The following is a 72,089-nucleotide window of genomic DNA, read 5'->3' on the forward strand; positions in this document are numbered from 1 at the left end:
GTGATTTTCATTCTTTAAAATAGGACATGGTTTAATTAATTCCAAAAATGCATAATCAAATCCTAAATATGCATGCAACAGGTATTTTGGTATTTTTCAATTAATTAAAACAAAGTAAACATTCACAAACAAAAATAATTATCCAAAATGTCACGCAAAATTCTCAAAATTGTACCCAAAGGTAATTTGTTTTATTTTTCAATTTCTTTTGGAGTAGTTTTCGTGAAGCAAAAATCACGTGCTCACAGCTGCCCCTCTTTGTCCGAAAATACAAAGAGTTTTCGTACAAAGATAAAGTGAGCGGATACGAGCGATTTTTGCCCGTTGGACTACTCTGTGTGAAGCATTTTTTTGAAAGATTTAGCCGAACCCTTACTTCGAAGGTTTCCTACATATCCCTGGCTAAAAGGGAATCAGGTTAATGTAGTTCGGGAAGTTTTGGTAGCTGAGACTACCATGGGACTGCAATGTTGCTGTTACTGCTACTGCATGCTGTTACTACTGCTTTTCGACCTCCTTATTACACCGTGCTAAAAGAAAAACAAGAAACTAGACTAAACTAGTACAACATCTTATCTATCTTCAAACTTGCTATTGTAGTCTTCTTTCTGATTTCTGCGATGGGATTCGTGCTAGGGGTATTTTGTTGTAACCCTCCGCTTTACTGACTTCTAACTTGAAATTGAGTGTAGTCCTCTGTTCTACAGGCGGGCTCCTGACTTCAAACTTGAAATTTATTCCTTTGTTCTACAGGCGGGCTCCTGAATGCAACAACTTCTTAAAATGTAACAACCCCCATTCTACAGGCGGGCTCCTGACTTCATCAACTTAAAATTTAACAACCTCCGTTCTACAGGCGGGCTCCTGACTTCTTCGACTTAAAATTGTAATAACCTCCGTTCTACAGGTGGGACCCTGACCTCAATCTTGAAATTTATTCCTCTGTTCTACAGGCGGGCTCCTGACTTCAACTAAAATTTAAAGATGATACGACCTCCATTCTCCAGGTGGGATCCTGACTTCAACTGCAATTTAAAGATAATACAGCCTCCATTCTCCAGGCGGGCTCCTAACTCCAACAACTTCTTAAAATGTAACACCTACGTTCTTCAGGCGGGCTCCTGACTTTAAAATTATAACACCTCCGTTCTCCAGGCGGGCTCCTGACTTCGACCACAACTTGAAATGTAATATCCTCCATTCTCTAGGCGGGCTCCTGACTTCAACTAGAACTCAAAAATATCATACCTCCATTTTTCAGGCGGGCTCCTGACTTCAATAAACCTTAAAATATAACACCTCCATTCTCCAGGCGGGCTCCTGACTTGTACTACGACTTAAAATATAATACCTCCATTCTCCAGGCGACTCCTGACTTTAACAACTTTGAAGGTAAATCAGCCTCCATTCTCCAGGCGGGCTCCTGACTCCATCAACAACTCAAAAATAATTCAGCCTCCATTCTCCAGGCGGGCTCCTGACTTCATCAGTAACTTTGAAAATAAATCAGCCTCTATTCTCCAGGCGGGCTCCTGAAATAATTCAGCCTCCATTCTCCAGGCGGGATCCTGACTTCATCAACAACTTTGAAAATAAATCAACCTCCATTCTCCAGGAGGGCTCCTGACTTCAACTATAATTTGAGATATAACACCTCCATTCTTCAGGCGGGCTCCTGACTTCGACTGCAACTTAAAGATATAACACCTCTATTCTTCAGGCGGGCTCCTGACTTCAATCTTCTCAAGAAATGCATTTTATTGCTGTTGTTCCTTCCTGCCTCCCGAACCATTTTCCTTCTAACTTGAATCATCTTCTTTCAGAACTGCTTCCCTCAAAACTGGTGTTTTATTCCTCTGAAAACTGCTGGGGATAAACACCGGTATTTTATTCACAAATATGTTATTTTCCTTCTTTAAAGACTACTTCATTTAAAGCTAGTGCTTTTCTTCCACTGGAACTACTTCCCTTAAGACTTGTTTGGCCTTCTTCCGAAGACTGCTGGGGATACCATTTTTCCCAAAACTTGTGTTATCTTGCTTCTTCCCCAAGTGGGTACCGGACTTCCAGAAAATTTTCAAAATGAAAGAAAACTTTCTGCTCCAGCTTGACAATCTTTCTTGTCATCATGATGTCCTTTCATTATCTATAACATTTCCTGTCCCTGCTTTAAATCAAAGAAAAATTTTGTTAGTTTAAAACGTGGCAAATGGTCGTGCCACTCCTGCGGGGGGCGATTTTCTCTTTCTCCTTTCTGAGCTTTGTGTTCCATTACAAAACTTGCTGGGGGTGATATTATTTGCTGGGGATGGTTTTTTCTTTTTTCTTCCTTCCCCGCTCTATGTTGTCCGACCATCGCGGAACTTGGTCGATAATCTGTCGGAGTTGTTCCTACATCTCGCAAATCTGCTGGGGATCCTTTTGGAATTTGATCCATAACTTTTCAACTGTTGTTTTTTTCTGTTTTTCTCCAACTTCCCCTAGAAATTCAGTCCTCTTGGAATCTAGACCCATTCATCATTTGGTCTTGCGACAAACTCCTTTTCGCTTTGTCGCCTTATCTTTGGCCCGTCCTATCCACATTGTGTTTTTGCACCATCTTGGCAACTGTTAGTAAGCTCTGAAAATCCTTTTCAAAAAACAAAATGCTGGGGAGATAAAGTCTTTAGACCAAGAAATGAAAAAGTGATGATTTCAAAAGATAGAAAAAGAAGAAGTCTTTCTGAACAAATGCTGGGGAAAAAGAAAGAAAAGAACTTATCTGAATGATATAACCGATCCCAACGATCACGTCGTGCATTACAGATTAATTAACCCAGTCTATTTGTATCAATCCACCTTTCGGACGGCCTCATCTCGCTAGGGATAAACAGGCACTCAACTCTTTGCCAAATGCGGATCCTTTCCGCCAATCTTGTCTTGTCGCCTCATAGTGCCCTTCGAGGGGTTTTCACTAATAAGACTCTCTCGTTTTATTTTATTTTTTCGAGTTGGGAATTGGAGTGTTACTGATATGATTCTCTCTGTTGGGGATTCTTTTGGCTATCAATTCATTTCCGGCTTATGATCCTCTTCTCTGCTAGGGGTCATAGTGTTATTCCCAACTTCCATTTGCATGACTTGGCACTTCTCAGATACTGATCGGGAGGTCTTTTTTTTTACATCAATATGGGTTTTTGTGTACGGCTAAAAGAAAAGGGATATCAAAAGGTTCAAAATAATTTGATGGGTAAAACATTACAGCTCTTGGAATCAAACTTCCTTCCTAAAATTACAAACACAACTTCTGCTCCAGTTTCTTGCTTGAGGATTTTTATTTTTTGTTACACTATGACCGAGCCGTGAGGCGCCTACATATCCTTCTCTAAGGAATCAGGTCACACGTAGTTCCCAATTCCTTTGTTTTTCTTGTGACTTTTTGTCTTTATTATCATTATTTCTCTCTTCTCTTTTTCTTTCATTTTCATTTCTGATTCCAAAAGAGGGGTATGAAAGAATAAATAAGGCTCAAAAGGGGAAGCAAAGGTTGCAGTGTTTGGATGGAAGAACAAATTTCCTCCGTCATTTCATTCTCCGATACCATGCCAAATGCAAACAAACAACAATTACAATTAGAAGAAATCATATATAATATCTCTTAACTGCGTCAGAATTGATAGCCATGTCGACGCATTTCCCTTCGATGTCTGTTAAACATAAAGCGCCATTGGACAACACTCTGGTTACAATGAATGGCCCTTGCCAATTCGGGGCGAACTTGCCCTTTGCCTTAGCCTGATGTGAGAGGATGCGTTTCAGCACTTGTTGGCCCACTTCAAACTTCTGGGGACACACCTTTTTGTTGTATGCTCTCGCCATTCGCTTTTGATATAACTGGCCATGACACATAGCTGCCAATCTCTTTTCATCAATCAGGTTCAACTACTCCAAACGGGCTTTGACCCAATCGTCATCATCAATCTCAGCCTCAGCGACAATCCGGAGGGATGTAATTTCAACTTCTGCCGGTATCACTACTTCAGTTCCATACACCAACAAATAAGGAGTTGCCCCTACTGAAGTACGGACAATAGTGCGATAACCCAACAATGCAAATGGTAATTTTTCATGCCATTGCCTCGAACCTTTCTACCATCTTCCGAAGTATCTTCTTTATGTTTTTGTTGGCTGCCTCAACTGCTCCATTCGCCTTGGGACGATATGGGGTGGAATTGCGGTGTGTAATCTTGAACTGCTGACATACTTCTTTCATCAAACCACTGTTAAGATTAGTACCATTGTCCGTGATGATCACTTTTGGGATCCCAAATCTATAGATGATATGGGAATGAACAAAATCTACCGCTGCCTTCTTGGTTACCGACTTGAAAGTTTTAGCTTCAACCCACTTAGTGAAATAATCGATGGTCACCAGAACGAACCTATGACCGTTGGTAGCTGCCGGCTCAATAGGTCCAATGACATCCATGCCCCAGGCAACAAATGGCCATGGTGCTGACATTATATGCAATTCTGTCGGTGGAGAATGAATCAGATCTCCGTGTATCTGACACTGATGGCATTTCCGCACGAAATTGATACAATCACGCTTAATAGTGAGCCAATAGTACCCTTCTCGGAGAATCTTCTTCGCCAATACATATCCGCTCATATGTGGCCCACAAACTCCAGCATGTACCTCTATCATCACTGTCGTGGCTTGACCAACATCTATACATCTCAGCAAACCCAAATCCGATGTTCTTTTGTACAACACTCCTCCACTGAGGAAAAATCCATTTGCCAATCGCTGAATGGCTCTCTTTTGATCTACGGTGGCCTACTCCGGGTATATCCCCATCCTGAGGTATTCCTTGACATCATAAAACCATGGCTCGCCATCCATTTCTTCCTCTATCATGTTGCAATAAGCATGCTGATCACGAACCTGGATATGGGTCAACATGGATTTTGTCTGGGTGGTGCAACATCGATGCTAAAGTGGCCAAAGCATCGCCAACCTCATTATGAACTCTTGGGATGTGTCTGAACTCCACTGATCAAAATTGTTTACTCAGATCAAGCAAGCATTGTCGATATGGTATGAGCTTCAAATCCCTTGTTTCCCATTCACCCTGAATCTGATGCACCAGGAGGTCCGAGTCTCCCAAGATCAAGATGTCCTGGACATCCATGTCTGCAGCTAGACGTAGACCCAAAATGCATGCCTCATACTCAGCCATGTTGTTGGTACAATAGAAATGCAGCTGAGCCGTAACAGGATAATGATGTCCTGTTTCAGAAATAAGTACCGCTCCTATCCCAACTCCCTTCGCATTTGTGGATCCATCGAAAAAAGCTTCCATCCTAGTTCCTTGGTCATTTCCAACTCATCTATATGCATCACTTCTTCATCAGGAAAATACGTCCTCAAGGGCTTGTATTCTTCATCAACAGGATTCTCAGCCAAGTGATCAGCCAATGCTTGGGCCTTCATGGTCGTCCTCGTCACATAGACGATGTCGAATTATGTGAGTAATATCTGCCATTTCGTCAATCTCCTTGTGGGCATAGGCTTCTAGAAAATATACTTCAGTGGATCCAAGCGTGAAATGAGATAAGTAGTATATGACGACAGATAATGCTTCAACTTCTGTGCTACCCAAGTTAGGGCACAACATGTCTTCTAAAGTTGAGTGTACTTATCCTCGTAGCCTGTAAACTTCTTGCTGAGATAATAGATGGCTTGCTCCTTTCTTCCTGTAATGTCGTGTTGCCCCAGTACGCAGCCAAACGAATTCTCCAGGACCGTTAGATAAAGAATTAACGGTCTTCCCGGCTCAGGTGGAACCAGCACAGGTGGATTTGATAAATATCCTTTGATTTGGTCAAATGCTTCCTGACATTCTACCGTCCATTCTATCGCAACATCTTTCTTCAGTAGCAAAAAAATGGGTTCACAAGTTGCTGTGAGTTGCGCAATAAACCTGCTGATATAATTAAACCTTCCCAACAGACTCATTACTTCTGTCTTGTTCTTCGGCGGTGGAAAATCTTGGATGGATTTGATCTTTGACGGGTCCAACTCAATGCCTCGCCGACTGATGATGAATCCCAACAGCTTTCCAGATGGAACACCAAATGCACACTTGGCCGGGTTGAGCTTAATATCGTACCTTCAAAGTCTTTGAAAAAACTTCCTTAGGTCTGCTACGTGGTCTTCCTGATGCTTGGATTTTATGATCACATCGTCCACGTATACCTCAATCTCTTTGTGTATCATGTCATGAAACATAGTAGTTATTGCTCTCATGTACGTTGCCCCAGCATTCTTCAAACCAAATTGCATTACCCAGTAGCAATAAGTCCCCCACGGCGTAATGAAATCCGTCTTTTCCGAATCTTCTTCATCCATCAGAATCTGATGATACCCAACATAGCAATCCACAAAAGACCCAATCTTACGTCCGACACAATTATCTATCAAGATATGGATGTTGGGTAATGGAAAGTTATCCTTTGGGCTTGCCCTATTCAGATTGCGGTAATCGACACACACCCTGATCTTCCCATCTTTCTTTGGCACTAACACCACATTAGCTAACCAATCAGGATATCGAGTGACCCGAATAACCTTTGCTTGCAGCTGCTTGGTTACTTCCTCTTTAATCTTCACACTCATGTCTGTTTTGAACTTTCTCAATTTCTGTTTGACGGGAGGGCATGCCGGGTTAATGGGCAATTTGTGAACCACTAAATCCGTGCTTAACCCCGGCATGTCATCATACGACCATGCAAAAACCTGTTTGAACTCAATAAGTGCTTTGATTAGTTCTTCCCTGATATTTGGTGCAATGTGGATGCTTATTTTAGTTTCTCTGGTATCATCTGCATCCCCTAAATTGATGGCTTCTGTGTCATTTAAGTTGGGCTTGGATTTCTCTTCAAACTGGCTTAACTCTCTATTTATCTCTTCGAAGGCTTCATCCTCATCGTATTTCGATTCATCATCATAATCGACCTCTTGTATAATTAGTTTGGAACCAGATTGGTTTTTCAGACTAGGTTGAAGATCCATTGTGCATGCCATGTCATTAGAACCAATATAAAGAGAACTGGAGAAAGAGAAAAAGAAGAAAACAAAATTAGAACAAAATAAGAAGAAAAAAGCTTTCACTTTATTAAAATACGGGATAACAGAGTTTCACACTTTGCCGAATACAAAACAAAACTGGATTACAACCCTGGAATAATCCAAAAACAAGAAAGAAAAATCAGAGCCCACTACCAAGACTCTCTCCTGGTAGGAAGGGGAGTAGCCATCCAATTGTTGATGTTTGTCCTAGGCCTCACAAACTGTACATCTAACCTACTGGACCCTTCTCCAGCTTCTATCATGTTGACATCGGTGAACAACCTTTCAAAGCCCTCATTCAAATCTCCATCTGGCCCAATCAGTGGTCCGAGAACTTTTGGGCCCGACAACTTTCTGATACCTGCTCTAACAAATGATCTAGATAGGCATGGGATTGGCTTGAGAAGGACCCAGACTCTTTTCTTCAACTTGCGGGCCCGTCTCACATCCGACGCTGTAGGCTTGAACCCCAACCCAAAGGTATCCAGATTTTTGGGCAAAGAAACCGACTAAACAATACCCTGAAGATCAGCCCCTAAACCTTTGCCTGGCACAAACCCGCTCTTCAACATCTCCGAGGCTACCATGAAGGTCGCAGTTGCTATTTTGGGAAGTGAGATGCTTTCACCTTCAGGAACTTTGTCCACTAAAACCGTATCGAAAACCTGGTAAACCCACGGTCCCTTATCATCATCAGTCTCTATGAAGGGTACGGTGGCATCACTTACGGTGCTTGCATTGTCTTCCCCATGTACTACGATCTCTTGCCTATCCCACTCGAATTTGACCATCTGATGTAAAGTAGAAGGCACTGCTTTGGCAGTGTGGATCCAGAGTCGCCCCAATAGAATATTATATGACACTGGCACGTCTAACACTTGAAACTCCATGGTGAACTCGACTGGACCAATTGTTAATTCAAGTACGATGTCACCTACTGTGTCTGTACCACCACCATCAAACCCTCGAACATAGATGTTGTTCTTGTGAATCCTGTCACCATCGACCTTTAGTTTGTTCAATGTGGCCAAAGGTCAGATATTGGCATTGGACCCATTATCAATCAGTACTCGAGTGACTACCGAGTCTTCGCACTTCACGGTCAAATAAAGGGCTCTATTATGTTCTGTACCCTCCACGGGCAACTCGTCGTCTGAAAAAGTGACCCTGTTGACCTCAAAAATTTTGTTTGCTATTTTCTCCAGATGGTTTACAGAGATCTTATCCGGAACATGGGCTTCGTTCAGAATTTTCATTAATACCTGGCGGTGTTCATCCGAATGGATCAACAAGGATAATAATGAGATCTGTGCCGGGGTCTTCCTTAACTGCTCCACAATGGAGTAATCTCGCGCCTTCATTTTCTTTAAAAATTCTTCCGCCTTTTCCTCGGTAACTGGATTCTTTGTTGCTACTGGATTGGCCCTTCTTAACTTTGCGGGAGCAAAACACCTTCCCGAACGAGTTAACCCCTGTGCCTCACATGTTTCTTCCACAACTTCCTTCCCCTTATGCATTACCATTACTTGATTGTAGCTCCATGGCACAACTTTCTCACTGATTATCAGCAACTGCATTACTGGTCTGATAACAACTGGTCCTGTGCATGCCCCCTTCACGGCTACTGGCTTGCTTGATATCCCTTGCACCGTTACTTTGACCGGCTCTGGATTCTTGGCAACATCAGATGAACTCTTCCCCATCACCACCACTGGCTTGCCTTCTATCCTTTCCGATTGTACTACTACTTTTCCACTGATCAACTTTTCTTTTGGACTGGCACAGATCATCATTACCGTTTGTGAGGGCTTCTTGAGCTTCCCTCCTTTGTGCACTAGTTCGATCATATGGGCTTCATGGTGTGCCGACAACGGGTTCTGATTGATGTTAGGTGCCTCTAGCTCCTGGACTTTGATCCTATTTGTGTCAATAAGATCTTGTACGACAGTCTTCAACTTCCAACACTTCTCAGTATCATGCCCGGGAGCCCCCGAACAATATTCACAACTTACCGAGTGGTCCAGATTTTTGGGAAGGGGATTTGGCAATTTGGGCTCCGCAGGACTCAATAGGCCTAACTGCCTTAATTTGTGGAACAAATTAGCATAGGTTTCTCCCAGCGGAGTGAATGTTCTCTGCCTCTGCACCCTTTCATTCCTGAAAGTCTGATTCCCACGATAACTTGGTCCTGAAGGATTCCTGTAGGCCTTTGGTGGCGGATATGTGTTTTATGGGGGTGGATATGTATTTTGTGGAGGTGGGTATGTATTCTGGGGAGCCAGCGCATGCCATTGCGGGCGAGCCGGAGGCTGGGTGTAAGTTTGGGCATGATGGACCGAGAAATGTGGATCTTGTGGTGGGTAGTAGGGTTGTGGAGGGCCGTATGGAATGTGTGGGTAATTTGAGTGATGGGGTCTAGGTTGGTAGTGGGGGGGGACCTCTAGATCTCGACCAAGTACCTGCCTCTATTGTTGCGACCTCTTCTCTCTTCTTCTTCCCGAGCGCACCTCCTCTGCCGCTCTGAATGGCCTGAGTTGTTGCTTTGATTGCTGAATAGCTCAGGATTTTGTTGGACTTAAGTCCCTCTTCAATCATACCGCCCATTTTCACCACCTCGTTGAAAGATTTGCCGACTGACGTCACTAAGTGACCAAAGTAAGTTGGCTCTAGAGTCTACAGAAAGTAGTCCACCATTTCCCCCTCTCTCATTGGAGGATCAACTCTTGCCGCCTGCTCTCTCCAGCGGAACCCAAATTCTCGGAAGCTTTCCCCGGGCTTCTTCTCAAGTTTCAGCAATGTGAGACGGTCAGGGACGATCTCAAGGTTGTACTAGAAGTGACCTGCGAATGCTTGTGCTAGATCATCCCAGGTGTACCACCTGCTCGGATCCTGTCTTGTGTACCATTCCAGTGCAGACCCACTTAGACTTTGACCAAAGTAAGCTATTAGCAGCTCATCTTTACCATCTGCTCCTCTCATCTTACTGCAAAAACCTCGCAGATATGCCATTGGATCACCGTGCCCCTCGTATAGATCAAACTTTGGCATCTTGAACCCTGCCGACAATTGAATGTTGGGGAATGGGCACAGATCTTTGTAGGCCACACTGACTTGCTTGCCTAACCCATGGATATTCCTGAAGGACTGCTCCAGGATTTTAAACTTTCGAAGCACCTCGTCTTGCTCTGGGCTCTTAGCCGACTTTTCAGTCTCTACCGGGATCTCGAAGTGAGTATTATAAGTATGAGGCTCGGACGCTTTGAAGGTTGGTTCAGGGGGTAATATTTGTTATCGTGAGCCTGAAACAACGGCTCGTTGGATGATCTTTGCAGCGTGGCTGGTGGGGGTGCCACGAAAACAGGAACATTTTGTGGAGGAGGGTTCTGATCGGGTTGTGAAACTTGGGGATCATAGGCATTTCTTCCCTGATAGTATTGGTGACTGGGGAAGCTTATCGAAGGGCCGGGGGAGGGTATTCCGGCGTGTGTCCTGGTGGGAGAGTGGGAGTAATGGGAGGGCCAGGCGCTTTTTGTACCCTAGCTAAGGCCAACTGCATTTCTTTCATCTCCCGTCTCATCTTATCCATTTCCTCCTTCAGCATTTGATTCTCCGTCCTTTCATCCTCGACACTTTGGTCTGAACTAGTCATGCTTTTTAGTACGGGCCCTTTGGATCTTGTTTGGTAATGGTAATCTGCCAGAACGTTCTAACAAACTAACTGGTTCGAAATCTCTGGAAGGACAACAAACTTGCTAGCGTTAGAGTTTAACACATATTGCAATTTCACGTTGGGGGATGCAATGTTCCTAGGCAGTTTAACCATTTCTAATATGTCTTTGCTTCGACCGCATGCGTCATTCCGGCTTACTTTGTTTGTACCTTGTTTAAGTGTCTCTGAAACTTTCTTTATTTCTCTTTTTTATTTCTTTCTTTTCCGTTCTTTTATTCACTTTGCCTTTTCTCTTTTCCTTTTTAGTGGTGACCGAATCTTATATGGATTGCCTACGTATCATGTCCCCGCATGAATCAGACTGCGCGTAGTTCTGCCCTATAAGTACGAAAAGCAAAAAGGTAATTTTTGAAAATTTTCTATTTTTCATTAATAAACATTCTATTACAAACCAGACGCTTTTTTGGAAAGGAAAATAACAGACTCGAAACCAAACCAAGTACGAACTCAATAACTACTGACTTACTCTGATGTGAAATAAAGATAGACTCTAACGGGCAACAGACTCTAAGAAAAAGAAAATGCAGATTCAAACTATAAACACATTAAAATTTTAAATTTGGGCGCCCGCGCGGCGTCATTCGTCCTCGCCGCGGGTTTAGGTGTAAGGTTCCTTTCCAGCTGTTCCAATTCATACATGATTTGCTTCACAAATATCATCACCACTGAGAAGAAGGTAGTACGGGTCATGTTTTCACACTCCCGACATTTCCTGGTAATAGCACGAGCAATAGTCAGAATCTTGTTCCTGGTTCGGTCTTTCCCTAGGAGTAGGCGTTCTATCTGATCCCCTCTAGCCTTCAAAACCCGAGAATCATGCAGATGTTATTTCCGTAACTACTGTATTTCATCTTCCATCAAGGCCATCAGATTATAGCAGTGTTTACTCTTGGTTTCAAAAGCTTTGGCTTGTTTAGCCACCTCGCTCTCTAGGGTGGTCACCTTCCTTTTTAGATTGACAATGGTCTTTTCATGATCTTTCCTTGCCTGCTGTAAATACTGTGTGCACTCTTTCGTTCTCTTTGCCCATTGTGCCCAGAGTTGTGCCATGGTATCCTCAGATTTCTTCAAATCATCCCGGTACTCACTTATTTCCTTTTTCAACCCTTTTATTAATCGCTCATCCGACCGACTCCTTTGTTGTTTGTTAGTATCTCTCCTCATTTGTTGGATTTGGGCTTTCAGCGCCTCATTTTCTTGAGTCAATTTGCTCTTTTCTCCCCGGTCGGCATCAACTTGCAGACTATTTTCAAATTCCAGGTCTAATATGTTGCCTCAGCTTGCCTACTTCGGCCCGGTATTCGCGCTCTTTGGACAACCAATCCCATTGTTCTTGCGACGCCTTGATGAATTCTTGGAGATGGGGTCTTTTAGCCGGCCTTTCGTGCCCAAGTTCTCTCATGTACCAATCAAGGTATCTTGGCGCCATTTCTCCTTTGGCCTGATCCTGCACGCAAGTATCTGCTTTTAAATATTGGCATTCACTCCAGATCTGATGGACTCTTGCTTCAGGGAACTGTCCGCCAGGGCTAATCTCAATTACTTGAGCACTAAGATCTTTCTCCTGTGGCACTGCTTGGCATCTCCCGAGTTGTCTCAAAACCCGATATGGCGCGTAAGGCTGAATGCTCTTGAGCCCCATCAATAGAAAATTGGTCCTAGCTGCCGACATATAGATGACCTCGTCAACGGGCAACCATCCTAGTGTCCACTGTATTTGGCTGGCGGTGAGGGTCCGAAAGAATAATGTCCACGCCGTAACTCCCTCGGGTAGACTGACCCCCTTGATTCTTGTGTACAACTCTTCTATGCAAGTTTTCTTCGAGGAACCATAACTCAAGAGCTGGGAACGGTGGCAGAGATGCTCAGTCATCCATATTTGTAGCAACAAGTTACACCCCTCGAAAAAGTTCCCTCTGGTTTTGCAGGCTGTTAGAGCTCGGAAGATATCAGATACTATCATAGGCGCAAGAGTGCTTTTATCTTGAGTGAGCAAGGTACTGACGACCCCGGCTATTTTCAGATCAATGTTTCCATCTTTCCTTGAAAATACCAAAAGGCCCAAAAAGGTTATCATAAAAGCCACTCGTCTATGCTCGTTCCATTTCTGATGGTTACTTTTGCTGCATAACTTGTTACCCGGGTTGTTGAATCCTCCGACATGACCGTATCTATCGTATATGAAGCACGGATTACAAAAACCTACAGCTAAATCTGGGTTATGGACCGTCCTAGGTATCTTTAACGAATATAAAAACCGATGCACAGTGACAACTCTTGGAGCAACCAGGTATTTTTGCCTCAACGGAACTTCAGCATTTTCGATGTACCCAACTATTTCCTCCAAATTCGGGGTGAGTTCAAAATCGGAGAAGTGGAAGACATTGTGTGCCGGGTCCCAGCAGGTGACCAAAGCTCTTATGATATCCCCTCGAGGCTGTATTTCCAATAAACCCGCAAAACCTTTTAGATATTTCTTGATCTCATCTTGCCCTTCACCACCTAAATCATCCCACCATAACTGCAACTTGAAAGGGATTTTAGTCATTATTGAAAAAGGTTCATTTTGCATCGTGCTCATCCTGCACATTTATTAAGGTGATTAAGCAAAAAAAAAAATTTATTTGACTCAACCAATTGGCTATTTTTAATTTTTCACAGATTAAAAAAAGATCCGGCTCCGAACACGGCCTTTCAGCACTTCGGGGACGAAGACTTTGAGGCTGGGTGAGTCAACCAGTCAAAAATCCAAAAAATGACTACAAGTGGCCATTTATGCGAAGTCAGCCTTTCGGCGTCCCTTCTGGGAACATTCGGCTATTTTGACAAAAACGGCGTCCCCCGAATTATTTATGACGAAAATTAAAATTTTGACATTTTTGCAAAGGGGAGGTTGGACCCGATGAGGGTTGCCTACGTATCCCTCACCCTGTGAGAATCAAACCGGCATAGTTCGGGTAGATAAAACAAACTTCTTTTGAAAACAAGACTCTTTTTAATGGCAAATAAAACCATTTTTCATAAACAAAAACCTTTTTTTTTCTTTTTCTCAAAAATTCGACAGAGTTTCGACGCTATTTGGACATTGATTTTTTTCAAAATAGGAGATTAACTACCTCTATCTCTCTTTCCTCAAAGTATTCAAAAGCCAGTCGGCATGCAAGTCTGAAGCAAACAAATGTACAGGTAGCAAGTTGGATGCATCAGGATGGTCTTTTGTCGTTTTGGTACACCTGTCCTAGACAGACCCAACCCCTGTGTTGAGCCTCCAAAGTCAGATGCACATGATGCAAACAAACGTTCCTACTAGGGATCCGGCATGAAGCTGAGTTATTCTAGGTTCGTAAGCTGGGTATTTGTTCTAGACTGTGTACCCGAGCGGACAACTCGAGTCGAGGAGGGGGCTACGTACTGGGGACCCGTAAGATCGTCCGGCTTTGTAACTTGTCCGGTCTCTTTCTTAATCCAAGGTATGACACTAACAGAATAGGGAGTTTCAACCAGCAAGCACATCCCCGGAGGTAAGAAGATAAGGGTTTCGGCACAGTTTATATACAGTTCAGATAATATCAAAGCGGTAAAAGCAGCATTTAGCATATTAGGCTCAAACATGTAAAAATCAGATAATAAACAAAGCCAATTATAACAATTATTCCAAGCTCAAATTCTCGAACCCTGTACCAGAAGTTCTGGGTCCTTATATCCCCAGCAGAATCGCCAGAGCTGTCACACCTCCTTTTTCACCCGCGCCACCGCAAAGGGGCGCAGAGGGAGTTTTTCCAATTAAAGGACAATCGAAACGGGATTTATTTATTTATTTTAGAGTCGCCACTTAGGAGATTTATGGTGTCCCAAGTCACCAGTCGAATCCTGAATCGAGGAAAGGATTGACTCTGTATTACAGTTTGCGAACCAGAAATCCAAGTAAGGAATTCTGTTAACCCGGGAGAAGGTGTTAGGCATTCCCGAGTTCCTTGGTTCTAGCACGGTCGCTCAACTGTCATGTTTGTCTTATTTATCTGATTTTAATACATGTTGAACCTATGTGTAAATTTTAACTATTTACCGCTTTTATTATTATTATTTTTAACGAGAATTGCGACGTCGTGAAAATACATCTCGAGCCACGTCACATCAATGCACCCGTGGTTATTGACACATTTCAACTCTGTCGGGATTTGGATTTGGGTGACATAAATGTGCACCCGAGTTTAAGAAAGAAAATTATTAAAGGCGCGCCTAAAACGACTAGCGTATTATTATTTTGGGTAAAACCGTGAAATTTTGCTAAACGGCCCATCCCGAAATCTAAGTAATTTTACCAATACGTATAGAGGGCCCCACATCTTGTGCACTTTTGCTTGTCAAGGCTCGTCTCATTCATTATTTCTTAAAAGGGATTTGCACCGTCGTGGAGATGCATCTCGAACCACGTCACAATCAATGTACCCGTGGTTAGCGACACATTTCGACTTTCGTTGAGATTTGGATTTGGGTCACATAAATGTGCACCCGAGTTTAGGGAGGTAATGTTATTAAAACACGCACCTAAAGAGACTAACACGTTGTTATTTTGGACGAGGCCGTAAAATTCGCTAAACGGCACATCCTGGAATCTAAGTATTTAATATATATATTTAACGAGGGCCCCACCATTTGTGTATTTATTCATCGAGGCTCATCTCATTTTACTATCTTTAAAGGGCAAACCTAAAGTAATCTATAGTGTTCCACTTAGTTCGTTTCTAAAATAAAAGGAGGAGTCCTAGTTTATTATATGGTTTAAGATCTATTATAATTGGGTCATGAACACCACCATTTAAAATCAGAACCTAAATACTCAGACGGGCATGGCTATTCACCAACCTAATAGCGATTATCAGCAATTAATTGATTTTTTACAAAGTAGACAGTTCAACTCAATATCACCATGGCAAATGGTATTACTTTCATGCAGTCCTTATGATTAATATACTGAAATGGCCTAGAATGTTCAAATCTTACATGTCTACCATTATTTCAAAATTAACTACAAGCCGTATTATTAACAATTTGAGAATCAGATTTTTACTACTAACTATCACAAACCTCTCATGTTAAACTATCATAGGCCAAATATCAGATTTAACTACAACACGAATTAAGGAGTAAACCAGATTAAAACTGGTGTTTCAATTCTTCACACAAATCAAATGAGTTAACAATCCTATACGACCTCAAACAGTCCAATTATACAAGTGATATGAAATTCGAATGAACATAATTGCACTACACTTTTGAACTAAAACAAAACATGAGAAGTCAGAAACCATCTCAAGCAGCATTTCATTTCATATCCACAAGCTTGAAGGTTCCAGGATATGTACCTGGATGTTTGAAATATAAGAAGCAGAAGAAGAAGAAGAAGAAATCAGCAGCAGCAGAATGCGAGCAGCAATACAACAACAGTTCACAACAGCAATGCACCAAAAGATAACCAGCAGCGACTCAGGAAAAACCAGTTAAAATTTCCAGCAATACCAACAGCAACACAAACAACTAGTAACTGACCCCAAACAGCTTGACAACAACCAAATATCAGTCAAAACACAAGTGGAAACAACCCTAGAATTCAGTAATCAAGAGAAAACTCGAAAATACAACTCCACAGTTTAGCTAAAGCTCTTTTCAGTCTCAATGGAGTAGTACTAGTTGAACTAAGCTCACTCTTAAGACTCTTCTAGTTTTTCAGAATGTTCAATACCCTCAAGATTTTCAGAATGTTTTCTCTTCTAAAGTCTGCCCAAAAGAACAACCAGCCCAGACTAAAAAGGGTCGAAAGAGAAACTGATTTCTGTTCTCCAAAAACCAGCCCCTATATCGTGTAGAAAAAAAACCTCCTCTTCTGTCTAAAAATGACTCTATATATAACCCCCAAAGCAGGCCTGCCCCCTCCACACTCAAAAGCACTTTAGGCAGAATTTTTAAACTAATTCTGCCCATCATCTCTCAAACCCCACTATATTATGTTTTCCCTCCTTTTAATTCATTTGTTCCCCAATACCCTTGTCTTTTCTTTATTTAAATTCAAATAGGTATGGGCACCTATTTCTTAATCCATTTCCCTTAAACCTTCCCCCACTATTATGTTTTGTTCCATATTAGCATTTAAACAATTCATTAGTTTAAAGGTACTTTAGTACCCTACTGTCAGCCCATTCATCTTAAGCCATTTTCAAACCTTTTAAACCCCAAAATACCCCATGAAAACCCCTGTGATTTACCCTAGAATCCCCTACTGTCCTGCCTCACCCCTGTAACCCATCAACTATGACCAATTGATCTAACAAGAAACCTAATCACTGATTAACCTAAACCCATTCTTAATTAATTATTGAAACATAATGAACCGTGTCTAGACCAAGAACACATCAGCTGTAACCAATGCTCTTGGGGGGGGGGAACCCAACAACTGAATAAACTTAAGCTCAAAGGTGAACTCAAGTTCAATTCATATCAGACCCCAAACATTTTTATTTAACTCAGCAAACTCAAACAACAATTGAATTCAACCAGATCAAAATAGCATTGCAACAAGATGAATGACACGGTAATTCAGGAAATAAACTAAACATAATTCCATGTTAAACCTAAATACGAACAACACTGTAAATACATTAAATAAAAACACTGAATTCATATACAAAGTGATGGGCAATCACAGATGACATACTTTGAACTTACAATAATAGCGAGTAATTATGGGAATAACTACAGTTTATACAAAACTTACTAATACTGACTAATTCGAATCATTCAGGAAAACAAAGAAGAAACAAAATAAAGAGTAAGCACAAAACATTCGAATTTAAACAAAAAATAAGAAAGGAGTAGAGGATGAATTTACTGAACAAAAACTAATAGAAAAAGAAGATAAAACGAAAACCTACCAATTAAATAGGGCCTGGGTTCGAACCTCCGATGCCTTTTGGACTTGGGGCCAAGACGGACCCTAGTCGAGTGTTCCTAAACGAGAACACATTCGACTAAGGTCCGTTTTGACCTCAGTCTCTGTACTAGCTTCAGATCACCGTTCCGAAACCTTTGATTCGAGACTTTCCGGGGTGATTCGACGCAAACTAAGGGTGGTTTGGGAACGAGAGAGGTCAGGGGGTGGCAGGGTGTGAGTTTGGTGGCATATGAATGGATTAGGGTTTGGGTCGATTCCTTTGACCTAAGATTCGAGGAGTTTGGGGGTGATTCGAAGAAAACTGAGCGTGGGACTGGAACGAGGAAGTCTTGGGGAAGCTGTGGTGTGAAATTGGAGGCTATTGGACGAGATAAGGTTCCGACCTGATTTTCGATCTAATATTCGAAGCACACAGCTGGGATTCGAGGGATAAGAGTTAGGGATTCGAAATGGGGAGGTCGAGGGGAATCAGTGGTGAAAAGATGGGGTCGTTTGGACCACCGAAACCGCCGTGAGGCAATTTCCGGTGGGCGGTGCACGGTGGCAAGAGGCGGGGGATCTGTTTGGTCTCTGAAGCTCAGAGACGAAGAGGTGAGGGAGGGGTATGGCTTTGGGGGCGTGGGGTAAGGAATCATGGTTATATACGGGAGAGGGCATTTGATCTTGGCCGTTGGATCAATCACGATCAACGGCCTGGATCCTTTTACTGATAGGAAATGCCATCGTTTGGTTTAAGGTGGGGGGTGGCTGGATCCGGGTAACAGGTCGGGTTCGGGAATGGGTAAAGGAGATTGAATCTCGGCCGTTAGATCGATTTAATCCAACGGCCTTGATTAAGAGTGACCAAACGACGTCGTTTTAAGGCGTCTCTCGCCAGGCCAACTGGACCTGGTTCATGGGTGATTTGTGCCTGATTTTTGCATTGAAATTGGCCCAATTTTCACTCTTTTCTTTTTCCTTTCATTTTCTTTTAATTCCTAAAAAACAAAATTCCAAGATTATTTTAAGAAGATATTAATTAACCCTTAACAATAATTAACACACAAGATCAAATATTAAAATAAAATCACACAATTAAACAATAAAAATGACAAAACTACCAAAATTCATATTTTTGTGATTTTCATTCTTTAAAATAGGACATGGTTTAATTAATTCCAAAAATGCATAATCAAATCCTAAATATGCATGCAACAGGTATTTTGGTATTTTTCAATTAATTAAAGCAAAGTTAACATTCACAGACAAAAATAATTATCCAAAATGTCACGCAAAATTCTCAAAATTGTACCCAAAGGTAATTTGTTTTATTTTTCGATTTCTTTTGGAGTAGTTTTCGTGAAGCAAAAATCACGTGCTCACAATGTGTAAGTGGACTGACCCTGGTCCCTCGAGGACTTTAGAGATGGCAACACCAATATAGGAGAGGCCATTAGAGGTCTGATGGTGGTGAGGAATAGGGGTGGGCATTCGGTATTTTGCTTCGGTATTTAAGAATTTCGGTTCGGTATTCGGTTTATCAATTATGTATACCAAATACCATACCAAAATATTTCGGTACGGTTAGGTATTTCTTATTTTGGTTCGGTACAGTTTCAGTACGGTTTCGGTTAATAATCACTGAATAATCAATGCTAACAGTGCACATGCACAATTGAAACTTTCATTGTGAAAGAATCTGTTCTTATATATAACAGTGCACATGCACAACTGAATAAGTGAAAAGCAAAAGCTGAACAGGTTCTTTACAATCTGCACGCCAGTATATCAAAATTGAATCAAATTGAAAACTGAAAAGTTGAATCTGTACACAACTACACATTACACAACTATATTAAACAACTTAAACACAGTGCAATCAACTGGCCAACTGCACATTACACAACTTAACACTTAACGCAGTACACAATTGAATCTGTACACAACTACACATTACGCAACTTAACACTTAACACTTAAACACAGTGCAACAAAAACAATCTTAACACTTAAACACAGTGCAATTGGCCAACTGCAACAATCTTAACACTTAAACATAGTGCAACAAAAAACAGAGAGGGCATCCTTCAACAAATTGTCTTAATTCTTAAATACGAATTCCAGGAAGACGCGCAAGACAAAGCTTAATATGCTTCCTTAAACCAATTGTTCCATTCCTCTTTGGATTAACATTATAGACTTGACCACAATGCTTGCACTCTACTTTGCGAACTTGTCCGTTATTGTAACACCCCGTAATTTGAATCGGTTGTGGATGCATTTAACGAGTATTAGAATGATGGTAATTGAGTGGTTATGTTAAGTTATATTAGAGGTGAATTAGGGTCTAAGGAGAGGCCTAAGTCTAAGCCAAGTTGGAAAAGTTTCATATTAGATGAAATCTGTAAATGAGTGCGCACAAGATCTCACTTTGAACGATCATATCTCCGGTTCTATAACGAGTTGTGTAATTAATAACCTATCAAATTAAATCTCTTTGAGTCTAGTTTCCAAAGCAATAAACCGTTAGTCATTTGGAGGTGTATACAGAAAGTTATGACCATTTTACTGGGCAGGTGTCACTAGCTCGAAGTCACGCGTTTTTGCTGAGTATTCTGCCTCGCGCGCGAACAAGCGCGCGAACTCGCGCGTCTTGAAGGTTTTAAATACTTTAAAGACCAGAAATAATAGAAATTGAGTCACTTCTCAAGCCTAGGGTTTCCTCTACACCCCAACTCGACCAAGGCATCCAATTGCACACCTAAGGTGAGTTTTAAGTGTGTTGTCATGGTGATTTCATTTCTCAATCACTAGTTACAACATGATTTTGATTGTGTTTCATAGGATTCTTCAAAATCTCAAGAACACCCCAAAAGTTATCTTTCAAGATTTGGTCTACAAGAGGTAATCCTACACCCTTAGACTTACATATATGGTGTTATTATGGAATTATGAGCATGAATCTAGTATTGCAACTTATGGTATGGTGATTGGAAGTCATAAATTCCCAATTTAAATGCAAGACCATGGTAGGGATTTAAAGATGATTATTTGATAGGATTTGTTAGTTGGGTGTGAATGGATGGTCATACATATGTAGTTGGAAGTTATAGATTTGTTAGGAGTGATGGTGGAATAAATTGTTGGTTAATGGTGATAGTTGGATGAACAAATACTATAGTTATGAGGTGTAAACATCTATGCCTACAAGGTGTTGGGTAATATGCCTAAATGGCTTAGGTTACGGAATTTATTACTAATATTGGGTTCCATTGGATGTTATTGTTGTAGATTGAAAGTTCTTAGTAGTGTGGATCATTGTAGTACCACTAAGGAGCAAATTGAGGTATGTAAGGCTAACTCTTTACGTTTGGGAATATCTATGATTCTCCCTACGTCCCATTCATCATGAACATTACTAGTTTCCTCAGAAAGTAATTATGCCTTGGTTCCATGAATAGAAGTAGAACTTATATTCTCTAGATGACATAGTTTCATAATCATTCGATATTCTATGAGTTTCAGTTATGACAAATCAACTTATTATGAATACTCATCTTAGTTTAATCCTATTCACTATACCAGTATCATGTAAGTCTGTATGGCTCATTATTTCAGTATCACATATTACAGTATGATTCTTAGTTCCTGATTTAAATTCCTGAATGTTGAACACCTGTATTTTGGCCTGAGGCCACAGTTTATGCTTTGTGCATTTTGGACCTGAGGTCGCAGTTATGTATACGTATACTTGGTCCCGAGGCCGCAGTTGTGCACATATATATATATACGTATTGGGCATGAGGCTGCAGTTTAATGTTCAGATAAACAGGTTGTTCATCATTCAGAAGAGGGAGTATTCACATTCTTACTTCCTTGTTCAGTTATTAGTTTATCAGCTAGCAGTTCAGTTTCAATTTCAGTGTTGATAGTTCTTTTGTTCAGCTATTTTATATACCAGTACAATTCAAATGTACTGACGTCCCTTTTGCCCGGGGCCTGCATCTCGCGATGCAGGTAACGATTTTCAGGTTGACGATTCTGCTTGCTAGGACATCTCGTATCAGCTATTGGTGAGCCCCAGTCTTCCGGGGCCTTGTCTCTCTTTTGTTTTAGTCATTATAGTATTTCAGTTAATAAGGTGTACTGGGGACCTTGTCTCGGTAAACAGTTAGCATTTGCAGTATTCTTTAGAGGCTTCATAGACTATAACCCAGTCAGTCAGATCTTAGCAGGATTTCATGTGTTAGCCTTGTCGGCTACTTGTTTATACTTGCAGACCTTTCAGTATTTTCCGTATCTATGATATTTCAGTCAGACTCTTTAGTAGATTATCATGTTTTATATTTACCTCTAGCTCATAGTTACACCACATGTTGATTCAGCTAGTCAGTTGGTTCGCTCGGTCACATGTAGTCAGGCACCGAGTGTCGTGTTACGTCCAGGCCCAGGTTCGGGGCGTGACAGTTATCTTCTTTCACCTCAAAGTGTTCCCAAATATCGGAGCGTACTTTAGGAGCACGGGAAATGATTGCACTTGAACCTAAAAAAAATATAAATCATAAGTTAGAATATTATATTTTGATGATAATAAAACAAAACTGCAAAAGTATTAAGTATATCACCAAACAAATAGAGTATTAAACTTACCACTCAAGATGCAAGTTGCAACTATACATCAAACAATGCTAGTAATGCTTCCATTATTTTCCATATCTAAAGCTAATACGACCAAATATGTCATACAAATGAAAAAACATGATATATTATTTTGAACTAAAATACACACAAAATATTAAAGCTTACCAAGCTCGAGTTCCTCAAGATACTTCAAGTCTTCTTCAACACTAATATGATTCTTCTCTTCTCTAAGCCAATCATGAACACAAATAAGAGCTTGCACACATTTAGGAGTCAATGAACTCCTAAATGAATCAAGAATACGGCCACCAGTGCTAAATGTGCATTCCGACTCCACACTAGAAATTGGAATGGCCAACATATCACGAGCCAACTCCGAAAGAATAGGAAATCTAGGAGCATGTGTTTTCCACCAACTCAAGATATCAAATTCTTCACTAAAAGGCTCTTGTTCTTCACTAATGTATTTATCCAACTCCGATTTAGAACCCCCACTTCCATTGTCTTCCTTTTGTTTCTTCAAGCTAAGCTTAGTACTTATTTTTGATGCACTTATAACACTCCCATTAGATGTATTAGATGTGTTGTTAGATGAAGTAGAACTAGATGGAGATTGAGGACAAGATTCAGTTGAATACTTTTTTAGATACTCTCTAAATAAAGAATTCATATAAGCATACACCTCATCATTTATTTTCTTCCCTTTTTCCTCCCTAAAAAGTTCTTCAAGTGCTCCCTCAACATATTCAAATTTGTTACGTGGATCCAAGACGGAAGCAATAAAAATCATTTTATTCATCTTTTCGGGATCACCCCAATACTTCTTGAACTTTTCTTGCATTTGCTCAGCCATTTTTCTCAAATGCTCATCCTCACTAGCTAAACATATTTTCAAATGACAATAAAGTTCAGATACATCCTCAAAATGAGAATTACAAGTGACATAACGTGAACTGAAACTTTTTTAGTTAGCTCGTGAAATCTTGCAAGAAACTCTATCACATTCACCCAATCATCAGATTCAAGAGGACCTACACTACTACCATCTTCACAAAGATGAGAACATTAATAAGCAGAAAATCCATCATAAAAAAGATGCAACTTGTCAAAGGCCTTTTCAGTTGTGCCGTATCCAACATCAAATAGGTGGAATTCCACCTAGTAGGAATATCCAAACACAACATTTTGGTACATTCTACCTTTACATGTGCACAACACTGTTTAAACTTTAAGGTCTTTGCAGGCGAAGATCTCACATACTTCACAATATTTCTAACACGTGTCATAGAAGCATCAAGTTCTTTCAAACCATCTTGCACAATTAGATTTAGTATATGAGCCATGCATCTCACATGAAGACGTTTACCACTCATCATATTAGTTTTCCACATATCTAATTGTTTAGACAATTCTTTGACTGTGACATCATTTGAAGAAGCATTGTCCACGGTAATAGTGAAAACCTTGTCTAATTTCCATTCAAGCAAACAATCCCTAATAGCTTTAGCCATCTCTTCACCCTTATGACTAGTGATAGGGCAAAAATTTAGTATTCTTTTATGCAACTTCCAATCCCTATCAATGAAGTGGGCTGTCAAACACATATAATTTATTCTTTGTAATGAAGTCCATATGTCTGTTGTGAGGTAAATTTTTGGTTGTGCTTCTCTAAAAGAACTTCTTAGATTTTGCCTCAATTCACAGTAAACTTCATAACAATCCCTTGTTATTGTTCTATGAGAAGGAAGACGAAATAGTGGTTGAGTTTTTCTCATAAACTTCATAAAGCCTTCATTTTCTACAAAGCTAAATGGTAGTTCATCAATAACTATCATCTCAATTAAGGCCCTCCTAACCACTTTTTGATCAAATTTCCAAATTGATCCTTCATCATTTTGGCAAGATTGAAAATTTATCTTTGTTTGACTATTATCTTTAGCAATGTTAAGTGGGTATTCTTTACATCTAAACAAATAATTTTTCAATCCTGTTGTTCCATTCTTAGATGAATTAGCAGCATAAGCTTATTTACAATATCGACACCGTGCTTTCCCAACCCCATTAACCTCAATTTTATCAAAATGGTTCCAAACGTCAGACCTAGGTTGCATGACTTTCCTTTTCTTGGAATCTTGAGTATCAATGGTGTTGGTGTTACTATCTACCGTAATAGGTAAACTTTCACTAGGACCAACATCACTTACTTTACTTGTATCTTCCATATATATAAAATTAAATAAATATAAACATAAATTAACAATCAACAAATTAACTACCTTGCTATTAGTAATGCTGAGAGAATGTAAATATGAGAGTGCACTTTTAGATTTTAGACTAGCTATGAGTAGCTTCAACTACCATGTTTCTGCTTCTCCCTAGTCCCTACAAGTGCTACCAAAGTTTCTAAAATAATGAACCCCAGAAAGTCTTGAACGTGCAAGTCAATTAGAGCTCATATTCTGACTATAAGGTACATAAAAGACTAGGATTTCTCTTCAAAACACCAAGGAAGGAAGGATCTTTATTCCTTCCATTTTCGCTAGCAACTTTCTTTAAAATATTTGAAACGCGATTTCAGAACACACACTCTCTCTATTTTTTTGGGTTTTTACTCTTTCGACACATTGATAAGAACTGGCATACTCAATGGAGTTACCAAGTATACCTTGCACTGATCAATAAGTTAGATTTTGTACTTCTTTTGCCACATATAGAAAAAGACATCAATTTCAGAAAGAAAAATGAATAACAAAATAAGGGATCCTCTTCACCTCTAACTCATCTGCTAAAGCAAGTCAATAAAAAAAAAGCAAGTAGAAGCATACCTTCGAAAATTGAAACTATCGCAAGTTCGCAACAGTAGCGTCTTCATTTGCCCGGAATTTGTGAGAGTGAGGAGTGAGGAGTCACCGAGTGAGGACTAAGGAATCGAATCGAGCTCGAAAATCGCCTAATGCCCTAATCTCCTACTCAGTCAATTGTATCTGAGTCTGAGACCCTGACTATCAGTACTGCTCGACCCCAGTACCTAATGAATTAGCCCTAATCTTTAAAGTGGGCTGGGGCGATGGGCTGGGGCGCTGGGAAGTTGGAATTAAAATTATTAGAGTGAGAAGGGGCGATGGGCTGGGCTGGGGCAGTGGACTGGGGCAATAAGAAAATGTATTTAAAAAACTCGGTATTTCGGTATACCAAAATTTCAAATTTCTAATACCGAGGACCGTACCAAAATACTGAAATTGCAATACCGAATTAGACCAAAATACAGAAAAAACCGAAACCGAAATACCGAATTAATTCGGTTCGGTTCGGAATTCGGTTTTTCGGATTTTATGCCCACCCCTAGTGAGGAACCACTATGAACGACAACAGATGAACGGCGATGAGGGTGAGTTAGGGTTAGGACTTGAGAGCATTTGAGAGAAGAGGGGATCAGATGTCGGCGTGAGACGAGAGGGAAATGAGAGGTTTGGGGGAAGGTCATTAGGTTTAATTTAGGTAGGGGGATCTGGACCGTTGATCAAAGTGATCAACGGCCAAGATTTAGCAAAAAATGGGCCGGGTAGATGCTGTGTTTGGGTTGGGTAAATTTTGTGCCTGGTCTAATTTGAAATTGGGATTAAAATTGGGCTAGGTATTTTGGCTAAATTTGAAAATAAGGGGGTCATTTGTTAAATACCCTATTTAATTAATAAAATAATTTTTAAAAATAACTAATAGACTGTAAAAAATAATTTTTATGCCTGGAAATATTTTAAAATGATTACTTAATATTTTAAAAATATAAAAGGCTATTTTTCAGTAAAATAATGTAATAATGCATGCATAGGCTATAATTGCAAAGTAATTACAATTGCATTCTAAAAATATAAATGTGGCTATTTGTGCAATAATTGAAACTTGATACAAATATAAATAATACAATTAAGTGACAAAAATTATTATAAAACTATTTGTGATGCAATTAGTGATTGTTTTTTATAAAATAAATGTTGGGAGAAATTAGTTAGAATTTTTTTAAAATGCAGAAATTATATAAAAAATACTAATTGATGCCAAAGCATAATTTTGAAAATATTATGGAAAAAATTGGGTATCAACAAATATCGAAACAACCCACTTAGTTGGAAAATAAGTCCACATATATCCCTATCTATACGCTCTAAAAAGGTAGATGATTCCATGCTAACCTTCATTAGTGATGATCTAGTGATCATTTTGCCTTGATAATATAAGCATCACAAGAAAATTCATCATTTGTAAGAATCTTCAAGTTCTTTAATGGACGCCCACTCGAATTTTCAATAATTTGTCTCGTCATTATTGGTCCAGGATGGCCCAAGCGGCCATGCCAAAGCATAGAAGTATTTGAATTAGTAAATTTCTGGTTTACGATAGAGTGTGCTTCAACTGTACTGATCTTTGAATAGTATAAGCCAGAAGATAAAGTTGGAAATTTTTTCTACAATGCACTTCTGGCCAGAATATCTTTGTAATACAAAGATATTCCATACTCATTTCATCTATCGTCTCAACATGATACCCATTTCAGCGGATATCTATAAAACTCAACAAGTTTCTTCAGGACTTGGAGGAGAATAATGTATTGTCTATAATAAGTTTTGTTCCCTTAGACAGAAATATAGTGACTCTTCCGGAGCTTCAATCAAACATATATTACCTGAAATTGTAGAAACATTTGCTTTTTCTCTATGCAAATGAGAAACGTATTTATGATATTTGAATATGGCATGAGTTGTTTCACTATCAATCACACAAATATCTTCATGATTGGTCTTTGATCCAAACATAATTTGAGGATTTCCATCTTCTCTAATACTTTCAAAGTATTTACTCGAGATGACAGAGTTTCGTGCTGATAACGTGTTATAAAATAACGACTGTAAAGTAAATAACCAAAGACAAGTATAGAGAGAAACTGATATATTGTTCAACTTCAAACTGATGTACATAGTGAACTGAAAACTCCTCTATTTATTGAAAAAAAGAAGTAGATGCGAGTTTTTCAGGAAGCAGTTGCAAGGCTTTTCGGGAAGCAGTTGCGAGGCTTTTCTTGAGCTGCTTGTAAGTTGTCTGCATGAGCTGCTCGCAACCTGCCTGTTTAATAAGAAGCTGTTGCAAATCATTTAATTGAGTTGCTTGCAACCTTCGTGCATCAGCTGCTTGTAAATAAACTTCAATAGAGTACTAAATGGATAATCTTCTTCAGGAAAATTATCTATATATAGCGGAGTAATAAATGGACTTTCACAGTATAATATTTTCATAACATTAAATTAATAATCGACCACTTTTCGTGTTTTTTTAATAATTACAACTTGAATGAAATTTTGTAATTATGACAATAATTTGTTGTGCTAACGTTGTTAATCTGATGATTAATAGTTTGGCATACTTCTGATGCTACATTAAAAAAATCCCAACTCATGATATTCCTTATACATTTTCAAGTCGAGTACTTTCATTTGAATGTACAGACACAAAAACTTTCACTGTACTAGTCAATTTCCAATTAAGTTCGATTGTTGATCTTATTGAAACAGTAATCATTTGTCGCCATTTCATGTCATTCTTATTTTGGAATTTTTTCCTTTAGAAAGAAAAAAGAAGCACTAAACACTACAACAGTTAGTAGAATCACAATCATAAATATTTTATGTTACATGAGTTGTGAAATTAGATTATGTTGGTCTATTATTGTATTATCACATGATAAATTATTGTATATATCTTTTTATGATTAGTACGATAAGTGGAAAGGCTACTAATTTGTGCAATTAATTGACGGATATAAAAAGTATTGAGTATTAAAGATTCTTTTAATTACAGGTATTTCTAACTTGGTTAAATGATCTATATTCTTTTTCAATAAAGCAATAAATGTTCATTCCATCTGCACCTCTAAACTTTAGTTACCAAAAATTCAGAAATCAATTTTAATACTATATCCTTATAATAGTATTATTTATAAACTTATATTATTCAGAATTAGTTAAAGATGCAGCAAAAGCAAAGTGCGACCTGTACCATAACATAATATCTCAAAAGGAACTTGCCAATAGCATTGATTCGTTAATTTGCTAACATGGGATTTCTCTAAACTTAATTATATATTAGGTTGCACTGAACAAAAATAATTAAATAAGTGATTTTCATGCCATCTCGGCTTGTTGTCACATATTTCTTGAGATTGAGCTAAGGTTTCTTTTTTGATAGAGTTACTAAAAGATATGATCCATAAGAATTTAATACCAAATGATTCCTGCTAGCAGAGGTGCATTCCAAACAATATTTAGATGACTTCTTTCATCAGCATAAGTCATAGCAGAAGAATGGGCAAAGATTAATTTAATTTGATAATCATAATAGTATATAAATTTATTTATTTTCTCTCTCTATATATATACAAAATATACATTTTTTTGATTATTATTTGAGAGCGACTATACAATGTCCAAAAGCTATTTACATAGGCGGGAGAGCCCAAGACTATATAACTATCCATGACACAATGGGTACGGAAGGCGGTGAGTGGCTGTGCTAATTGATACAATCAAGGGAGAACCATGCCTGAAAAAGTAGTCAGGAGATCCCAACGCTATATAAATACCTGATCAACACATTGTAATATTTATGTGGGACTCAAGTATAATAATTTGTAATGGACCACAAGAGAATAGTTGATTCACATATTACTATTGTTAAAAAAAAATACTACTACTATACTAATTTGTTGTGAGTATTTAAAAGGAAAAAGGCTGCACTATTACATAAAGCAAAGAGGAAGTAAAAAGCGCTTTATTGTGCCTTGTGCGCTGTCTGAGTGGTCTCTGTCGGGTAATAGTAGCTATAATAAATACTCCTCTTCGTTCCACTTTTCACTTTCCTCTTTCTCTCTGTCAATAGGATTTCAAACCCAAATGGTCTGAATTCTCCGGCGAACTTTGCCGCCGACGTATCTTCTTCTCTGCCAACTTTCGCTGCCGATCGTGTAAGTACAACTCCGATATTCTCTTTTCATTTGCCTTATTGCTTCATCACTATCACTCAGTACCTTCAGATCGTCTTAACCTTCAACAATTAGCCAGTAGAGTGATGTTTTAATTTCGAATGCTCGTTGTAGCTTCATTTGTTGTTGAAATGAGCCTTTTTTAGATTGTTTTATTTTGATAATTTCATTTTTGTAAGTATATTTGTTGATCGCGAGTATCATTGTTGGCTTTTACTTAAGTCCAGGTGTAATTATACTTCGTGATTAATTGAGTATACGGAAAATTCTGTTTTATTTGACGATTGGTGTTAGTTTTGATTTGTGTGTGTTTCTTTTTAGCTCTTCTAGTAACTTAATAGTTTTGCAATACCTTCTATTCTTTTACTATAATCTGTTGAGCGTGAATTTGGAGATACTTGTTGTTTCCACGTGTAACCTGTTGTGGTACATTTACCTTGTACTCAGAAGAAGTTTTGCTTAATTTTTGTAATTTTTTTTAGGGGAATATATTGCAAGAAAAAAGGAATAACAACACTGAAATGATCTTTATGATGTTTGTCATTCCAAAATGGATAGGGAAAAGATGGAAAGCTTTGCAAGGATTTTACAAAGTTTTTGCTTTTTCCAGTGCATACATGCCTTTTAGTAATCTAGCCACTTTTCAAGATCAATTACAATGAGCTAAGTAAAATTTGTATTTTATCATAACTTTGACGTGATCATATAAGATACAAAAGTCTGAGCAACTCGCTATTATCAACGAGGCAGCTATGGGCTAGACCAGGTTTTGACCTTAACACAGGGATGTTATGCATCATGATAAACAAACGAAAGATGGCTAGGCCCTGGGTTACATAGTCTTGACACTAAACCGCCTTCAATTTTTTTTTTTGGGATAACCGTGGTGTTCGAGCCAAGCTTGCGCGCATCTCAACTAATTTCCCGGGATACGTGCCACCTCCTACCAGCTATAGGTACCAGGTACCTCTATCCATCAAGGCTTGGATAGTGGGAAGAAGTCACCTAGTTTTTGCTAAACTTGAGACCTCATGGTTCTCACTCACTTCATTGACCATTAGGCCACACACTTGGGTGCCTAAACTGCCTTCTATTTCAAAAAGAAAAATTCTTTGTTCCCAGTTTCCACTTTGCCATTCTCTCTCTCTCTCTCTCGAAGAAATCACCTAATGTTTTTTGCTTCCACTGGGATTTAAACCTGAGACCGCATGGTTCTCTCCCACTTCATTGACCATTAGGCCAAACCCTTGGGTGCCTAAACTGTCTTCTATTTCAAAAAGAAAAATTCTTTGTTCCCCCTCTCTCTCTCTCTCTCTCGCTCCCTCTCTCTTCCGCTATGGGTTAAGAACCTGAAACTATGATCAAAATTTGGGTTCTCAGCGATGCTTTTAAGAAAGAGTAGTAGGTATTTATACTGGAAAAGTCTCTAGTAGCCTTGATAACATGGGGTTTAGTTTAGGTGCATCTATGACTAGCTTTGACATATTAAATAAAAGAAAGGATTAATGACTCATCTGGCTTATTAGAAGAAGAGTTGGGTATTGAGATTCTTTCCTTAATTAGGTTGTCATCGTACTAGTAGCTGTGTATATGTCTGATATCTTTCAATAAACTGTTATCTGTGTACAAATTATTATGCAACAAATGCGCCTACATTTGTCAACTGAAACTACTATAGGGATTACTCTGGGCTTCTTGTTGTTGGTGAATCTGTCTGCAAATTATTATGCAACACTAAAAATTTCCAAAATAAAAAGTTGTATAGTAGTTTCAGTTGACAAATGTAGGCGCATTTGTTGTTTTATCAGTCATCTAAAGAGATTTTCCGAAAAATTCAAATAGATTATCAGGGAGTTTCGCCATGGAAGATACAGAGTCAGTTGCAACATTGGTGGACTCTACAACATCCAAGATACAGCAACTACAGAAAGCATTCGCTGAGTTGGAAAGTCACCGTGCTGTTACTCTCAACCTGCAGTGGAAGCAACTTGAAGAGCACTTTCATGGGCTTCAGAAGTCCTTGAAGAGGCGTTTCAATGAACTGGAAGACCAAGAGAAGGAGTTTGAGACAAAAATTTTCCAATCTAGGGAGATGTTGGAGAAGCGTCAAGCAGCTGTTATTGCTAAAGAGCAAGCTTCACTTCAGAGGCTCCAGGAGAAAAGAGATGCTGCAGTTTCCGCTATTGCTATCGCTCTTGAGAAGCATAGGAAGCCTTGTTCTGTACAACCTGCTGTCATTAATTGTGAGGTTCAAGATGGGCCATCTATTCTGGAACAAAAGCCTGATGATTTCATAGAGATTGGGCATGTTATAGAGGATACTGGAAAACCTTCTCAGGGTGGTGGTGTGGAAGTTAAGTCTTATCCAGAGCTAGTGAAACTATGCCAAAATATGGATTCTGAAGGCCTCCACAAATTCATATCAGACAACCGTAAAAACCTGGCAGCTCTTAGGGAGGAGATTCCACTTGCTTTAAGAGCTGCAACCAATCCTGCCTCTCTGGTTCTGGACTCACTGAAGGGGTTTTACAACTCAGATTTGTCAATTTCTGATGCTAAAAAAGATGCTAATCTTTTGGGTTTGCGGCGAACTTGTATTATGCTACTGGAATGCCTTAGTACTTTATTAAACACCCTGGAAATGAATTCTATTTCAAGTATAATATCAGAAAATGTAAAAGAACGTGCGAAAGGTATTGCTGAGGAGTGGAACCCGAAGTTAGATGAACTTGACATTGATGCAAATAATGGAAATTCTTTGGAGGCTCATGCATTCTTACAGCTACTTGCTACTTTTAGTATTAATTCCAATTTTAACCAGGAGAACTTATCCAAGCTGATACCAATGGTTTCACGACGTCGTCAAACAGCTGATCTCTGTCGTTCCCTTGGATTATCTGACAGAATGCCAGGTTGGTTTTCATAAATAGTAGAATAACTTGCTCAAGGATTTTTTCCCCTACTTTTTCTATTTTTGACGAGATCTTTAAGGCCTCTTTATCTTTTGTTCTCTTTTTTCCTTTCCTTCTCCCCCCTTCCTATACTCTATACTTTCAAAGAGTAATCTTATACAACAACAACTACTACACCTTAGTCCCAAACAAGTTGGGGTCAGCAACATGAATCCTCATTCAAAGAGTAATCTTATGATGGTTCAAAAAGAATAGTCATATCATGGTAACAATTGACGTTACAGGATGTAGTATTTTCATCTAGCTTGTAGAAAGTAGTGTTTTCATTCATCCGGAGTCTAGATATTTAACAAAATAATTTTATAGGAATGGCCCTTAGAAAGAGGAAGTAACATATAAAGATAGAAAGGTAAAGCGACTTGAAGCACGTAAGGAAAACCGACGCTAGAGTGCAAATGACCACATCACATCACTTCTAAGATATGTTTGTTGTTGGATTTTCACTAACGAGAACAATTTAACTTATATACATTGATGGTTAAAACAGTTTTACTAGTTTAATCGTTACATATAGTTGGCTTTTTAGAGAACTGACATTGTGAAGATACTTTATTTGTCAGTGAATTCTTACTTATCAAAAAAAAAAAAAAAAGGAAAGAAAGAAAGAAAGAAGGAAGTAGAACTTCATATCTTTTGTCTACTTGAATGGGTATAGGAAACAGTCTGTGAAGTAGAACTTCATATCTTTTGTCTACTTGAATGGGTATAGGAAACTGTCTGTATACTTCGAGATACTCACATATTTGCTCCTTTCATCTCTAGGTGTTATTGATGTGTTGATAAATAATGGAAGACATATAGATGCTGTTAATCTAGCTTTTGCATTTGAGCTGACACAGCAGTTTCCACCTGTATCTCTACTGAAATCCTACTTGAATGAAGCTAGCAAAGCATCTATACCTCTCAATTCTGGAAATGCATCACCTACTGTGCAGGTTTGTTCCTTGTGCTTTGGTATAATTTGGACTGCAGTTTTTTCATCATATTCAGTGTTCACTGTTGTGTCCTGGTCCATGTATAAAAACCTCTTTCGCATGAGGTGGACATTTAGGCTGTATACAGCTAATGGTCTTGCATTTAATGTTAACTCTCCTAGCTGATAGCATGCGAGAATAAATAATTGTTTTTCTCCAGAATGATGTCAATGAGAAAGAGTTGACTGCACTAAAGGCCGTGTTAAAATGCATCGAAGACCATAAGCTTGAGGAGCACTACCCGGTGGACCCCCTTCAGAAAAGGGTTCTTCAGCTGGAGAAAGCAAAGGCAGACAAGAAAAAGGCAACTGAAGTTGCGAAACCTCAATCGAAAAGGCCTCGCCCCAATGGTGTCGGAAATGGCCTCCGAGTAAATAATGTTGTCATGGACAAAAACTTCTATCCCAGAATGACTGAGAGCTGCCCGCAATCCGTTTATGACAGACCATATGCTCACCCTGGACCGACCAGCAACCATGTTCCTTTATTCATGGGTGCTGCTGTTTACAACTTTTCTCCTGGCCATGACTTCTTTGGAAATGGCTACCATTACCAGGCTCCTTACCTGCACTGATCAAGAAACTTTAATGATGATCCTTTTAGCTGTTAGTGTTTAACCCTTGGAGTTTGCTTAATTTGCTTGTGTGTGAGCAAATTTAATACTGAATGTAGCCTTGTCAATTTATAATCTGGTGTAAAAGCTGGTACTTTGATCTTTGAATATGTGCACTGTCTTTCATGTTTATAGTCCTTTAATCTCATGTTAACATCGGTTCTTTGCTCATGCTGTTTCGTGATGTCTCTGGACTCAAAATTCAATGACTTCGATTGGACTTGTTTACCAAATTTAAACGAACGGTGCTTATGAACAACAACAAACCCATTAGTTAACCCCTGGAAGGGCAGAGGGGTTGTTTCCAATAGACCCTCGGCTAGAAAACATCGGAAAAAGAAAAGGTAATTGCAATAAATAAGAATAACAGCAAGATGAAATAAGATCGAATCCAAGAATGCAGTTTTGAAAAGGTAATTGTAACAAGTAGGAATAACAGCAAGATAAAATAAGATTGAATCCAAAAGTTAAAACGAACGGTACTTATGAACATACAAATTAAATTAGGCTTATCCTTCTTGTGCAATCATGCTGTCACCAATAGTCCAAAATGTGTAATTTTTAAATGGAAGAAATAGATATCTAGGTATCTGATTTACAGTAGCTATTGATGTCTACTGAGAATTATACATAAACTAGTTGGGCTACCTACTAGTGTATCAATTTAGGGAAACAAAGAAGTGCCTATTAAGCAATTGTTCTCGTCCAAATAAAACGACTCACCCTTAGTTTAATAGTTTCATTTTATGTTGATGTAGGCCGATTACGATCTCAACAGCGAATGATAATGTAAAAATTATATTAGTATATAAACGTTTTGAACTTACCAAAAAAAAGGACACCCATTCCATCACTGTAAAAACTTACCCGCGTTGTGCGACAAGAAATTTCGCTATCTTATGACAGTTAGAGTTACTGCCGCCGTTTACCGGGACTTTCATTCAAAGCTTATAACATTCTCCTTCTGACCTTCCAGCACCGGACAAGTGCTAAACTCTATACATCGTGTTAGGTGATTACACCAAGCTAATGAATGAGAGACATGTCTTACATAAACACTTTTTAACGCTTAAATATGGTTAAGTAATATGCATATTTACTTTAATTTATTAATTCCTAAGGTTATTTATTTAGTTAGTTGTAAACATCCAGCATGCGTAAGTATTTATGGGTGAAGCTCGAGTCAGCAATCATTGATCAGTGATGATCCATTCTTAACCAATGGGGTATGGATAAGAGATAACGTTTTATTATTACCCAATCACAAGCTCCCACGTAAGTGTCATCTTCCCTCAGAACCACGAATTTGTGAGCAATAGATTTTGTCTGCCAACAAAACATATTCCTATATTCATATGTTTGCATCTTTGTTATATTTTGTTAACTGACCTAAGTGTCTAACAATATTTCCAAAATGGCAACTGCTGCTTCCCCCATGGCAAGCCAACTCAAGAGCAGCTTTGCTTCTTCTTTAACAAGAGGCAGTGGACTTGTTACTCCCAAAGGCATTTCTGGTGTTCCTTTTAAAATCTTTCCTTCCACAAGAAAGTCTTGCTTTACTATCAAAGCTGTCCAAACAGACAAAGTAAGATATTAAATTACTTCTTGAATTTGAGTATTATCATTCTTAGCCCGTGCCAGAAATTATTTACGTCTGGTAGCTCAAAAAGTGTTTAAAACTTGTATATTTTTTGTATAGATTATGCAGAATATATATATATATATATATATATATATATATATATATATATATATATATATATATATATATACAAATTTTATACATTTTTTCGGCTATTATTTTGACATTGCTATTATTTATATTTATATTCCAAATTGTATGCCTAAGATTAGGAGAAGAAATTCATGTTATTTTTTTTATTTTATGAAAGGAAGAACACATTCTTGTTGATGAAGTCTTCATGATTCGTAATTATAAATATAGGTCAAAAATAAGTTGTGCTTAACTTTTTTGCTTTGGCATAGAAAGTGCTAAATCCAACATAGGTTACATGAGATCTAGAATTTGGCTATCTAAAACAACTATATTGATTCACGTTTGCCATTATGTTACAACTTAATATCTTATTTAAAAAGATTCAAAATGTACATATATTTACTAAATTTGTTATCTATGTACATAATATAATTTTTAGACAAAATCAATCAAAAACACCTTTGGACCATGTAGTTCTGCTTGCTCTTGGTTTGTGGATGTCGAACAATTCTCAACAATTGTCCTTTACTTTGTCTACTTTTCTTGTTTTTGGGATATTTATGCAAATAGCCAGCTACTTTTTGGATGAACAACTAGTTAGATTAATTCTTCTTCTTTTTTCTTGGTTATGCAGCCCACTTACCAAGTGATTCAGCCCTTGAATGGTGACCCTTTCATTGGAAGTCTTGAAACTCCAGTGACCTCAAGCCCATTGATTGCTTGGTACCTATCCAACTTACCAGCCTACCGGACCGCCGTGAACCCACTTCTCCGAGGAGTAGAAGTGGGCCTGGCCCATGGATTCCTGCTTGTTGGCCCATTTGTAAAGACTGGTCCATTAAGAAACACTGAATATGCAGGTAAAGTCGAATTCAAAATTTTAACTTCATGCATTTATATTCTTAACGATGAACTCATTGTACTTCAAAAAGTGTCGGCTAAAGATTTAATATTTGTTAAAAATCTAGTAATATTTTACATATATATGTAAGCTCTGTGTCAAAGATGTAAGAGTTCAGCTGAATGTCCATGAAAATATGACCCCCACAACACGTCCAAGTTGGGTAGGTTAATGACTGTTTCATTTATTAACTCATTTTGACCCGCTCAAATTCAGCCTAACGCGTTCATTCGACACCGCTAACTGTTAATGCAGGGGGAGCTGGTTCATTGGCAGCAGCAGGACTTGTAGTGATCCTTAGCATATGTTTGACCATTTATGGAATATCATCATTCAAAGAAGGAGAAGCATCAACAGCACCAGCATTGACATTGACTGGGAGGAAAAAAGTGCCAGACCAATTGCAAACAGCAGAGGGATGGTCAAAGTTCACAGGTGGATTCTTTTTTGGTGGAATTTCTGGTGTCACTTGGGCTTATTTCCTCCTTTATGTCCTTGATCTTCCTTACTATGTCAAGTAGATCTTTTAAATCTTGCAATTGATGTAACTATTCTGAATGTTGAATTGGAAATGAAAGTTGTATATTGAACATCTGAGCTCTTCGAGGAGTGTAATAAATTTTTACATTATCAGTATAATTTGACCCGTTGCAACGAGTTACTAATCTTATATTTCAAGTTACTAATTTCATTTATTATAGGTTGTAGTTATCTCTAATTGCCTTTTGAATAACATGATAGTATAAATAAAATTGCATAGTCAGTAATGTATAGAAGTTAAACCCATATCTTATACAATTGCATAGCCTAGAAAATGCTCTTGTATAAATTATAATATGAATATTTTAAACCGATCATTTTAGGGTATTAGTTTCGAATTGGTATTCTTTTACACGAGAAAGCTCTAGACTCGATATTATTTTAAACATGTTACTTGATTTTTTTTCCCTTTACGAGTCAAGAAAGAGGAATAGGTACAAAATGTAAGAAAAATAGTTGATAATATTGACCAAGAATAGAAATAATTTATCGAATAAATATTGTGCCATGGCAAGCCAATGCTTTGAAAGCGATTCGGTTCGACTGAGTGCAAATCGTTAAGACTGGTTGTTCCCCAATGTTCTACAGTACTTCCAAACACGTGCACTCGTGGCTGGAAGTTTGGAGTTTACAGAAAAGAATTGCACAGGAAAAATAGGAAGAAGAATAATCTTTTGAGAGGATGAGAGTATAATATTTTTGGTTGGTTATTTAACTCACAAATGATGGTGTCTATATAGGCAAATCATTTACGTTTTCTTCCATCAGAAAAACGTAAGATCCCAAATGAGAGTTAATGTTATGTAACATTATTTTGGTTTAATGACAAAATTGTCATAAAGACAGTAACTTCAAACCTTCTGAAAAGTTTGTATCTTTTCACAAACAAATTCACAAAAATTAAGAAACCGTCATATGAATGAATGTGAACCATTTATAAATCAAGAAATGTTATAAAAAATTAATGTGGAAAGGTATGAGAATTAACCACAGATTAATTGTAGATTAGAAGTGTTCTTTATTCTTTGCATTATCAAATTAGAGTATAACGCCTAAAGAGGAATAATGCCAACAATTTCCCACTAATGCAAAGATAAAGAATAAGAATAATTCCTGTGCAAAAGGAAGGAACATGTACTTAAGTGTCAATATCTTTCGATTTGAATTGACATGTAATGAAATGAGGCAACGACTAATATCCACAAAGTGAAGTATGATAGGTTTTAAGTTTAAGTTTCAATGATGACAATATTATCTTATGTTATATTTTCAGGAGAAACAAAAAGGAAAGAATGAAGATGATTAGCAAGATTGCTACTGGTTTTAAAATAAAGGAAGAAGGAAGAATTAGTTACGGCATTAATGATCAGTTAAAGAAGCAGATTGACTCGTCCTCAATCAAGGAAAGAATGAAGATTCAGTTGCAGCATTAATGATCAATCAAGAAGCAGATTGACTCAATCAAGGGAACTCAGATTACCAATCATGGTCACTCCAGTTTCGAAGAACACACTCACGAATTAATCTCTCCTTGAATTCAGCTGTGACAAGGAAGGTCACATTCGAATATGGGCCAATCAAAGAGCAAGATTCAAAGAGGCACCTCTTGGGTCAAATCCCTTAATTAAAGATCTTGTGCCTCCAGTTTCAAAAATGACTCAATGGCTCTTTTCTCTAGTATAAAAAGGTTGCTCTCTCAAGAAGAAGATCACGCAACTACAAAAAGTGTATTCTAAATCTGTCTACTTCTTAGTTCAAACATTATAATTCTGAGTTATCAGTGTCTCAAAAGATAGAGAGATCTAGGGTACAAAAGAAAGTTGTGTCAATTGATTAGAACTCAAATTGCTGATTCTATACGGTGATGGTAAACACAAAAACCATCAATCTTGTAACTTTATTCAAAGATTTTAAGGGAATCCTTGTGACCCAAGGGAACTGGATGTAAGTACCACAACGGTACCGAACCAGTATAAATCGTGTGTGTCTTTCTATTGCTCCTTACTGCTTTTACTCTTTCTGTCTCGTGGTTAGTCAACTAATACCTATATTAGTCGACTAAATTTTAACTAGGCAACAATTCACCCCCCCTCTTGTACTTTCAATTGATATCAGAGCAAGGCTCACACTCTATGCTTTACCGCTAGTGAGAAAAAGATCAATGGGATCCAACACTGTTGCCGGTGCTATCTTTCAAGAAGGAATATCTCATGTTCGACCTCCTTACTTCAATGGTCAGCATTTTCTCATTGGAAAGTTCGCATGAAAAATATACCATGTCATACGACATCGAAGTATGGCATGTGAAAAAAAGGGAAATCTTCCAATCCCTCTAACGAAGGATGCAAATGGTGAAATTATCACATCAACTGATCCTCTGGATTTGGACGATTACACTGATGAACAAGCTGTTGTTATCACTGTAAATGCAAAAGCAAAAAATCTACTGTACAACACTATCAGTGGAGAAGAATATGAAAAAATATCTAGTTATGAGACTGCAAAAGAAATGTGGGACAAACTGGAAGTTACTTATGAGGGAACCAACAAAGTGAAAGTGACCAGAATAAATCTCCTGGTTAGGGAATATGAATTATTTTAAATGAAGGATGGAGAATCGGTCAAAGCAATGTTTTCCAGATTCAGCAAAATTCTAGGAGACCTTAAATCATTTGGAAGACCTATTAAAAGTGGCGAACAGGTTAGAAAAATCCTCAGAAGTCTACCTACAGTTTGGCAACCGAAAGTTATCGCCTTAGAATGTCAAGACCTGGACAAAATCTCTTATGATGAACTCAGAGGTGACTTGATTGCTTTTGAGAAAACTCATCTTGATAGACAAATTCAAGAGAAAAAGAAAACAGTTACTTTCAAAGCAACTATGGCTGAACCTGAAAATGAAGATGAAGTAGAAGGAGGAGAGCAAGATGAAAACATTGTAATGCTCTCGCAAGTTGTGACCAACATGATGAGAAGAAACAAAAACTACAGAAGAGGTAAGTTTAATTTCAGAAAAGGAAGGACGAGCAATGAAACAAATAAGAATGATGGAAGATGTTACGAATGTGGAAAGCTCGGTCACGCTTAAGCTGATTGTCCTGAATTAAAAAGGAAGCTTAGCAGAAACGTGCAAAAGAAGAAATCTTTTGGATCATGGAGTGATGAAGAGGAATCTGATCATGAGGAAATTTCTAACATATGCTTTATGGCTCTTAGCGACAATGAAGAATCAGATAAACTTGGACTAATGACAGACATCAACGAAGAAGAAGATGATTCTGTTCACCTTTGGATAAAGGAACTAGTGAGGAACACCGCAAGAAGAATTGAAAAGGAAAATGGTATCTCGACAGCGCGTGTTCCAAACATATGATGAGTGACAAATAATTGTTCAAATCAGTCACTAAGCTAGATGGAGGAACAATGACTTTTGGTGACAAATCCAAAGGAAATGTTATTGGTGTTGGAAAGGTTCCTTTAAGCTCTACATGTGATGTGGATAAAGTTTACTTAGTAGATGAAAACGAGTACAATCTTCTCAGCATCAGTCAACTATGTGACAATGATTATGAGGTTTGTTTTAAGAAATATGACTAGTTCATAAAAGACGAATCAGGTAATATCATTCTCTCTGGTAATAGGGACAGAAATGTCTATACTATTAAAACCCTAGAAAACTTTGGGGATCAAATTTGTCTTTCTTCTATAAATGAAGATCCCTGAGTTTGGCATAGGAAATTTGGGCATGCAAGCATGCACACCATTCAAAAACTTTCAAAACATGACCTTGTCATTGGTCTTCCAAAACTGAATTTTTCAAAAGATCATATCTGTGATGCATTTCAATTAGGAAAGCAAACTCGATTCTCTTTCAAAGTTAAAAACATTGTTTCAACCTCTAAACCTCTTCAACTGCTGCATATGGATTTATTTGGCCCCATTAGAACTGCTAGTATTGGAGGTAAGTAATATGCTTTTGTTATTGTAGATGATTTCTCTAGATTTACATGGGTTATATTTCTTAGTCATAAAGATGGCGCCTTAAAGAATTTTGAAGTCTTTTGTAAGAAGGTTCAACGTGAGAAGGGCTATTACATCTCTACAATCAAGAGTGATCATGGATGAGAGTTTGAAAGCAGAGCATTTGAAAATTTCTGCAATGATCAAGGAATCTCTCATAATTTGTCTTCACCTAGATCTCCTCAGCAGAATGGTGTAGTAGAGCGGAAAAATAGAACCTTGCAGGATATGGCAAGAACGATGAAAGTGGAAAACTCTTTACTTCACCATTTCTGGGCAAAAGCTGTAAGTACAACGTTTCATATTATTAACAGATGTCTCATTCGTCCTATTCTCAAAAAGACTCCCTATGAACTATGGAACGGTAAGAAACCAAACATCAGCTACTTCCACCCTTTTGGATGCAAATGCTTTGTTCATAACAATGGTAAGGATAATCTGGGTAAGTTTGATCCAAAGAGTGATGAAGGTATAGTTCTTGGTTACTCTCCTTCAAGTAGAGCTTATAGAGTTTACAGTAAGAGAACCTTATGCGTTGAAGAATCTATTCATGTTGTTTTTATTGATACTAACCCTCGCCCAAGGAATGAACATGTTCCTGAAGATGAGGAAATTTTTTGTGCTCCAAAATATGTTATTATAGGAAAAGATCATCAAAGTGAGTCAGCTAATCAACAGACTCAACCAGCTGAAGCTCCTTCAGAAGATCATGACTTATCTCAACTAGATCAGTCGACTAACATGGAAAAGATCTCTTCAATGAATACTCCAAATGAATGGAGGAACGAACCAGGATATCCTCACAAATTCATTATTGGAGATCCACAAGAAAGAATAACTACAAGGAGATCACAAAAGAACAAGTTTCATGTAGCTCTCATTTCTCAAATTGAGCCCAAGATGATTGATGAAGCTCTAAAAGATTCTCACTGGATCAACGCCATGAAAGAAGAATTAGATTAGTTTGAGAAAAACAAAGTCTGGGAATTAGTTCCAAAATCCCAAAACTCCTCTGTTGTTGGAACTAAATGGGTTTTCAGAAACAAATTGGATGAATCAGGCCAAGTCGTTCAAAATAAAGCAAGGCTAATGGCTCAAGGTTACTCTCAACAAGAAGGAATCGACTATGATGAAACCTTTGCACCTGTGGCAATACTTCAATCCATCAGAATTTTACATGCCTTTGCCACTCACAAAGGATTCAAACTGTATTAGATGGATGTCAAAAGTGCGTTCCTAAATGGTTATATATCTGAAGAAGTATACGTGAAGCAAGAAACTGGGTTTGCAAATGCCACTCTTCCAAACCATGTATACAAGCTAACTAAAGCCTTGTACGGTCTCAAACAAGCTCTGAGAACATGATATGAAAGGTTAAGTTCTTTTCTTTTGAATCAAGGTTTCAAACGAGGTAACATAGATACAACTCTTTTTATTAAGCAATCAAATTCTGACAATCTCATTACTCAAATTTACGTTGATGATATTATCTTTGGTAGCCTTAATACTACTCTTTGTGAAGAATTTGCTCTTTCCATGAAAGGCGAATTTGAGATGAGCATGATGGGAGAACTAACCTTCTTCCTTGAACTTCAAATCAAGCAGTCTCCTAAAGGAATTTTTATCAGCCAAACTAAGAACACCAAGGAGCTTATCAAAAAGTTTGGAATGGAAAATGCTAAGGCTATTGTCACTCCTATGAGTCCAACTACTGTGCTAGATGATGGCAGCAATGGCAAAATGGTTGATAAATCCATGTATAGAGGAATGATTGGATCTCTACTTTATTTAACTGCTAGTCGACCAGATATTATATTTAGTATATGTAAATGTGCTAGGTTTCAGTCAGCACCTAAGGAATCACATTTGTCTGTTGTTAAACGCATTATTAGATATTTAATTGGTACTACTGAATTTGGCCTATGGTATGATCATTCTAACAATTTTTCCTTAAGAGGCTTTTCAGATGCTGATTTTGCAGGAGACAAAAGTGATAGGAAAAGTACCGGTGGGATATGTCAATTACTGGAAAATGCCCTAGTATCTTGGCACAGCAAGAAACAAAATTGTGTTGCTCTTTCAACAACTGAAGCAGAATACCTAGCTGTTGGAAGTTGTTGTACACAAGTTTTATGGATCATGCATCAACTCTTTGACTATGATTTATGTCTTACTGCTACTCCTATTTTTTGCGACAACACCAGTGCTATCTGTATGTCTAAAAATTTTGTGCATCATTCTAGAGCAAAACATATAGAAATTAAACAATATTTTATTTGTGATCATGTTGCAAAAGGTGATATTGCATTAGAATTCATTAGCAGTGATTCTCAACTTGCTGATATTTTCACTAAAGCTCTTTTAGAAGAAAGATTTTGTATCCTTCGAAAAAAGATTGGCATTCTGCCAAATTTGTAAACCAGTAACTTGTTTTAGTGGTTAAAATATTCTACACATTTTCAGTATATTTTATTTCCTTAATTATCCGCGTACTAATTAATTTTATAGTGGAAGTGTAATTATTACTTGTAGTCATTTAGAACCATCACATCCGTCTGTATTTGACCCTTCCGATAACCAAGACGCCCCTTCACTTATCTCAAATCCTTGATAAAAAACCTCCCTCTTCCAAATACTTTCCTCATTCTCTACAAAATCTCCAATTTCTCCATGGCCAAAAGAAATCCTTCCTCTGCAACCAGACGAAGCCGTAGGTTTCAAAAACCTCTTAATACAGAAGAAATAGTGGATGTAGAATCATCTATTGATTTAGACCTTCTCAAAACTGACAATGATAGCAGTGCCTCATCTGAAAATCAACCCATTAGCCAGAAAAAGGCCGAAAAATGACCCATGAAGCAAACCCCCCAAAAGGCTGCATGCAAAAGGGCAAGGTAGAACAATTGGATTTTGGTCCAGAAGACAAGTTGATTTTCTATGGCCACAATGAAAAGACAAGGTTTAAGTCGTATAAGTCAAAATCCATGGCTTATGGACGCTGTGTAAGTCTTTCTCTTATACAAAATCTTCATTGTGATGTGACTGCAATTTTTGATTTCCTGCATCTTTCCCCTCTATTTGACACTCTTGGAAATTCTGTATATGAAGAACCTATGAGAATGTTCTGTTTGTGAATGATAAGGATGACTTAAAATCTATGGTATTAGGTACTAGAATTGTGTTGGACTCCTATCAATATGAAAAGATTTTTTCTGCTAAATTTAGTGGGTATGATGTGTTGTCACACCTCCTTTTTTACCGCACCCGCGGGAGGCGCGTAGGGAGTTTTCTTCAATTAAAGGACAGTCGAAACGGGATTTGTTTATTTGTTTCAGAATCACCACCTGGGAATTTTAAGGCGTCCCAAGTCACCGGTTTTAATCCCTGAATCGAGGAGAATATGACTCTGTTTGTTATTCTGCGAACCAGAAATCCTGAGTAAGGAATTCTGTTAATCCGGAAGAAGGTGTTAGACATTTCCGAATTCCGTGGTTCTAGCACGGTCGCTTAACTGTTTTTATTCTTGGCTTAATTATCTCGATTTTACATTTTTATTGCATGATTTTATTACCGCTTCTATTTATTTTGTTTATAATTAAAGACCCTTCTTCGAATCGAATCACGCGTACGTATATTCGTTTTATATATTATATATTTTTAAACGTGAGGAATCGTGTCACGCGTACGTGTACACAATGATATTGATAATATATTTATTATAAAATAATTATTTTCGAAATTGTGTTTTAAATACAATCAATAACATTCACACTTTTTGTATGATTAAGTAGTGAACCGCACATCTCGGGTTTTTATGAAGTTAATATTGATAGTCTCCGAAGAATCCCTTTTATTAAATATTCGCTCGAAGTTGCGCGAACGCATAATCCGAATTACTTTTAGAAATATAATCAGGTTACGCGAACGTATCCCTAATTACAAAAATATTCTTGATGGTAGTATAAATTTGTTTACAGATTGTTTATTATATCCACGTATTTTTATGTGAACATCATGAGAAATAAATATTCCTCTAGTCTCTAAATTCCTTGAAAAGAATTTACAATTTATTGGACGTTGATTGCAAATTATATTTTTCGCGTATGAATTATATTCTTCAAACCATTCGAATTTAAGGAGTAAAAATAAACAACGTGTGATTAATACTACCATTTAGTGAATACAATATTTGCCTACCCAAATAAACAACGTGCGAATTACGTATAAAAATTGGGAAAGAATTGATGTAAGAAAGGAAATGATATTTTCGAAGAATTTTCATTATTCTATTTGAGGCGAATGCTATTTTTATATATTTTTTTTAAAAAAAGTTATAATCTATGAACCTAATCACCTTCTACATTACTTGTTTTTAATCCGAAGTTGTAATCGTTTGGTTAATTTGTTTACGATGATAGATAAGCATCAAGTTGGTAAGAAAGGGAATTATTATACAAATCGATTCAATAAAATTGCCTTACATGCAATATAGTTGTACGTCTAAAACATTCATAACACTCTAACATCGTAATGAGCTATATCAAATCACCTTCCACTTATGGTTCTATATATATACCTGTTATCATGCCATATATGAACGTACAACTTACATCATTCAATCCACAACTAAATCAGATATTAGAATAAACTAGCAATATGGTTTTTGACATTTTCATACTATTCTTTATTCAACTAACAATGCCACAAGGCTTAGTTAATGGCCAATCTTTATGCCATATTTTCCTATCTTGGCAATCCAATCATAACTATGCTTTTAATGAGATTCCGAAATAGGCAACATTATTACAACGCTCATACGAACTTCAAAAGAGAAATGATCAACTAATAGTTATTCTATCAAGCATATTACTATATTAATCAGTATGAAACAAAACTGAAATTTAAAATAATGAACTTAGACGAATGGAAAACAGAATTATAATTCCCAAGCTTCATTTATTTGTCATGTTGAAGCTTTTCACAACATGAGTTTAAAAGATATGTACCTGGAAATGAAGGTAGAAGGAGTAAATTTCAGCAGTAGCAGCAGTAACAAAATCAGCAGAATACCAGTATTTCCACAGATTTGAGCAATAATAGGACCCGAGGAACCCAGATGCACAGTAACAGTATTTTTAAGAAATTTCAGATTTTTAACTGAACAATGGGATCAAATATCCGGATAGATTCAGTGAAAGAATAATATTTCTGATTTTGAGACTTAGGACAAAGCAGACTGAAAAAGCTTTCAATTTCAAAACACAGAATCAGCTTCAATACTAGTTTCCGATGTAGAATTCTGTTTTACTGTTTCTGTTTTCCTTTCCTAACTTCTATCCAGATTTTTCTTTCTGTGTATATGTATTTCTTTGTGTATTAAAATCTCAGTCTCTCTCTCTTAAAAAAATCTGCGTTCTCAAAATCTGAATTCTCTTTTAAAATCAGATTTCTTCCTTCTTTTTAAAATCTGATCTCTCTCTTAAAAAATCTCTTTCTCAAAATCTGAATCCTCTCTTAAAATCTGAATTCCTGTATTTATACAGGTCTGCCCCTTTCCTCTTAGTGCTGCTTGGACCTCTTTCTTCTTTTAAAAATCAGAAAGTCCCATTAAAATCTGCTTTTTCTACTTTAAATCCCATTAAGTGATCTTATCCTGAATTTCAGCAGCCCCATTACCCTTTGTTTCCCATTATCTCATTAAGTAATAGCCATTAACATTTCACTTTCAACCCACTATACTATCATATTACCCTCACTGTTCTATCCCAGAAATACCCCAGAAATCCTACTGTAATTACTGTTATTACTGCCTTTAAACTAAAATTCAGAATCTGATATAGAACAGACTTTATAATCTGTTTAAGCATCTATAACCAATCCTATACTTAACCTCCTAATACAATTGTATCTAAACAACACTTTGTAAAAATTGAAATTAAACCTAATCATTACAATAACATCACACTGAACAACAGAACAATTTAAACTGAATTTCAACATTGGACTAAAATCAAACAAACACAGGAGCATTGTCAATATACTGACAATGCCCTGAAACTTAATGTTCAGGAAACAATATATATACACAACATTTATTTTGACAGACTCATTGAAATATAAACAAGGGTGATTTAATTGACGAGTATTAATTAAACTGATTATCTACAACAATTGTCAACAAACAGTCTATAAAAATAGAAACAGATTGTTTTAATCAGTATTATCATAAACGAGAATTCATAATATAACTAATCGACGAACTTAATCGAGTCGATTACACACATTGTAAATAATCATACCAATAGAAGCAATAGTATAATTTTGATCAAATAGACGGGTATGAGACAGAATCACAGAACCAACTAAACAAATATGAAAAATTACACCAGCTACTGAAACAAACAACATTACACACATAGGAAACAAAAGAAAAATAGGGAAAACACCTTTACTTCTTCAAATTCACACGGACACAGGGGCAACTTGGATTCGAACTTTTGAAATCAAACAGACCTTAGTCAAAGTATTCTCAACTGAAAATACTTCGACTAAGGTCGATTAGACCCCAACCTTTTATTTAATTTGGGGCAGAACCCAAAAATTGAAATTTTTAGGGTTTCTGATTCTTTGATTTTAAATCCGAACATTTCTAGGTATATTCGAATCAAACCAATGGTATTCTAGGCACGAGGGAGGTCAGGTGGGTAACTGGTGTGAGTTTGAGGTAGGTTGGGATAGGGTCAGGTTTCACTCGAATCTTCAAATGAAGATTCGAGCAGTTCCAGGAGGATTCGGGCCATGCTACTAACAGATCCGTGGTAAGGGTATTTAGGGGAAGCTGTGGTGTTACTTTGGAGGCCATTGGAGAAGATAAGGTTTTCAGGCCAACCTTCGATTTAAGATTCGAAGAGTTGGGGCCTGATTCGAAGGAAACTAATGCCAGATCCGTGAAGAGGAGGTTGTGAGGAGTCTGGGGTGTTAAGGTGGTGACCGGCGGCGTTGTTGCCGCCGGGTTTCAGGCAATGGGGAATTAGGGCGGCTAGGGTTAGGGGTGTATTTTTGGAGACGATGATGAACAGTGGAGAGGGGGGGGTGTTTAGTTAGCGGGCCGAGGTATGGTTTAGGATTTATATAGGGATGAGGTGGATTGATACTGGCCGTTAGATCAGGCATGATACACTGTCAAGATCAGTTCATTAAACCAAACGATGTCGTTTGGTTTAATGCCAGGGTCGGGCTGAGTCGGGGCAATGGGTTAGGTAAAAGTTATGGGTAAGGGATGTGGGATCTCAGCAGTTGGTTGGATTTGATCCAACGGTCCTTGATAAAATGTGACCAAACGTCGTCGTTTGGTATTGGCCTTGAATTGGACCGGACCTGGGGTTGTTTGGACTGGGCTGGGGGGGGGGGGGGGTAACTTGGTTTGGGCCTGGATTTCAGTCCAGGTCCGATTTTTTAGTTTTAAAACTTATTTTACATTTCCTAATTTTAATCCTAAGTATAAAAAATCCTAATAAAAATTATAAAACAATTTTAACCTTACAAAAATATTAATTACTTTTTAACAATTATTTAACACATAGACAAAGCGTTAATCACACAGTGAAACACTAAAACTAGAACAAATGCATATTTTTGTGATTTTATTTCAATTATTTTTTAAATGCATAATTAAATCCTAGATATGCATGCAACATGTATTTTTATTTTCGTTTAATTATAACAACGTTAACATTTACAGACAAAACACAAACAATTAATAAACGCAACACAAATTCTAAAATTGCACACTAATAGAAATTAATTTTATTTTTGATTTATTTTGGAGTAGTTTTCGTGAGGCAAAAATCACGTGCTCACAGCTGCCCTCTTTGTGCGGAAACTCGAAGAGTTTTCGTGCAAAGATAAAGTGAGCGGATACGAGCGATTTTTGCCCGTTCAAATACTCCGTGGGAAGCATTTTTTGAAAGATTTGACCGAACCTCTGCTTCAAAGGTTTCCTACATATCCTTGGCTATAAAGGAATCAGGTCAATGTAGTTCGGGAAGTTTTGGGTAGCTGGGACTACCATGGGACTGTGATGCTACTGCTGTTTCGTGCTGCTTTTACCACTTACTGAACTCCTTATTACACCTTGCTTCAAAGGTAATACAAAAAGCTAAACTAGACTATGGTACATGAATTACAAAATCTTATCTAGATCATGCCCTTGCGTTTCTTGTTGTCTTGATATCTTGGTGATTCTTGGGCATTTGGCTTATTCTGCATTTTCTTTCATTGTGTCCCATATTTGCTTTTTCTGTTTGGGACTCTTGTGTTTCCTGCTGGGGATTTGGTTGGAATCCTCTGCTTTATTGACTTTACGTGTGCTCCTTTCTCACATGGGCGAGCTTTTGACTTCATCCGTAATGTCAAACTATATTGCCATTCTGTTCTTCAGGTGGGCGCCTGACTGCTGATCCTTCAATTGTATTTCCTTATTCTCCAGGTGGATGCCTGATTGCCTTTTCGATCCTTCATCCTTGTTATCCAGGTGGACGCCTGACTTCTTCTTAATTTTTCATCCTCATTCTCCAGGTGGACGCCTGATTTCTTCTTTATTTCTTCATCCTCATTCTCCAGGTGGACGCCTGACTTCTTCTTAAATTCTTCATCCTCATTCTCCAGGTGGACGCCTGATTTCTTCTTTAATTTTTCATCCTCATTCTCCAGGTGGACGCCTGATTTCTCCTTTAATTCTTCATCCTCATTCTCCAGGTGGACGCCTGATTTCTCTTTCAATTCTTCATCCTTATTCTCCAGGTGGATTTCTTCTTCAATTTTTCATCTTCATTCTCCAGGTGGACGCCTGACTTCTTCTTAAATTCTTCATCCTCATTCTCCAGGTGGACGCCTGACTTCTTCTTAAATTCTTCATCCTCATTCTCCAGGTGGATGCCTGATTTCTTTTTTATCTCTCATCCTCATTCTCCAGGTGGATGCCTGATTTCTTCTTAATATATTCATCCTCATTCTCCAGGTGGACGCCTGATTTCTTCTTTCATTCATTTTTTTATCCTCATTCTCCAGGTGGACGCCTGATTTCTTCTTCAATTCTCTCATCCTCATTCTCCAGGTGGACGCCTGATTTCTTCTTAATTCTCTCATCCTCATTCTCCAGGTGGACGCCTGACTTCTTCTTAAATTTTCATCCTCATTCTCCAGGTGGACGCCTGATTTCTTCTTTTAATTCTCATCCTCATTCTCCAGGTGGACGCCTGATTTCTTTTTTAATTCTTCATCTTCATTCTCCAGGTGGACGCCTGATTTCTTCTTCAATTCTTCATCCTCATTCTCCAGGTGGACGCCTGACTTCTTCTTTATCTCTCATCCTCATTCTCCAGGTGGACGCCTGATTTCTTTTTTAATTCTTCATCCTCATTCTCCAGGTGGACGCCTGATTTCTTCTTCAATTCTTCATCCTCATTCTCCAGGTGGACTCCTGATTTCTTCTTTAATTTTTCATCCTCATTCTCCAGGTGGACGCCTGATTTCTTCTTTTAATTCTCATCCTCATTCTCCAGGTGGACGCCTGATTTCTTCTTCAATTTTTCATCCTCATTCTCCAGGTGGATGCCTGACTTCTTCTTTATCTCTCATCCTCATTCTCCAGGTGGACGCCTGATTTCTTCTTCAATTCTTCATCCTCATTCTCCAGGTGGACGCCTGACTTCTACTTTATCTCTCATCCTCATTCTCCAGGTGGACGCCTGATTTCTTTTTTAATTCTTCATCCTCATTCTCCAGGTGGACGCCTGATTTCTTCTTTAATTCTTCATCCTCATTCTCCAGGTGGACGCCTGACTTCTTCTTAAATTCTTCATCCTCATTCTCCAGGTGGACGCCTGATTTCTTTTTAATTCTTCATCCTCATTCTCCAGGTGGACGCCTGATTTCTTCTTAACTTCTTCTTTTCATCCTCATTCTCCAGGTGGACGCCTGATTTCTTTTTAACTCTCATCCTCATTCTCTAGGTGGACGCCTGATTTCTTTTTTAATTCTTCATCCTCATTCTCCAGGTGGACGCCTGATTTCTTTTTTAATTCTTCATCCTCATTCTCCAGGTGGACGCCTGATTTCTTCTTCAATTCTTCATCCTCATTCTCCAGGTGGACGCCTGATTTCTTTTTTAATTCTTCATCCTCATTCTCCAGGTGGACGCCTGATTTCTTCTTCAATTCTTCATCCTCATTCTCCAGGTGGACGCCTGACTTCTTCTTTATCTCTCATCCTCATTCTCCAGGTGGACGCCTGATTTCTTTTTTAATTCTTCATCCTCATTCTCCAGGTGGACGCCTGATTTCTTCTTCAATTCTTCATCCTCATTCTCCAGGTGGACGCCTGATTTCTTCTTTAATTTTTCATTCCATTCTCCAGGTGGACGCCTGATTTCTTCTTTAATTCTTCATCCTCATTCTCCAAGTGGACGCCTGACTTCTTCTTAAATTCTTTACCAGGTGTTTCCTGACACAAATGTTGTTTTTGCCCCTGTTTTAAATCAAAGAAAACTTCGTTAGTTTAAACCAGGGTGGTTAACTGGGGAATTCTTGCCGATGGTGGGGCTTCTCTTCGTCTTGTTTTATTGCCTTGGAATGGTTGAAAAGACTGTTCTGTCCTTGTAATTGATCCTTAACTATAGGACCCCAACTGTATGTTTTCCTTCAAACCTTTTTAACCGTAATCATATGTCTCCCCTGACATTGCTGATCCGCTTTTGATTCCACTTTTCTTACACCCATATCTTATTATTTTTTATTATCTCCTGCCCATCATGGCCGTATTTTTGTCCTATGCAACCTTGAATTTTGGTAATATACCTTGACATTCCTTCTTATTTGTTTGGAACAAAGCTCATCTCAAAAGCTTTTAGAAGAGTAAGATTATTAGTGACGAAAACATGACGATTTTGACAATCTAAAATGAAAAGAAAAATCCAAATTTGGATGACTGTTGGAGAAAAAATAAAGGACTTATCTGATTGGAGTTACTGGCACCAATGATCATGGTATGCATTTTGGATTAATCAACCCAGTCTTTTAACCAACCTCTTTTCAGTTGTTTCATTTTGTTTTCCCAAAATTTCCATAATCCAACTTCATCTTTTCATTTTACAGACCTGTTTGACTTGCAATATCTTAAAGAGTTTTTACCGACAAACCTTCCTCATTTGTTCATTTCTTAATCCCTTTTCGCCTTATGGTGCATGCGAAGGTTTTCACCAATAAGACTCTCTCATTTTACTTTCTCTCAACTTCCGTCGTCTTATGGTGCCCGTGTGGGTTTTCACCTATAAGACTCTCTCATTTTCTCTTTCTTTTCTTGTTTGTACCAAAGTGTTATGAACCATCTTTATTTGCTTGACTCAGCATTTTTCTAAGATTGATCGAAAGGTCTTTTGGTATGTGGTTGGAAATGGAAAGGTATCAAAAAAGGTTAAACAGCTTTGATATGGGTTTAAAATTACAACTCTTGGAATCTTTTCCTTATTTCCAATACAATTCCTGCCCTAGTTTCTTGATTGGGGTCTCTTAATGTTTCTTTTTGTGCACATTATGCATATTGTGCACCCTATGACCGAGCCATGAGGCGCCTACGTATCCTTCTTTGAGGAATCAGGTCAAACGTAGTTCACTAAATAATAGTGATTTTTTAATTAATTATTTCATATTTGATTTTCATTGATTCCAAGAGAGGGTAGGAAAGAAACAAATATGGCTCAAAGAGGAAGCAAAGGGTATAGTGTTTGGATAGCAGAATAAATTGCCTTTGTCATTCCAATCTTCGAAATAATGCTAAATACAAACATTCAAAAAGTTATGCATAATATCTCTTTACCGCGTCAGAATTGATAGCCATGTCTATGCATTTGCCTTCAATATCTGTTAAGCATAGTGCACCATTTGATAATACTCTGGTCACAATGAATGGTCCTTGCGAATTCGGGGCAAATTTGCCTTTTGCCTCAACCTGATGTGGAAGAATACGTTTTAGCACATGTTGACCCACTTCAAACTTCCGTGGACGCACCTTTTTGTTGTATGCTCTTGCTATTCTTCTTTGATACAATTGACCATGACATACTGCGGCCAATCATTTTTCATCAATCAAGTTTAACTGTTCCAGACGGGTTTTGACCCATTCATCATCATCAATCTTTGCTTCGGCGATGATCCGAAGGGAAGGAATCTCAACTTCTGCAGGAATTACTGCTTCAGTGCCATATACCAACAAATAAGGAGTTGCTCCTACTGAAGTGCGAACAGTAGTGCGATATCCCAATAACGCAAATGGTAGTTTTTCATGCCATTGTTTTGAACCTTCTACCATTTTCCGAAGTATCTTCTTTATGTTTTTGTTGGCTGCCTCGACTGCTCCATTCGCCTTGGGCCGATATGGGGTAGAGTTGCGATGTGTAATCTTAAACTGTTGACATACTTCCTTCATTAAGTTACTGTTAAGATTAGCACCGTTATCTGTGATGATCACCTTTGGGATTCCGAATCGACATATGGTATTTGAGTGGACAAAATCGACCACAGCTTTCTTGGTCACTGATTTGAATGTTTTTGCCTCAACCCATTTGGTAAAATAATCAATGGCTACCAGAATGAACCTGTGCCCATTGGATGCTGCCAGCTCAATTGGTCCAATCACATCCATGCCCCAAGCGACGAAGGGCCCTGGTGCCGACATTATGTGCAACTCGGATGGTGGAGAATGAATCAAATCTCCGTGTATCTGGCATTGATGACACTTGCGCACAAAACTGATACAATCTCGCTCCATGGTAAGCCAATAATAACCAGCTCGGAGTATTTTCTTTGCCAACACATATCCGCTCATGTGGGGTCCACAAACTCCCGAATGTACTTCAGACATGACAGCTGTAGCTTGTCTGGCATCTATGCATCTTAATAATCCAAGGTCTGGTGTTCTTTTATACAAAACTCCTCCGCTTAAGAAGAATCCATTTGCCAATCGCCTAATGGTTCTCTTTTGACCCCCTGTGGCTTGTTCTGGATATATCCCCATCCTGATATACTCCTTGATGTCGTGGAACCACAGTTCACCGTCAAATTCCTCTTCAACTATATTGCAATAAGCGTGCTGATCGTGGACTTGAATATGTAGTGGATCTACATAAGCTTTGTCTGGATGGTGCAACATTGATGCCAGGGTAGCCAATGCATCGGTAACCTCATTATGGATCCTTGGAATATGCCGGAACTCCACTGATTGAAAACGCTGACAAAGATCATGTAGACATTGTCGGTATGGTATGAGCTTCAAGTCTCGGGTTTCCCATTCTCCTTGAATTTGATGTACCAGAAGATCTGAATCTCCCATGACTAAGATTTCTTGGATACCCATGTCTGCGGCTAGCCTTAACCCCAAAATACAAGCTTCATATTCAGCCATATTATTGGTGCAATAAAATCGTAGTTGAGCCGTAACAGGATAGTGATGCCCTGTTTCAGAAAATGATTACACCTCCTATCCCGACTCCTTTCATGTTAGCAGCCCCATCGAAGAAAAGTTTCCAACCAGGTTTTTCAATTTGCTCGATCTCATCGATATGCATTATTTCTTTATCGGGAAAATAGGTTTTCAACGGCTCGTACTCCTCGTCGACCGGGTTTTCGGCTAAATGATCGGCCAGTGCTTGGGCTTTCATTGCAGTTCGAGTCACATAGATGATGTCAAATTCTGTGAGCAATATCTGCCACTTTGCAAGTCTTCCCGTTGGCATAGGCTTTTGAAAAATATATTTTCAACGGATCCAGACGAGAAATGAGGTAAGTAGTGTAGGACGACAAATAGTGTTTCAACTTCTGAGCTACCCACGTTAGGGCGCAACATGTCTTTTCCAGATGAGTATACTTAACCTCATAAGCTGTGAATTTCTTGCTAAGGTAGTAGATGGCCTGTTCTTTTCTGCCGGTGAGGTCATGTTGCCCCAATACACAACCAAATGAATTTTCCAAGACCGTCAAGTAAAGAATCAGAGGTCTTCCTGGCTCCGGTGGGACCAGCACGGGTGGGTTTGACAAGTATCCTTTTATCTTATCAAACGCTTCTTGACACTCATCGGTCCATTTGACCGCAGCATCCTTTTTCAACAATTTGAAAATAGGCTCACAGGTTGTCGTGAGCTGAGCAATAAACCTGCTGATGTAATTCAACCTCCCTAACAAACTCATTACTTCAGTTTTGTTCCTTGGAGGTGGAAATTCTTGGATGGCTTTGATTTTTGACGGGTCTAGCTCGATGCCTCGTCGACTGACTATGAATCCCAGCAACTTTCCAGATGGAACTCCAAATGCGCATTTGGCAGGGTTAAGCTTGAGGTTGTATCTGCGAAGTCTTAAGAAGAATTTCCTCAAATCCCCAACGTGGTTGGCCTGATGCTTTGATTTTATGATCACATCGTCCACGTATACTTCAATCTCCTTGTGTATCATATCATGAAACACTGTGGTCATTGATCTCATATAAGTTGCCCCGGCGTTCTTCAAACCAAAAGGCATTACTCGGTAGCAATAAGTTCCCCATGGTGATGAATGCCGTCTTTTCTGCATCTTCTTCATCCATTAGAATTTGATGATACCCGACATAACAATCCACGAAAGATCCTATCTCATGCTTGGCGCAATTATCGATCAAAATATGGATATTGGGTAATGGGAAATTATCCTTTGGACTTGCTTTGTTGAGATTGCGGTAGTCGACGCATACTCTAATTTTGCCGTCTTTCTTTGGTACGGGAATGATATTAGCTAACCAAACAGGATATCGAGTGACTCGAATGACCTTTGCTTCCAACTGTTTGGTGATTTCTTCCTTAATTCTCACACTCATATCAGGTTTGAATTTTCTCAGACTCTGCTTGACAGGAGGCACCATTGGATCGGTGGGCAATTTGTGAACCACTAAATCAGTGCTCAAGCCCGGCATGTCATCATATGACCATGCAAAAACATCTTTGAATTCTATGAGTGCTTTAATTAACTCTTCTCGGATCCCTGGTTCAAGGTGGACACTTATTTTAGTTTCTTGGATATTATCCATGTCCCCTATATTGATGTCTTCGGTATCACCCAAGTTAGGTTTGGTTTTTTCTTCAAAATGAATTATCTCTTTACTAATCTCTTCGAAAGCCTCATCCTCATTATATTCTGATTCATAATCACAATATATTTCTTGAATTATTATTTCGGAACCAGATTGATTTTTAAGACTGGGCTGAGGATTCCTCATGCATGCCATATCACTAGAGCCAGCGTAAAAAGAACTGTACAGAAAAAGAAAAAGAAAAGAAAACTATCAGGAATGATAATGAAAAGGAAACTGTATTTTATTGGATGATGAAAGATAACAAGGTTTGCACACTTCAAACAAACTGTAAGATAAGCATTGGGATTACAACCCTAAGGTAACCCAAACAAACTGAAGGAAAATCAAAAATAAACTACCAAGACTCCTTTCGAATGGGGAGAGGAGTGACTTTCCAATTATTAAGCTTTGTTTCTGGCCCAACGAATTGAACTTCTGCGTTGCTACAACCTTCCCCGCTTTCCACCATATTCACATCGTTAAACAATTTCTCGAATCTTTCAATTAATTCCTCCTCAGGATTGACCAGGGATTTAGGAATTGTTGTTATCGGGCGATTTTTAGCATCGGTTTTGACAAAAGAATTTGATAGATGTGGGACTGGTTTTGGAAGAACCCATGCCTTTTGTTTCAGCTTTCTGGCATTTCTCACGTCGGTGACAGTGGGTATGAATCCCAAACCAAATGTTCCCCAGTTCTCGGGGAGAGATACTGGTTGTATAATTCCTTGCAAAGATGAGCCCAGACCTTTGCCGGGTATAAAACCATTTTTTAACATTTCATAGGCTATCATGACTGATGCAGAGGTTATCTTTGGATTCGGAATGTACTTCCCCTCTGGAATTTTCTCTACCGACACTGTATCGGACACTTGGTATACCCATGGTCCCTGGTCATTTTCTATTCCCTCGACCGGTACAATGGCACTGCTGTGAGCATTTAAACTTTCTTCCCCATGCACAACTATTTCTTGATGATCCCATTCAAACTTGACCGCCTGATGTAGTGTTGACGGGACTGCTTTAGCAGCATGGATCCATGGTCGACCCAACAACAGATTATAAGAAATAGTTATGTCCAGTACTTGAAACTCCATCGTGAATTCAACCGGCCCTATTGTCAGTTCCGACACTATGTCGCCAAATGAATCTCTGCTTCCACCGTCAAACCCCCGTACGCAAATACTATTCTTCTGGATCCTCTCCTCTTTGATTTTCAATTTGCTTAAAGTGGAGAGAGGGCAGATGCTTGCACTTGACCCGTTGTCAACCAATACCCGGGTTACTACGGAGTTTTCACATTTCACGGTGAGGTAAAGAGCTCTGTTGTGCTCAGTCCCTTCCACAGGCAATTCATCATCAGAAAATGTAATTCTGTTTGCCTCAAAGATTCTGTTGGCTATTCTTCCCAAATGATTTACAGATATTTTATCAGGAACGTGAGCCTCATTCAGGATTTTCATCAGAGCCAGACGGTGCTCTTCTGAATGGATCAGTAATGACAACAATGAAATTTGAGCGGGCATCTTCTTCAGTTGATCCACAACAGAATAGTCATGGAGCTTCATTTTTCTTAAAAACTCTTCCGCTTCTTCTTCCGTCACAGCTCTCTTTATTGGTGTTGGATTATTTTTAGTTTTTCTTAACTCTTCGGGAGTAAAACATCTTCCCGAACGAGTCAAGCCTTGCACCTCACAGACTTCTTCCTTGACTTCTTTTCCCTTGTACATTACAGTCACCCGTTCATAGTTCCATGGAATGGCCTTGTTGTTGATCACTGGTAGCTAGGTTACAAGTTTGATAATAACCCGATCTGTACGGGCTCCTTCCACGAATACAATGGGTTTGCTGGCAACCCCTGGTACTATCACTTTCGGCCTTTCTGGCTTTGTGGCTACTTTGCTCGAAGATCCCTTCTCGACTACCACAAATGGTTCATCATCATTTCTGTTTTGCTTAGGTACCGACTTCTCCTCTGTTAACTGCTTATCCGGCTTGGCTTCATGAGACCTGATCATCATGACGGTTTGTGACGGCTTCTTTGTCTCCCCATCAACCTGTACTATTTCTATCATATTAGCCTCTTGATGGGCTGGCATTGGATTTTTGTTGATATTGGGAGCTTCGGGGGTTTGAACCTCGATTTTGTTAGTATCAATCAGCTCTTGTATTGCATTTTTTAAATGCCAGCATTTTTCCGTATCATGGCCTGGTGTATCGGAACAATACTCACAGCTAATGGTGTAGTCCAGATTCTTTGGAGGAGGATTGGGTAGCTTGGATTGTATTGGTCTTAGCATGTCCAGCTGTCTCAACCTGTGGAACAGACTAGTGTAGGACTCTCCCAATAGAGTGTAGGTTTTCTTTTTCTATTCCCTTTCTCCCCTGAATGCTGGCCTAGGCCTGAAACCTGGTCCGGGATAGGCTCGTGGGTAAGTACCTGGTATGACAGGAGCACGCCAGTTAGCGTGTGCCGGTGGATGATTGTATGCTTGTGTATGGTTGATGGAAAAATGAGGTTCCGAAGGGTGATAGTAGTGTTGAGATGAATTGTGGTGGTGAGTTGATTGGTGAGGTCGATGTTGATTATAGTAAGGAGGTGAACCTCTCGATCCCAACCAAGTTCCTGAATCAACTACCGCTGCTTCTTCCCTTTTCTTTCTTCCGATTCCTCCTACCCCGCCTTGAATAGCTTGAGTAGTCGCTTTGATGGCCGAATAACTTATGATTTTATTTGTCTTGAGGCCTTCTTCCACCATACCTCCCATCTTTACTACTTCGTTGAATGATTTACCTACCGCTGAAACCAAATGGGCATAGTAAGTTGGTTCCAAGGCTTGGAGGAAGTAGTCTACCATTTCACTCTCCTTCATAGGAAGATCCACTCTTGCTGCCTGTTCTCTCCACCGGAAGCCATACTCTCTGAAACTTTCATTGTGTTTTTTCTCAAATTTTGTCAAAGATAGTCGATCTGGGATGATTTCCAGATTGTATTGGAAATGGTATACAAATGCCTGTGCCAGGTCATCCCAGGTGTACCATCTCCCATGGTCCTGGCGTGTATACCACTCCAAAGCTGATCCGCTTAAACTTTGACTGAAGTAAGCCATCAATAATTCGTCCTTTCCCCCAGCTCCTCACATCTTGCTGCAGAAACCCCTTAAGTGGGCTACTGGGTCGCCGTGCCCATTGTATAGGTCAAATTTGGGCAACTTGAAGCCAACTGGCAATTGCACATTTGGGAATAAGCATAAATCTTTGTAGGCCACACTGACCTATCCTCCTAACCCTAGCATGTCTCGGAACAATTGTTCTAGGCTTTTGACCTTTCTGAACATCTCTTCTTGTTCAACATTTTTGACTGGTTTGTCAATTTCGGTTGGGAGGTCAAAACGAGGAGTAGTTGAATGGATTTCGGAGGCCTTGAAGGTGGGCTCCGGGGGTAATATTGATTGTCCTGGGCCTGGAATATGGGCTCACTAGGAGATTTGTGGAATGTAGCCGGGGGAGGTGCTACGAAAACAGGAGTCACTGGTGGAGGAAAGTATGGAACTGGTTTAGGAGGGGGAGACTGCGGTGTCTGAGAGGTGGTACCTCGGTAGTGTTGGTAGATGGGGAAATTTGGGGATAATTCAGTGGTAAGATTATCCTGAGTTTGGGCCATTGATAGAGCAGGGTTAGTTGGGTAAGATGGGGGTGACTGCCCTGTAGACCAGGCCTGGTACATCTCAGCCATTTGCTGCTTGAGTTTAAACATCTCTTCTTTCATTTTCCCGACATCCATCTCCTCTATCTCAATACCTGTGTCAACATCTGGGATAGACATACTTTCGGGTATTGGTCCTTTTGATCTCGTGTGATAATGATAATATGCCAGTATACTCTTTAGAGAAACTAACTGCTTGAATTCTGGAAATGAGCAAACTTGTTAGTTTTGAGAGTTTAACACATATACAATTACACGTTGAGATGCGATGCTCCTAGACAAATAACCCATTTCTATTATGCATTTGCTCGGCTGCTTGCGTCATCCCAGCTTTTCTTGGTCTTTTATTGTTGTTCACTCTTATTTTATTTTCTTATATACAATTTTTATTGTATTGTGGTCGAATCTTATAGAGATTGCCTACGTATCATGCCTCCGCATGAATCAGACCTTGCGTAGTTCGGACGTAAGACAAACACTTTTATTTATTATACAAAGATGGAACAGACATTACATTTGAAAGCCTTTATAAGAAAATGGTTTGAAACACACATACTCAAATCAAATAAATGATACAACTCTTAACATCTCACAACATGCCCCACTTTCCACTTTTGTTGTCAATCATTGGATTATTTGCTCAATGTGGGGCTTGACCTGGATGACCTCCCAGCGTACGATACATCCTTTCCAACTCCATTGCTAGATGATGGGCAAAAATGGGTGCATGCTCTGTAAACCTTTCATAATCCATTCCTTGGCAGTTTACATAACTTTGAGAGGTGTAGACCGCCAGGTCGTGGATTTGTGCCCTGAAATCTTGGAGACGTTGGTCTTGGTTCTGCAATTGCTGCTGGCGAGTGGTGGCTATATCTCTGACACGGTCTTTACGATCTAGAACTGACTCTAATAGAGCTCGGAGTCTGGCCTGCTCTAATCTTGCCTGCGCTCTTTCTCTGTCGATGTCCGCTTGTTGATGTTCTCTGTTGTATCTTCTTGCCTCTTCTAGTTGTGCACGAAGTTGGTCTTCTGAACGTATCCAATGGTCTTTTTCCTTTTTGAATTGTGCCCTGGCATCTTCGGATTGCCTTACTTGGCGTTCCTTATTAGATCTGGCTTCTTCGTTTAATTGTTGGATTCTTTCTTTAGCTTTGCTCAACGCCCTTTCGTTTTCTGCAAGAATGGAATCATAATCTTGCATTCTTTCAAAAAGATTGGCGATGGTTTTTTGATCCTTCCAACTCCTCATTGGTGTTTCAGAAGCTCTTTTCATTTTTTTAAAATCGAGCGTGAAGATTTTCATTCTCACAAGCTAAACTCTTCTTCTCGCCTTCGGCTTCTTGTGCTTGCAAATCTTTCTCCAGACTGAGGCTCCTCAGATTTTCCTTTAGGGTATGGATAGTTGCTTTGTACCCTTTTTCCTTTTCTCCCCAAATCAACCGCTCTTGGATTTTATCATTAAAGTTTTGAACATGGGGTCTTTTTGTTGGCTTTCTTAGCTCGGGTTCTGGTACATCATCCACGCGAGACCGTTTCTCAAACCACCTTGCATATCCAGGATTTATCTCACCCCTTGTAGTGTCTGGGACTTGAGTATCACTTTTCAAGTATCGACATCCATTCCACATCTGCTGAATTAGAGCCTCGGGAATAGTGGCTTCCGGGTGTAATTCGATTACTTGCATACTCAAATCTTCATCATCAGGAACTACTTGGTATCTCCCTAGTTGTCTTAGAACTCTTAGTGGCGCATATGGCTGGATGCTTCTCAATCCCAATAGTAGCAAATAACTACTTGAGGTTGACATGTGTATCACTTCCCTCATCGGGAGCCATCCCAAAGTCCACTCAATTTGATTTGCCATTAAAGCCCTTAGATGAGATACCCATGCTTCTATTCCTTCTGGGGACTTATAATCTTTTATTCTTTCCTCATAACTCTCGATGAAATTATCATTGCTTGGCCCATACTGTATGATCTTGGGCTGATGTTGGAGATGTTCAATCACCCACATTTGCAACAAAATTTTGCATCCTTCGAAGACTTTTGCTCCTGATTTACATAAAGTCAACGCCCGATAAATGTCTGAGAGAATGATCGGGACAAGAGTGTGATTTTCCTTGGTGGTGAGGACCTATACAACTTTTGCCGTGCGAATATCAATTGTTCGCTCTTTGTTTGGGAAGACCATGATTCCTAGAAAAGCCACTATGAAGGCGAAGCGACGGTGAATCTGCCAGGTGTCTTTGTTTTGCTTGTTAGTAAGGCCTTTCTCGTGAATTTCAAATCCATCTGGCTTTCCGAACCTTGAATACAAGAAGTTGAAAGAACAACATCCGTTGATGGCATTGCTTTTCCTGATTTGATTACTGATGTTCAGAAGACCGAAGAATCGATGTACCGAGGGAGCCTTTGTAAATATTAGGTTTTGATTTCTTAGACTTCCGTCAAAACCAACATATCCAACTATCTCCTCTAATGTAGGAGTAAGCTCAAAATCAGAGAAACGAAAGACATTGTGAACAGGGTCCCAAAAAGTTACTAACGCCGCAATCAGATCATCACGGGGTTTAACTTTCATAATATCCGTGAGATTTCCCAAATGCTTGACGACCCATTTTTGACCGTCTTCGCCTAATTCATACCCCCACATTTGAAGCTGAAATAGAAAATCGTCTGTATTCGTGGATGGGGGGTTTTGTGTGGTGCTCATTTTGTATCTGAAATTTAATTTTAATAAAGTCAAGACTCATTTTGAAAATATACACTAAAAAAAAAATCATTTCAATTTTTATTTATTAAACACTTTTTATTTCAAGGTTTAAAACTATTTTTTGGGAATTTTCTAAAAATAACCCATTTTATTCCTCGGCTCTCAAAAATATTTTCAATTAAGCTGGTCAACAAGCAAATTCGAGGCAAATGAATGCACAGGTAGCAAGTAGGATGCATCAGGATGGTCTTTGTATTTCGGGTTCACCTGTCCTAGACAGACCCAACCCCTGTGTTGAGTCTCCAAGGCCAAATGTACATGATGCAAATAGACGTTCCTACTAGGGATCCGGTATATGGCTGAGTTATTCTAGGTGAAAAACCTGAGGCATATTGTTCTAAACCTGGCTCACCCAAACGGACAATTTGAGCCGAAGTGGGGGCAACGTACCGGGAGCACAAAAGTCTACCCGGCCTAGTTACTTGTCCCAACTTCGTCTTATTTGGTATGACTTTAACAGAAAGGTGGGCCACGCGCACGTGTGCACCATAAATTTAGAAGACTCAGAAAGAAGGGGGTTTCGTAGCAGTTGTATATATTCATAATTCAAATAATATTAAAGCGGTAAAAGTGTCATTTAGCACATTGGGCATATATCATGTAAAAATCAAATAATAAATAAAGCCAACTATAACAGTTATTTTAAGCTCGAATTCTTAAACCCTGAACCAGTGGTTCTGGGTTACAGTTTTCATTTATTTCCCCAGCGGAGTCGCCAGAGCTGTCACACCTCCTTTTTTACCGCGCCCGCGGGAGGCGCGTAGGGAGTTTTCTCCAATTAAAGGACAGTCGAAACGGGATTTGTTTATTTGTTTCAGAGTCGCCACCTGGGAATTTTAAGGTGTCCCAAGTCACCGGTTTTAATCCCTGAATCGAGGAGAATATGACTCTGTTTGTTATTCTGCGAACCAGAAATCCTGAGTAAGGAATTCTGTTAATCTGGAAGAAGGTGTTAGGCATTTCCGAATTCCGTGGTTCTAGCACGGTCGCTTAACTGTTTTTATTCTTGGCTTAATTATCTCGATTTTACATTTTTATTGCATGATTTTATTACCGCTTCTATTTATTTTGTTTATAATTAAAGACCCTTCTTCGAATCGAATCACGCGTACGTATATTCGTTTTATATATTATATATTTTTAAACGTGAGGAATCGTGTCACGCGTACGTGTACACAATGATATTGATAATATATTTATTATAAAATAATTATTTTCGAAATTGTGTTTTAAATACAATCAATAACATTCACACTTTTTGTATGATTAAGTAGTGAACCGTACATCTCGGGTTTTTATGAAGTTAATATTGATAGTCTCCGAAGAATCCCTTTTATTAAATATTCGCTCGAAGTTGCGCGAACGCATAATCCGAATTGCTTTTAGAAATATAATCAGGTTACGCGAACGTATCCCTAATTACAAAAATATTCTTGATGGTAGTATAAATTAGTTTACAGATTGTTTATTATATCCACGTATTTTTATGTGAACATCATGAGAAATAAATATTCCTCTAGTCTCTAAATTCCTTGAAAAGAATTTACAATTTATTGGACGTTGATTGCAAATTATATTTTTCGTGTATGAATTATATTCTTCAAACCATTCGAATTTAAGGAGTAAAAATAAACAATGTGTGATTAATACTACCATTTAGTGAATACAATATTTGCCTACCCAAATAAACAATGTGCGAATTACGTATAAAAATTGGGAAAGAATTGATGTAAGAAAGGAAATGATATTTTCGAAGAATTTTCATTATTCTATTTGAGGCGAATGCTATTTTTATATATTTTTTTTTAAAAAAAGTTATAATCTATGAACCTAATCACCTTCTACATTACTTGTTTTTAATCCAAAGTTGTAATCGTTTGGTTAATTTGTTTACGATGGTAGATAAGCATCAAGTTGGTAAGAAAGGGAATTATTATACAAATCGATTCAATAAAATTGCCTTACATGCAATATAGTTGTACGTCTAAAACATTCATAACACTCTAACATCGTAATGAGCTATATCAAATCACCTTCCACTTATGGTTCTATATATATACCTGTTATCATGCCATATATGAACGTACAACTTACATCATTCAATCCACAACTAAATCAGATATTAGAATAAACTAGCAATATGGTTTTTGACATTTTCATACTATTCTTTATTCAACTAACAATGCCACAAGGCTTAGTTAATGGTCAATCTTTATGCCATATTTTCCTATCTTGGCAATCCAATCATAACTATGCTTTTAATGAGATTCCGAAATAGGCAACATTATTACAACGCTCATACGAACTTCAAAAGAGAAATGATCAACTAATAGTTATTCTATCAAGCATATTACTATATTAATCAGTATGAAACAAAACTGAAATTTAAAATAATGAACTTAGACGAATGGAAAACAGAATTATAATTCCCAAGCTTCATTTATTTGTCATGTTGAAGCTTTTCACAACATGAGTTTAAAAGATATGTACCTGGAAATGAAGGTAGAAGGAGTAAATTTCAGCAGTAGCAGCAGTAACAAAATCAGCAGAATACCAGTATTTCCACAGATTTGAGCAATAATAGGACCCGAGGAACCCAGATGCACAGTAACAGTATTTTTAAGAAATTTCAGATTTTTAACTGAACAATGGGATCAAATAAATCCGGACAGATTCAATGAAAGAATAATATTTCTGATTTTGAGACTTAGGACAAAGCGGACTGAAAAAGCTTTCAATTTCAAAACACAGAATCAGCTTCAATACTAGTTTCCGATGTAGAATTCTGTTTTACTGTTTCTGTTTTCCTTTCCTAACTTCTATCCAGATTTTTCTTTCTATGTATATGTATTTCTTTGTGTATTAAAATCTCAGTCTCTCTCTCTTAAAAAAATCTGCGTTCTCAAAATCTGAATTCTCTTTTAAAATCAGATTTCTTCCTTCTTTTTAAAATCTGATCTCTCTCTTAAAAAATCTCTTTCTCAAAATCTGAATCCTCTCTTAAAATCTGAATTCCTGTATTTATACAGGTCTGCCCCTTTCCTCTTAGTGCTGCTTGGACCTCTTTCTTCTTTTAAAAATCAGAAAGTCCCATTAAAATCTGCTTTTTCTACTTTAAATCCCATTAAGTGATCTTATCCTGAATTTCAGCAGCCCCATTACCCTTTGTTTCCCATTATCTCATTAAGTAATAGTCATTAACATTCCACTTTCAACCCACTATACTATCATATTACCCTCACTGTTCTATCCCAGAAATACCCCAGAAATCCTACTGTAATTACTGTTATTACTGCCTTTAAACTAAAATTCAGAATCTGATATAGAACAGACTTTATAATCTGTTTAAGCATCTATAACCAATCCTATACTTAACCTCCTAATACAATTGTATCTAAACAACACTTTGTAAAAATTGAAATTAAACCTAATCATTACAATAACATCACACTGAACAACAGAACAATTTAAACTGAATTTCAACATTGGACTAAAATCAAACAAACACATGAGCATTGTCAATATACTGACAATGCCCTGAAACTTAATGTTCAGGAAACAATATATACACAACATTTATTTTGACAGACTCATTGAAATATAAACAAGGGTGATTTAATTGACGAGTATTAATTAAACTGATTATCTATAACAATTGTCAACAAACAGTCTATAAAAATAGAAACAGATTGTTTTAATCAGTATTATCATAAACGAGAATTCATAATATAACTAATCGACGAACTTAATCGAGTCGATTACACACATTGTAAATAATCATACCAACAGAAGCAATAGTATAATTTTGATCAAATAGACGGGTATGAGACAGAATCACAGAACCAACTAAACAAATATGAAAAATTACACCAGCTACTGAAACAAACAACATTACACACATAGGAAACAAAAGAAAAATAGGGAAAATACCTTTACTTCTTCAAATTCACACGGACACAGGGGCAACTTGGATTCGAACTTTTGAAATCAAACAGACCTTAGTCGAAGTATTCTCAACTGAAAATACTTCGACTAAGGTCGATTAGACCCCAACCTTTTATTTAATTTGGGGCAGAACCCAAAAATTGAAATTTTTAGGGTTTCTGATTCTTTGATTTCAAATCTGAACATTTCTAGGTATATTCGAATCAAACCAATGGTATTCTAGGCACGAGGGAGGTCAGGTGGGTAACTGGTGTGAGTTTGAGGTAGGTTGGGATAGGGTCAAGTTTCACTCGAATCTTCAAATGAAGATTCGAGCAGTTCCAGGAGGATTCGAGCCATGCTACTAACAGATCCGTGGTGAGGGTATTTAGGGGAAGCTGTGGTATTACTTTGGAGGCCATTGGAGAAGATAAGGTTTTCAGGCCAACCTTCGATTTAAGATTCGAAGAGTTGGGGCCTGATTCGAAGGAAACTAATGCCAGATCCGTGAAGAGGAGGTTGTGAGTAGTCTGGGGTGTTAAGGTGGTGACCGGCGGCGTTGTTGCCGCCGGGTTTCAAGCAATGGGGAATTAGGGCAGCTAGGGTTAGGGGTGTGTTTTTGGAGACGATGATGAACAGTGGAGAGGGGGGGTGTTTAGTTAGGGGGCCGGGGTATGGTTTAGGATTTATATAGGGATGGGGTGGATTGATACTAGCCGTTAGATCAGGCATGATACACGGTCAAGATCAGTTCATTAAACCAAACGATGTCGTTTGGTTTAATGCCAGGGTCGGGCTGAGTCGGGGCAATGGGTCGGGTAAAAGATATGGGTAAGGGATGTGGGATCTCAGCCGTTGGTTGGATTTGATCCAACGGTCCTTGATAAAATGTGACCAAACGTCATCGTTTGGTATTGGCCTTGAATTGGACCGGACCTGGGGTTGTTTGGACTGGGCTGTGGGGGGGGGTAACTTGGTTTGGGCCTGGATTTCAGTCCAGGTCCGATTTTTTAGTTTTAAAACTTATTTTACATTTCCTAATTTTAATCCTAAGTATAAAAAATCCTAATAAAAATTATAAAACAATTTTAACCTTACAAAAATATTAATTACTTTTTAACAATTATTTAACACATAGACAAAGCGTTAATCACACAGTGAAACATTAAAACTAGAACAAATGCATATTTTTGTGATTTTATTTCAATTATTTTTTAAATGCATAATTAAATCCTAGATATGCATGCAACATGTATTTTTATTTTCGTTTAATTATAACAACGTTAACATTTACGGACAAAACACAAACAATTAATAAACGCAACACAAATTCTAAAATTGCACACTAAAAGAAATTAATTTTATTTTTGATTTATTTTGGAGTAGTTTTCGTGAGGCAAAAATCACGTGCTCACATGTGTTTGTTCAAAATTCTTGGCCCAAAGACTTTGACGTGTCTCTTGAAGAAGCAAAATTTTTTTTGTCTAATAATCCCCCTGACATTGGCCCCAAAAATCTGAATTTTGAACACCGAGTTTTGGCCCACATGATTGCCACCACTCTACTTCCTAGGTCTGGGTCCCTAAGTTCACTGTCCACTGAGATATCTTTGTCCTCTACTGTTTGGTCAACAACAAGCGTCTTAATTGGTTTGTATGGATTCGTCAGTATATGCTTGAGAGTATCCGGAATATTTCCTCTTCTGCTGCTTGTCTGCCCTATGGTATTCTTATATCTCATATTCTGGAAGTTATGAAGGTTGATTTACCACCCTTTACACCCAAAACAACTCCGGTACCTATGATAAAACTGCTTTCTCTATGATGGGTTACTCATTGGATAAAAATGGATGGGTTAAAAGGGCCAAGGTTGAAAGTGCTCCAGCTCCGGTAGATGTTCAAGTTGATCAACCAGTTACTCAGTCGACTACCTCCCAGAGTCTTCCACACATTCAATAACACCTTGATAAAGTCAAGCTGCTACTGGTGGGAATAAAAGAACTGGTAGATAAAATCAGAGAAGTCACTAAGGAGACAGGTTCAGATGTAGCAAAGCTACGGATAGACATAGGGGCTACAAGGAGACCTGGAACCAGGGCCTTCAATTCCGTGACTGAAAATATGGACAAGCTCGTCAAGGATGTTGACAACTCCTATGACTCCTGCACCAAAGTGATCAACACCCTCAAATACTTTCTGGGACGTCATTAATTATCTCTGGTTGTTTTTGTGATAAACAACTTATGTGTTTTTGTTTTTGTGATGGTAGCCTTTAGACAATTATCTTTTGGTCTGTATTAACTTAAGCCTCTACTAAAGGCTCTACTGCTCTAACCCTTTTTATGCTCATTATATTGCTCTGTATTTCTGTATAATATATTACTCTTTCTTTTTTGATTGATGTCAAAGGGAGAGAACAAAAAGTGAGTAAACACTCAGGGGGAGACTTGCACACAGCTTTCCAAACACAGGAATAATTCAAGGGAAACACTAGCTCAGGGGGAGCAACTCCCGAAACAACTGAAAAGGGAAGTATCTTAATTGTCCTTAAACTTGTTTACTCATTCTTGATTGTCATCATAAAAAAGAGGGAGATTGATAGGTTTTAAGTTTAAGTTTCAATGATGACAATATTATCTTATGTTATATTTTCAGGAGAAACAAAAAGGAAAGGATGAAGATGATTAGCAAAATTGCTACTGGTTTCAAAATAAAGGAAGAAGGAAGAATTAATTACTGCATTAATGATCAATTAAAGAACCAGATTAACTCGTCCTCAATCAAGGAAAGAACAAAGATTCAGTTACAACATTAATGATCAATCAAGAAGTAGATTGATGCAATCAAGGGAACTCAGATTACCAATCATGGTCACTCCAGTTTCGAAGAACACACTCACGAATTAATCTCTTCTTGAATTCAACTGTGACAAGGAAGGTGTAATACCCCGTAAATTCGGCTTACGTATAAATGATTTAAAGGAATATTAAGGTTATATTTTGAACATGTGAAGTCCCATCAGAACGATTATGGGTGAAAATAGTTGTTTCAAAATCAAGATGGAAAGTAAGGTGCATAAGATTTGACAAAATCGACTAAGTTTACGGAAGATCTATTTTCCAGCAGGTTTTAGTGAAAATGTGTAAAAAATTTAGGAAAACCTAAAAAAAAATGTTGTATGCCTTTGAAATATCTTTCTAACGATATATTATAGAGGTCTAACGGATCTCTGTGTAAAAAGTTATGTGCATTTTACAGAATGGTATACGATATGCACGCCCTGTAGCTCGCCCCTAGCGCGGCCGCGCTTATTTTGAAGCTGTATTACTGCCGTTTTGCGCGGTCAGTAGCAAGGTCAGGTCTTCAGGTGCACGGAGGCGCTCGTGGGGGGTCGTTTTAAAGCCCTACTTCAACCCCTACAATCCCAAAACATAAAAACTTGCTCTAGAAAGGGGAACTCCCAAAAACCTAACTCCTTAAGGGTCCCTCCACCACCCAAGGTAAGTTCTAATGGTGATTCTAAGTTAATTTCAATTTTCCAATATCTTATTAACATGGGTAAACCCTCCAAATTATTAGATATTTTATTGGGGCATCATCGTTGAGAGAAGGAACCCTATAACTCGAATTCAAGAAGATTAAACGTCAAGAAGGTGATATCTTCACCCTCTAATTGATTCTAGCATTGGATTAATGATTATAGATTCTAGTTCATGAGATATGAGTTAATGGATTTGATAGAAAATCATGAACGGATTATAGGTTTGGGTTATTGATTGTTAATTTTTGGTTAAGGGTATTGTTTACCTTATGGGTGATAAAGAATGATGTTGATTGTAACTATTTGAGACTTTAGAATTTATCTAGGAGCAACAAAATGAGTTATTGGGTGTAGAGATACCATTAATAAGGACTATGAAACTTTATTTTTACCAAGTATTTGATAAAATGCTTAAGTGACCAAAATATGAGCATCATAGCTAATATGGAATCCCTTTGACTTGTATTGCTATAGATTAAAGTTGAAAGGGTTGACAAATGTTGTATTACGGTCAAGGGCAGGAAGTTAAGGTATGTGAGGCTAACTCTCTATGTTTTGGAATGTTAATGATTCTCCCTACACTATGTTTCTTTTACCACATTACCAATTGCCTCAGAAATATAGTTAAGCCTAGTTTCCTTGAATAGTTGCAGAACTTCTATTCTCTAGCTTCGTAACTCGTTCATGACTTCCATTCTGAATGTCGTGAGCTCCGTGCGTATTGAATATAGACTTGGGTTTGATGCCCCCGAGTCTTAGTATAGATTACTCAGTGTGCCATAAACAGTTGAAGTTTCAGTATTCATAATCAGTTCAAGAATATATGTCTCAGCCTAGTCCTATTCAGCATTTCAGTGTCATGTAACTAAGTGTGATTCAATATTTCACTATCATGTATTGCAATATGATTCTTAGTTCCTGATTTTAAATCCATGAATGTCGAACACCTGTATTTGGGCCTAAGGCCATAGTTTATGCTTTATGCATGTTTGGGCCTGAGGCCATAATTTATGCTTTATGCATTTTGGGCCTGAGACCGTAGTTATGTATACGTATACTTGGGCCTGAGGCCATAGCTTGTGCACATATATATTGGGCCCGAGGCCGTAGCTTATTCAGAAAAACAGGTTGTTCATCATTCAGAAGGAGTATTCATATCCTTACTTCCTTTATCATTTCAGTTATCAGTTATCATTTCAGTTACTTGTTATCAATTTAGTTATCAGTTATCAATGCAGTTATCCGTTATCAGTTATCATTTCAGTTTCAGTTTCAATAGTTATCATTTCAGTTATCAATTATCAATTCTCAGTTATCAGCTTAGTTTCAGTTTTAGCATTTTTAATTCTTTCTTTCAGTTGCTTTACATACCAGTGCAATTCAAATGTACTGACATCCCTTTTGTCCGGGGCCTGGATCTCACAATGCAGGTAATAATTTACAGTTTGACGATTCAGAGCGCTAGGACTCTCGTATCAGCTGTTTGGTGATCCCCAGTTCTTTCGAGGAATTATAATTATCTTATAGTCTTCAGTATTTCCAGATAGTCAATGTTTTCAGTACTTCATTAGAGGCTTCATAGACTAGAGCAATAGTTAGTCAAAGTCTCAGGCCTTTCATATTAAGCAATGTTGGCTACATATATGTTTCAGACTTGTCTTAGTATTCACTTTGATTTATATCATCCAAACTTTTAGTATATCAGTATGTGTTAGTTTATCTTTCATATTCAGTATGTTATGATATCACATGTTGATTCAGCTAGCCAATTGGTTCACTCGATCACATGTAGTTAGGCACCGAGTGCCGTGTT

The 72,089-nt window shown here is 38.3% G+C and overlaps 3 protein-coding genes across 3 annotated transcripts; 2 read left to right on the forward strand and 1 right to left on the reverse strand.

The window, feature by feature from the left end:
• Positions 1–22,450: 22,450 nt before the first annotated feature.
• Positions 22,451–23,203, reverse strand: LOC142162994 (zinc finger BED domain-containing protein RICESLEEPER 2-like). The gene is made up of 2 exons (XM_075220238.1): positions 22,579–23,203; positions 22,451–22,494 (listed from the first exon to the last, which is right to left on the reverse strand). The coding sequence occupies exons 1-2, from the start codon at positions 23,201–23,203 to the stop codon at positions 22,451–22,453; spliced, it is 669 nt and encodes a 222-aa protein (XP_075076339.1).
• A 6,003-nt stretch (positions 23,204–29,206) lies between these two features.
• Positions 29,207–34,145, forward strand: LOC107769512 (FRIGIDA-like protein 3). Its single transcript, XM_016588735.2, has 4 exons — positions 29,207–29,425; positions 31,286–32,355; positions 33,178–33,350; positions 33,550–34,145. The coding sequence occupies exons 2-4, from the start codon at positions 31,305–31,307 to the stop codon at positions 33,961–33,963; spliced, it is 1,638 nt and encodes a 545-aa protein (XP_016444221.1). The 5' UTR covers positions 29,207–29,425; positions 31,286–31,304; the 3' UTR covers positions 33,964–34,145.
• Positions 34,146–35,354: 1,209 nt separating this feature from the next.
• Positions 35,355–37,277, forward strand: LOC107769513 (photosystem I reaction center subunit XI, chloroplastic). Its single transcript, XM_016588736.2, has 3 exons — positions 35,355–35,587; positions 36,354–36,579; positions 36,876–37,277. The coding sequence occupies exons 1-3, from the start codon at positions 35,417–35,419 to the stop codon at positions 37,139–37,141; spliced, it is 663 nt and encodes a 220-aa protein (XP_016444222.1). The 5' UTR covers positions 35,355–35,416; the 3' UTR covers positions 37,142–37,277.
• The last annotated feature ends 34,812 nt before the right edge of the window (positions 37,278–72,089 follow it).

Source organism: Nicotiana tabacum, chromosome 8 (genome assembly GCF_000715075.1).
Source record: "Nicotiana tabacum cultivar K326 chromosome 8, ASM71507v2, whole genome shotgun sequence".
Lineage (NCBI taxonomy): Eukaryota > Viridiplantae > Streptophyta > Magnoliopsida > Solanales > Solanaceae > Nicotiana > Nicotiana tabacum.

Excerpts from the sequence above, each read along its gene's own strand:
- LOC142162994 (XM_075220238.1), bottom strand. The coding sequence starts at position 23,203 with ATGATTTTTATTGCTTCCGTCTTGGATCCACGTAACAAATTTGAATAT. Across the intron at positions 22,495-22,578 it reads TCTTGAGGAACTCGAGCTTG|CTTTAGATATGGAAAATAAT; the intron begins GTAAGCTTTAAT and ends TGGTCGTATTAG.
- LOC107769512 (XM_016588735.2), top strand. The coding sequence starts at position 31,305 with ATGGAAGATACAGAGTCAGTTGCAACATTGGTGGACTCTACAACATCC. Across the intron at positions 32,356-33,177 it reads ATTATCTGACAGAATGCCAG|GTGTTATTGATGTGTTGATA; the intron begins GTTGGTTTTCAT and ends TTTCATCTCTAG. Across the intron at positions 33,351-33,549 it reads ATGCATCACCTACTGTGCAG|AATGATGTCAATGAGAAAGA; the intron begins GTTTGTTCCTTG and ends GTTTTTCTCCAG.
- LOC107769513 (XM_016588736.2), top strand. The coding sequence starts at position 35,417 with ATGGCAACTGCTGCTTCCCCCATGGCAAGCCAACTCAAGAGCAGCTTT. Across the intron at positions 35,588-36,353 it reads AAGCTGTCCAAACAGACAAA|CCCACTTACCAAGTGATTCA; the intron begins GTAAGATATTAA and ends TTGGTTATGCAG. Across the intron at positions 36,580-36,875 it reads AAGAAACACTGAATATGCAG|GGGGAGCTGGTTCATTGGCA; the intron begins GTAAAGTCGAAT and ends CTGTTAATGCAG.